Source organism: Heteronotia binoei, chromosome 4 (assembly GCF_032191835.1).
Source record: "Heteronotia binoei isolate CCM8104 ecotype False Entrance Well chromosome 4, APGP_CSIRO_Hbin_v1, whole genome shotgun sequence".
Classification (NCBI taxonomy): domain Eukaryota; kingdom Metazoa; phylum Chordata; class Lepidosauria; order Squamata; family Gekkonidae; genus Heteronotia; species Heteronotia binoei.
The window spans coordinates 38,445,533-38,517,621 of record NC_083226.1 but is presented as its reverse complement, the minus strand read 5'-3'; positions in this window follow the sequence as shown (position 1 = coordinate 38,517,621).

Genomic DNA, 72,089 nt, shown 5'->3' with positions numbered 1-72,089 from the left:
GCTGTAGCTTTTTTCAAGAGAGGGCGGACCAAGGCCTCTTTCAGAGGTGTTGGAAACTGCCCCTCTAAGAGGGACCTGTTTATGATGTCCCGTAAAGGACAACTAAGCTCCCCCTGGCAAGATTTAATCAGCCAAGAGGGGCAAGGGTCCAGATCGCATGTTGTCGGGCGAGCAGCAGAGAGGATTCTGTCAACTTCCTCCAGGCTGAGCGGGTCGAAGTGGTCCAGCACTAAACCCGAAGACAGGCACGGAGTCTCAATTTCACTCACTGTATCCAAAGTGGTAGGCAGGTCTTGGCAGAGCAACGAGATTTTATCTGCAAAATATCTCGCAAATGCCTCACAGCCTATTTCTAATTCTCTAACGTTTGGTTTGCCTTGTGGCAGCGTTATAAGATCCCCAATTACTCTAAATAATTGTGCTGGGCGCGAGTTTGCAGATGCAATCGTGGTTGCAAAGTAATCTTTCTTTGCAGCCTTGACTGCCATCTCATAATACTTCATAAACGTTCTGTAGGATGTTCTCGTTGCTTCGTCCCGAGTATGCCTCCACTGCCTCTCTAGTCGTCTGAGCCCTTGTTTCAGCCGGCGCAGCTCCAAGGTATACCATGGAGCCAGCTTCATACGAGGGCGTAGAGGACGCCGGGGTGCAATTTCGTCGATAGCCCTGGACAACTGGCCCTGCCAGATATCCACCAGGTCATCGAGGGAATTGCCAGTGGGCCAGGGATCCCTCAGGGCCGTTTGGAACCGTTCCGGGTCCATCAAGCCCCGAGGGCGAGTCAAAATAGGCTCTCCGCCCGTACAGGGTTGGGGCAGCATCCCCATACGGGTGGCTAACAACAATCTAGTGACTCTCTCCAAAGTATCTGCCAAGTTTCAAAATGATTGGACCATGGGGTCCAATTCTATGAGCCCCAAAAGAAGGTGCCCCTATCCTTCATTATTTCCTATGGAAGGAAGACATTTAAAAAGGTGTGCAGTCCCTTTAAATGTGATGGCCAGAACTCCCTTGGAGTTCAATTATGCTTGTCACACCCTTGTTCCTGGCTCCGCCCCAATGTCTCCTGGCTCCACCCCCAAAGTCCTCAGATATTTCTTGAATTGGACTTGGCAACCCTAGTCTAGTATCATCATGGTTCATTACAGGTTGTCATTCTCTTTTATGGGAACAAGGAAAGTGCTTGAACATAGGAACACTGCTGGTGAGCTGGAGGACTGACCTGATTTCCAACAACTATACCAGTGTTTGGCTCACACTGACAGTAGTCCTATGTTTTTAATTTTGTTTCTGTGCACAGAGCAGTATACAGGCCCTACCCTCATTCATACCTCACCTCCCTACTTTTAGCATAATACAAAAGATGTAATGGGTAGGGGGTGAAGAACCTAGTATGACGGTGAGGTAGCATCCAAATTGGAACCCTGCTTTCACTGCAAATTGAAGGATACCTCTTTCTTATTGTCCTAGAGTTACTAAACCTCCTGCCAGGAGCTGTTCTTGCCTGCTGCCGCTCCACATGGCAACAGGAAAAAACAAAATAGTCAGTGATGTGTGAGCTGCTGCATCACTTCCAGGGAGAACCTGGAAGTAACATATAGTAGCTCTAGGAATTGATGTAAAAACCACAGAATTTCTGGCAATTCCTAGAGTTACCCAACATTCTCTTCTGCCCCCAATTGACACAATGGAATACATGACGTCACAGCCTCCATGTCCCCACACCAAACCTCCTGCCAATTGCCAAACAGCTTGGTAATCCTATATTGTTCTCTTATATTCAAAGAGTGTGTATGGTCACGTGAACTCACACTGTTCTATGATATTTTCATTTATCTGTGATGAATTCCATGTGAAATTAGGCCTTTTGAAAGGAATCCAGTGCTTAGTGGGATCATGCATCTCCACACAAGCAATACTAAGAACAAGCCACATAAGATTCCAATTGGAGAATCTTGATCTGCTATACAGGGAAGAATGCCTATTCAGAAAGGCACCAATGTCTGGCAGAGATATCAGTGGAGCCAAAGGAAATGTATTCTATGGTACCTTTACATCAAGGCCTTCCCTGTAAAAAGAAAGCTACTTTGTGCTGGTGGAATTGAGCACCAAGTAGAGTATCTTTCCTTTTCATCAATTATACACTTTTCCTATCTCATCTAACAAGAAATTCAAGTCTTCTCCACATTCTGAATTTCACCATGGGCCTTGTCCAAACACAATGGAAACAAAATACTTGACCTTAATTCCAATCCTTTGACCATTTGGAATCACATAATACACACAACTCCATTTAAATCACACCACAGCTTGGTTAGTATGGCACTTGGCAAAAGCTCAACACAGCTTAGACAGTTTTTGCTGCAGAGCTCTCTAGTCTTTGATACGAAGAGTGAAAATCTACATGTAAACAATGAAACCAGATATGTTCATTCCTCACAAATTAGGTCGTTTGCCGTCAGTACAGAGCTGGCATTGAGGGAGCTTTAATTATGAAAGGAAATATGGAGACAGTCTGATTCAATGCAGTCAACAGTTTCAAAGCCGAGCCGAATTTCTTGCGATTAAGTAGCGCTCGATTTGGCAGCAGGTATTAAAAAAGAAGGATAAGCAAACTTTCTTGGTGTTTGCTTTGAGGGCCGCCATCCAGAAACAGAATCATAATGTCCTTGGATCTTTCCCAATCAGCATCAACTCCCCTCTAGTGATACCTTTCAAACATGGGTTGGAAGAAATGAGCATCAAATGAGACATGAGTAAAGGTAATGTTTTTACAGACTCGAACTAGAGTTGCTAGGTCTCATAGTAGGAGAAGTTCCAGAGGCAGCCCTGACCTTTGCATGGTAGACAGAGGGATGCCAGCCTCCAGGTAGGACCTGGGAATCCTCCAGAATTGCAATTCATCTCCAGACTACAGAGATCAGTTCCCTTGGAGAAAATAGATGCTCTGAAATGTAAACTCTGTACTCCACTGAGGTCCCTGTCCTCCCTAGGCTATATCCCCAAATCTCTAGCTCCAGTTTTCCAACCTGAATCTGGCAACCCTACCCCTCCATCCCCCGCTGGTGACCAGGACAGATCCGGCAACCTTAAAGGGGAAAATCAATGCAAAAAGCACTGGCACATCAACAGCATGATGTCATTTCTGGGGCAAACCCAGAAGTGACATCACGCCACTCTTAAGAATCAGCAGATGGTCACCATAGAGTTTCCATTGAATCCTAGAGCAGCCTGGTGTAACTTCATCTCAGAAATGGTGTCATGCTGTTGATGCGATGTCACCTACCTGTCCCCCACCCCTCAGTTTCTCAACAGATAGCAACTGTTGGATGGCAATCCTAACTTAAACATTTACAGAAAATTTTAACATATAGAACAGGGGTGGCCAATGGTAACTCTTCAAATGTTTTTTTGCCTACAACTCCCATCAGCCCCAGCCATCAGCCATGCTGGCTGGGGCTGATGGGAGTTGTAGTCAAAAAAACATCTGGAGAGCTACTGTTGGCCACCCCTGATATAGAAGATGCCGCCCTGAGCCACTTGTTGGGAAGGGCGGGATAAAAGTCATAAAATAAATAAATAAAGATCAAGAGCTATTTTGATTGTTCATGCTGTTGTCTAATGCACAGTCTTCTCAAGGAGACTGAACTCTTCACTAAAGCATTCCATCTTCTTAAAGCCATTTTTATGGACCTTTGCTAGCTTGAGGGCTGTTCTATGTACAGCATACTGGACTGCTTTATGTCATTTTTATGGCTTGTTTTTATATTCATAATTTTATAGGTTTTGCTTTAAGATTTCATTGGATTTGGATTTACTTTGTAAATTTCCTTGAGCAGGTCTCCGGAGAGGTGGAGTGTAATTTTTTTCTAAATAAATGTATAAATCCAAGAGACCCTTTAAAAGGCTGAATAGTTTCAAGTCCTGGTTAAGTTCTGTAAACGTTATATGGTAAAATTCTAGAGAGCTCTTTATACAACACAGAGTATGAATTTGAGCACTCATGGCAAATGCTATGGGGATGCTGCTGAAAATGGCCTGTGGTTCTTGTCACTATTTTTAAAGCTTCTCACTATGTAAATTTATTTAGATATTTATACCCTGCTTTTCTCCCCTGAATAGGAATCCAAGTGGTTTATATTATTTTCCCCTCTTGCATTTTATTCACACAACAATCCTCTGAGGTAAATTAGATTGACAGAGAATGACAGGCCCAAAGTCACCCAGAAAATTTCCACAGTAGGGCAGGGATTTGAACAGGGTCTCCTCATGCGACACTATGGATGGTCCTCGTATGATACTATGGAGCCCTACACTGGTGTACTACTCATCTGCCATGCAGAGCAAGGAGACTCAAAGTAGGTTGGAGTTCAAGACACACAAGCACATCCAAACAATATTATGTTTATATTCCACTTTTCTTTCCTCAGGAACTCAAGGCAGCCTGGACCTGGAGTTCTTCCTATCTGGACTCTGATCAGATTTAGACCTAACAAGGCTTTATTTATGTTCTCAAGATATATTTTTATACCCGTCTTCCTCATTGCTCAAAGCAGTTTACAATACAACAAGCAAGTGAAAGCCAACCAGAAACTTTAAATTAAGACACTTAAAAAACATTAAACCTCAGTCAGGAAAAAGCCCGGATAAACAATGCCGCTGCTTACATTGAATCAGAGAAGAGGTAACCCATTCCACAGGGAAAGGGCCACATTCTTCAGAATAGCAGTCACAGATCTCTCCTCCTTATAGAAGGAAAAGAGTACAAATCTTCTCGTTGTGAGGATCTTAACCTCCCTCCAGGCTCATATGGAGAAGAGGCCATTCTTCAAGTTTCTGGGGCCCTGATCATAAAGAGATTTAAACGTCAAGCCAGCTTATTATACTGGATCCAAAAGCAAGAGAGCTGACAGTGCAACTGCTGTACAACTATCATAAGTAGTCTAATACTTGCTAACAGACAGATGTCTAGGGGCACCCCACAAAGAGCTCACTGCAATCATTTTTTCTCAGTGCTACAGTAGCATGGATCAGTGTTCTTGATGTGTGGCTTGCACACAGTACCTTTGGCTGAATCAGCAGTTGATTCTTGACCCACGTGAACCATATTCTTTTTTTCTTTACTTATATTGTATGGTTGGATTAGTGTTGTAATTCACATTGAGCCCCTGGTGGAGAAAAGTGATCTAAAAATAAATCAATTTACAAAGGGACATCCTTTGCTCACTTTCCTAGCCATTGAGAATATATAGAACAGCCACTTTTTCTATATATTGTCCTCATCTATGACAATCTAACCCACAGATTCAGGCTTATCTTAACGTAAAGCTAACATTTCTTAACCAATTAATTCGGAGGCCCCTCACTTGGCAATTACTGGTTATCCAGCAGCTATAATTCAATCCAGAGAACCAAACTGTATGATCAGTTCAAGGCTGAAGAGGGATGGAATAAGTTTCCAAGGCCTTGAGGAAGCAATACATCCCAGTCTGATTTCTTTTATTGAATCAATGTTCCACATATTAAATAAGGAAGCTTGCTAGTAGCCTTGCATTTCTGTTTTAATTTTTCTGAAGAATCCACCAGGATTACCTTCTATCCAAATTGGAAGCTGTTCAGTAGCAACCATCATTTCTGTCCTGCTTCAGACTGCAACATTGCAACTTGCTTGCATAGCCATTTAGCTGCATTTGTTGCTGTTGTCAAGTCACAGCTAACTTATAGTGACTTCAGTAGGGGAAGAGACTTCAGAAGCGGTTTGCCATTGCCTGCCTCCATCTCATAATCCTGGTATTCCTTAGAGGTCTCCCATCCAAATACTTGCCAGGGTTGGCCCTGCTTAGCTTCTGAGATCTGACAAGATCCGGCTAGCCAGGGCTATCCGGCTCAGGGCATTTAGCTGCATAGAGGCTGGTTCAAAATTCCAAGGGACAATCACTCGCCTTACATGCAAAATCTGGGGCTCTCTTTGAGCCAAATTTCTGTGGTGTCTAGGTGGTCCTGGAACGGCTGTTCCCATGATTTCGGGGGGGGGGGGGGCACATAAGGAAAACCTGAAGTCTGACCTTGACCTTGAAGTGGCTCTTTGGTAGGCAAGGGCTTAACTAGAACTGTTGTTAGCACATGCCTGTTAACCTTCGGCTTCCTCAGTATGGCAACTTTCCTCAGTACTAAATTTGCTTTGATATACAATCCCCAAGAGATATGCCTAGTGAATATATCAGTATACTCTTAAGAAGCCATATGTTATATACAGGCATATATAAAAATGTGTATACATGAGAAAGATTATGAAGCCGAGTCTGTTTTATGGCTTTAAATATTTTCCATATGTTATCACATATTCCAGACAGTATCCCAGTCTCATAAAAACAGGCTTTATTTTAAAAGGATGTGTTTGTTATTCTCCTAAACCAGGAGTTATAAATGTATGTTCTTGCCTGTTAAACCTGAAAAAAAAAAAACATTTTACAGATCCATAGGAAAAGAAGCTGCATGTGCCAAGACTCTGGAGAATGGGATTACCTCAGAGCAAATGGTCCAGACATCTTTCTGCCCATCTTCATAGCTCTCCACCCCAGGGACCTACTTTCTCCCTTGAACTTTGTTAAGAGCCAAAGCACACAATAGTCTTGACAAGAACACAATCAAAAACCATATTTTGATGGCAAGCTATCTCTATGTATCCTGCAGAAGCACTCACCACATGGAGCCCAGGCTTTATGTGGTAATAATCCACTCCAAGTAGCACTTTCCTAGCAGAGACGGAAGAAACCATCAAGATGCAAGAAAGTGGTAACTCCACAAAGTGATTGCTTCTAATGTTATAAGCTGCGCCATCATTACTCATCTGCTTCAAAGGCATCTGTAGTGTAGTGTACCGTGTGTAGTGTAGTGACTGTACCATGTACGGAAGATACTAGGGCCCTGAGGAATCTTCTACAATTCCACAGGGCCTGCAAAGCAGAGATGTTCCACCAGGCTTTTGCTTGAGGACAGTGACAGTCGTTGGACTTACACCACCACCCCTGCTCCTGATGCCTTGAAAGCTGAATTGTTGCACTTTACAAAGGATGTCATCGGCTTGTAAACTGTTTTTAATTAATTGGATCCACTGATTTTATATGTATTTTATGTTGATGCGCATTACCTAAAGCCCAGCATCGACAGTGATAAGGTGAATAATTATTCAGTTTTCTTTGGGGAGGGACAGTGGCTCAGTGGTAGAGCATCTGCTTGGTAAGCAGAAGGTCCCAGATTCAATCCCTGGCATCTCCAAAAAAAGATCCAGGCAAATAGGAGTGAAAAACCTCAGCTTGAGACCCTGGAGAGCCACTGCCAGTCTGAGTAGACAATACTGACTTTGATGGATCAAGGGTCTGATTCAGTATAAGGCAGATTCATATGTTCATATGTTCAATAATAATAATAATAATAATAATAATAATAATAATAATAATAATAATAATAATAATAATAATAATAATAATAATACTTTGGCTACTAGGGCTTTTTTGTAGCAGGAACTCTGTTGTATATTAGGCCACATCCCTCTGATGTAGCCAATACTCCAAGAGCTCACAGTAGGCCCTGTTATAAGAGCCCTGTAAACAACCCCAGTAAATAACAATAAGTGGCCTCCCCTCCCACACACTGTTCTTTTGACTTCAGCCCACCCCATGGAGTCTCTGTTGGCTCTGTTGTGATAGTCATATAAGGAATATGATTTTTATAGTGGAGGTTTAAGATTTCCCTCACATTTATATCCCCTTGGGCAAAAGGAGACTGCATTTGACATCTATAGTCAGATTCTGAAATACAGATGAATTTCAGTTTTCTTTGAAATGGCACTCCAGTAGTAAATGTAAGCAACTAGTCTCTCAACATGCTGGTTTGAAGAGAGCTTTCAAGCGAATTGCAAAGTCCTGAAAAGAAAACTGGCAAGCTGCTTTAGCTGGCCTGCTATAAATGGCAACTATGGCTCTTGGCATTCACCGAACAAATAAATGAAAGGTTTTTCATCGAAAGAGAAAAGGGCTACAGTTGGTGCCTACAGGCGCCTTGAGAGTTTTTGGCTTCCTTCTTGCTGCCAAAGGTTTAGAGGGAACAGTGTCAATATTTGCATCCGAAGGACTCTATGTTATGATTTTCTGTGCCCCGGTGCACTGGCAAATGAACAAAACAGCTCACTTCACAAACCTGAAAAGACCAATTTCCATTTACCAAAATGGCTAGCTGAGTAGAAAGCAACTGCTTTGTTTGCCCATGGAAAAACTAAAACACATGGGCAACATAACATCTGTTTTGGAGTATACACATTTTTCTTCAGATTCATTCCCACATTTTAGAAAAGTTTTGCCTTGGCCATCCTAAGCAGAGTTACACCCTTCTGAGTCAACTGAAGTCTCTGCCTCTTTCTATACCTGCTATACAAACCTGTGATAACTGGTAGATAATACTATGGATACATGAATATTCTCTATTTAATTATTGCATATAAGTTTGTATTTTTCAGAATGATTTTGGTTCTCTACCAGGAAGTATTACCTTCTCCAAGTTTGAGCAGATCAACTAGAAGAACCTTCCCCTAACTGTTGCCTGATTTGCCAGCAGCCACAAGAATGTTTAAAAGCACAATATACTAGACATTTCTCATCTGGTCAACCATGGTGGAAAATAATCTCATTCCAATATTTAGCCTATAATATTTTGTCTGTCAGTAAGCCATTTCCAACCAAGATTATTCATTCCTTTCCCCCACTCTTCCTGACAACCCATCATAATCACTAATAATAAAATATGATTAAAGACATAGCAATATTTTTTCATCTACATGCCATTCCACCAGAGATATAGCGACATTGTATGCTCTATTATTGTGATGTTAATATCTCCTTGACTTGATCGGATACACTCAATCTGCAAGAAGGCATACACATTGATGTACTATCTCAGTACTATCTGTTCATCCATCCATTCATCTACCATCCATCCATCCATCCATCCATTCACCCACCCACCCATCCATCCAATTTGTATCTCGCCCTCCCTGCAAGCAGGCTCAAGACAGGTTCCGTCATAATATTCACACAAACACCAGTGCTTGTAGAGAAAAATTTAGGAAAGCTAAAGCTCAGTATGAGCTTAGGCTGGCCAAAGATGCTAAAAACAACAAAAAAGGGTTCTTTTCTTATGTTTAGAGTAAGAAAAAGAGCAAGGACGCGGCAGGCCTATTGTGAGGGCAAGAAAGTGAAATTGTAACAGGTAATGAAGAGAGGGCAGAACTGCTCAATTCCTACTTTTCCTCAGTCTTCTCTTCTGAGGGAAACGGTGCTCAACATGGCAAAAACAGAACATATAAGGAGTATGAAGTTCCAACCTAGGATCAGCATAGGGGTAGTACATAAATACCTAGTTTCTTTAAATGAAACTAAGTCCTCAGGGCCAGATGAATTGCATCCAAGGGTTCTAAAAGAGCTTGCGGATGTAATTTCTGAGCCTCTGGCTATTATTTTTGAGAATTCTTGGAGAACAGGAGAGGTGCCGGAAGATTGGAGGTAGGCAAATGTTGTCCCCATCTTCAAGAAGGGGAAAAAAGATGATCCAGGTAACTACCGACCCATCAGCTTGACGTCTATACCTGGGAAAGTTTTGGAACAAATCGTTAAACAGTCAGTCCTGGAACATTTAGAAAGAATGGATGTGATTACTAAGAGCCAGCATAGTTTTCCCAAGAACAAGTCATGTCAGACTAACCTGATCTTTTTTTTTTTTGAGAAAGTGACTATCTTGCTGGATCAGGGGAATGCTGTAGACATCGATTTCAGTAAGACTTTTGATAAGGTTCCACATACTATCCTTGTTGACAAGTTGGTAAAATGTGGTTTGGATCCTGTTACCGTTAGGCGGATCTGTAACTGCACCCAAAGAGTGCTTGTGAATGGTTCCTCATCCTCTTGGAGAGGAGTGGCAAGTGGAGTGCCTCAAGGATCTGTCCTGGGACCTGTTTTGTTTAACATCTTTATAAATGATTTGGATGAAGGAATAGAGGAAATGCTTATTAAATTTGTACATGATACTAAATTGGGAGGGGTTGCAAACACAGAAGAAGACAGAAACAGGATACAGGATGGGCTAAAATCAATAAAATGAATTTTAACAGGGATAAATGTAAAGTTCTGCATTTAGGTAGGAAAAATCCAATGCATGGTTATAGGATGGGGGTGACTTGTCTTAGCTGTAGTATGTGCGAAAAGGATCTAGAGGTCTTAGTGGATCATACGCTGAACATGAGTCAACAGTGTGATGCAGTGGCTAAAAAGGCAAATTTTGGGCTGTATCAACAGAAGTATCGTGTCCAGATCACGTGATGTGATGGTATCGCTTTACTCTGCTCTGGTAAGACCTCACCTGGAGTATTGTGTTCAGTTTTGGGCACCATATTTTAAGAAGGATATAGACAAGCTGGAACGGGTCCAGAGGAGGGCGACAAAGATGGTGAGGGGTCTGGAGACCAAGTCCTATGAGGAAAGATTGAAGGAGCTGGGGATGTTTAGCCTGGAGAAGAGGTGGCTGAGAGGTGATATGATCACCATCTTCAAGTACTTGAAGGGCTGTCATAAACAGAATGGTGTGGAATTGTTTTCTGTGGCCCTGGAAGGTAGGACCAGAACCAATGGCTTGAAATTAAATCAAAAGAGTTTTTGGCTCAACATTAGGAAGAACTTCCTGACCGTTAGAGCGATTCCTCAGTGGAACAGGCTTCCTCAGGAGGTGGTGGGCTCCTTCCTTGGAGGTTTTTAAACAGAGGCTAGATGGCCATCTGACAGCAATGAAGGTCCTGTGAATTTAGGGGGAGGTGTTTGTGAGTTTCCTGCATAGTGCAGGGGTTGGACTAGATGACCCTAGAGGCCCCTTCCAACTCTATGATTCTATGATTCTATTCTATGATTCACAGTATAAACAAATTGACAATTACAATATATCATATATACAGCAATCAAAATATATACAGCAATACACACCCACACAGAGCAATCAGTATAAAATGACAGGTGCCTAGTCATGTAGTATAAAATGACCTACTACCACTGGAATCTGCAAATCTCTCTCTCTCTTTTAGGCTCCCCCCTCCCCCCCCCCCCCGACAGCACAAAAGGTGCAGCAATAGAGGTAGTTAGGAGTGGCGCCTGCATGGCCTATCCCTGCACTGTTCATTTCCATCCCCTCCATTCAGTCTCATTACTCCCCCCCTCCCGTTGCCACAAACTCCCCCCCTTTCTTTTTCATAGTTGAACCACAGTTAAAGAGACACCATGGTTCAACTGTGAACTAAAAAAAACTAAAAAAAAAATAGCCCATCAGAGAACAATGTGGAGCTTAATGTCACCACGTCCCTGTACTGGATATCCCTGTGGATAATGTGGAGCTTAAGTCAACCCTGTCTCTGTACTGGCTGCAGGTGGAGTGTCCATAGTGACCTGCCACCTCAAGCTTTCTCTTTGCTCTGGCTCAAAAATGAAAGCCTCAGGATCCTACAAGTCATACTTAGAACAGCACAACATTGTGTGGAAGCTCCCCCCAAATGCCATAGCTTGCTACATTCTACATGAAGAGAAAGCCTATTTTAGAGATAAATACTATCAAATACATCCATGGACTTACTAACTGTACAAATTCAGTCACATTCTTATACCACAACTTCTTTGGACTCTTACGATCAGGTTTCTGATTTGTATATCCTGAGGCAAAAGGAGGTAACTGGCTCCTGATTTGTTTTTTTCCATCTAATTATATGTAATTAGCCTTTTTGTTTTCTGTATAAAAGCCCGTAAATCTGATTAATGCCACATAGGAAAAAAAATATCACAAATCATATTTCCCTAAAAGCAGAGTAAACTCACTGATGCCAGTAGGGATAATATCAGGGCTAAAAATTGCCTATAATTTAATTACAGGTTTAATTATCTCATTTTCTCTTGGTTTCAGTTGATTCTTCAGCTAAATCTACACAAATAATGGAATATCCACACCTCACTGTCCAATTAACCAAGTTTAACTGAGACATCCTAAGCACAATTATACCCTTTTAAGCCAATTGATTTCAACACATTTAGGAAGGTGGGTAATTCTCATGTTACATTGAATGAATGCACTCCCAAACATGTGACTGAGAACCCACATTTATCCAGTTCTGATTTGCGGTTTCATTGGCAAAGTGAACATGCATTCTCTTGTTCTTACACACAGATGTACACATGTACATGCAAGATGTATGTGTTGTCACATCAACATGTGAACAAGGCTATGGTGTTACTCTGTTTTGGGTGGCACTGTAAAAGTTATTAAAGTATTTGCGATATATAATAGCATTTATTGCATTTGGCCAAAAACCATTACAATTGATAACTATGAACATCACATATAAATACAATCATTAAAACAATCAGATCCAAAAGTACTTCTCACGTTAAAACGTCTTATCCTTCAAATACAACTTTTGCTTGTATTTTTTTGGCTGCCAAGGCAAACAATGACACTCTGTGGCCCTGTTTAGACACACAGTATAATCAGATGTTGCTGCTGTTTCCTCCTGGATTTAAAGTGGCTGATCAGACAGCAACATCTGCCTCCCGGTATTAACTCATGGTAGCCCCCCCAATCCTTTTCGGAACCAGATTATTTTGTTACTTGCTCCTTTGCGGTGTTTTTTGAGTTCTCTGGTTTCACCTCGTAGTTTTCTCCATCTGGATAGTTCTGCTGCGATATTAACCAGCTTCCGGATGTCTGAAGGCTGTCCTAGAGCAAAAGGAGCCTCAGACATCTGGTTTACGGTTGCCATTTTTTTACTACATAGCGATGTGTGCATAACTGCATAATGTTTTAACCTATGCACATATGTGCATAATGTGAGCATGTGCATAATGCATGCATGTGCAAAACAGTGGAGGAAAAAAGAACTGCATGGTGCCGTCGTGTGGATGGCAGAAGACGGTTTCACCGCGGAGTGATTCGAATTGCAGTATGGCAGTCTGATCGATAATATCTGGAACAAAGATATTTGGAACAGAACTGGGTCAGTTTAACCCGGATTCAACACACTATGTGAAGTCCTCATGTATGAAATGAGTCAGTATCTGAGAGAACTGTAATAAAGTCTTTGTAAATACACACACACACATACACAGGCAGGCACCTAAAAGGACTTGAAGGGGGGCATCTTGTTCCCCCTAACAATGTCCTCTTTTCCTTTCTTGAAAGCTCCTGTATCCTCTCCCCCTTTCCTTGCCATCTACCAGTCAGCCCACCATTATCTGCCCCTGCCTTCAGCTTTTGTTCCTTCCCTACCCCAGAAAACCTAGGAAAACCATGACCGAGTTATATGGTGCTGGTTGCTGGACCAGGCCCAACTGTACAATAGGAAACCTGTGAGGAATTGTGAGGGGCATCTCATTTGTTTCCTTCTCTGCTTCCTTCTCTCCTCCCCACCTACCAACTAACCTACTTTTTATCTGCCCTCCCATCTTCAGCCATATTTATTCACTTTATTTATACTCCACCTTTCTGCACAATTGAGACCCAAAGCAGCTTTCATCATTCCCCCCCCTCCATTTTATCCTCACAACAACCTTGTGAGGTAGGTTAGGCTGAATGGTTATGACTGGCTGTAAGTCACCCAGTGAGCTTCCACAGCAGATTCAAACCTTTGTCTCCATGATCCTAGCCTGAAACTCTAACCACTACACCACATTGGTTTTTATGGGGTGGCTGCTGTTGAATAGTAGTGAGCAGCTGAGGCAAGTTGAGTCATGAAACTCATTCAGTTTCAAGTCACCTGATAGTTGCTGGCAGACCAGGCCCTCGATTAATCTCTCTATTAAAACTAGAAGCACTCTTTTATGATTGGGAGAGTTTTAACCCCCTATTTTGATTTTTGTTTTAGATTTTTCTGCAAACTTGGGACATTTTTCAGGTTTGGAGGTGGGGGTGGGGAAACCGCCTTCTTTGTTCACAGCCCCAATCCCTAGAGAATGATGTTTGAAGATTAGAATATACCAGTGGGAACCCACAACAAAAGGTTGAAGGTTGCACAGCCCTTCCCCAACATCCATCTCAGCTGCTTACTGTTGAGAGTGAGGCTTGAGCCTCCTCACCCACTTGTCTGACTCCATCACCATCACCTTATTCTTGGGATTCAGGAGCAAAGGTGAAGGTTTGAGGTAGTGGCGGCTGAGGCAATGGCAGTGGAGAGTGTTGGATGGGTGAGGAGACTCTTTCACCCACTCATCAGCTATACCTCCTTCCTTCCTGGCTGCACCTTAAACAGTGGCTGTGACGTGCAGCAGTGGTGACTCCTGCTCCTCCCTCTGCCCACCTATCCATCCTTCTCCCCCTGTCCTGCCTTTTGGCAGTGCAGTGGGGGCCTTGGCAGCTCCTGGCTCCCCCTCCTTCATCCATTTGCCCACCCATTGATCAAGCTTGGGGGAGGGAGTAGCTCCTGCAGCATTGTCATCTGCTCCATGGGGATGGCTCTTGCTGTTTCTCTTGGTCCACCTATAGCTCCTTATTTCATCTGCCAGCAGTTGGTGGTGATGTTGGGAGCTATGCCAGTTCTGGGGGCCACAGTTGTGACATTGTGGGGGAGCTGCACAAGGTCTGGGGGGGAGGGGACAGTGGTGCCAGGCTGGTGGTGGTGACAGATGGGTGGCAACCAATGTTCTCTCTAAGCTGAGTTAATTTGAGCTAGCTGACACTTTTTTAGCCTCCAGCTCACATATTTTTGTCTTAGTTCAGGAAGGATGGCCCCAAAACAAACTAATTTATGCAGTAGCCGAATTGCTTGCTCACAACAATGCTAGTAGCTCACAAGACTCCACAGCTTAGAGGAAGTATTGGTGGCATCTGTGTCCTCACCCCACTGTGTCTCCTCCCACCCAGCCCACCACTTGAAGGAGTGCCACAGCCTGCTTATTGGCTCCCCCTCACCATTCAAAAAGAGAAGTGTTGTCTGCATATGTGCATATGACTTTCTTCAGTATGGGGGGATTTACACCCCCTCTATTTTCCCCAGGTTTGCAGAAAAAAAGGTCCCTCTGAGTTTGGAGGAAAATTTCCTTTCTGTTACACGTTTCTGCTCTACTCTTCAAATTGAAATATCCACATCTTGGCCACACTTGATGAGGGCTTTTTTTGTAGCAGGAACTCCTTTGCATATTAGGCTACACACTCCTGAGGTAGCCAATCCTCCCAGAGCTTACAGTAGGCCCTGTGCTAAAAGTCCTGTAAGCTCTTGGAGGATTGGCTACCTCAGGGGTGTGTGGCCTAATATGCAAAGGAGTTCCTGAGACAAAAAAAGCCCTGCACTTGATTATTAGAATATAAGATGATGTGACCGCCTTAGATAGCATTTTAATTAGCAAAATCTCACACTCACTGTTGACATCTCCTAAAGTAAAATAATGCTTTCTTTGAGTCAACAACGAAAGCCTTTTACAAGGCTGTGGTTTGAATGACAGTAGGAAACCAAAAAGCTGTATGCAGCTGTCCAGCTCATCCCGTAGCTATAACTGCAGTTCTTGGCTCTAGAGTGACTGCACCCAAATACGATCAAATTACTAATTTTATAATCACTTAATTTGGGAAAGTCAGACAGAGATAATTACTGTGTTTAAATTCAATCACTGTTCTGTCTCAATATAAAAGCACAGGGTTATTATACAAACATCATTACATCTGAGAATAATGACTCAGTAGGATTCAATACTCTTACACTTTGTCGGAAAAATTAAGGATGGGAAGTATTCTTGGCAGTAGTCCTGAAAGAGTTTCCCAATGGACGTCAGGGTTCTGTTCCTCATTTTATTGTCCTTGCATTAGACCTGTGTATTTCATGCACCCAACACCAGCTTCTCCTCTTGATGCTCAGATTACAGTAATTGGGAAATGACATCTGTGCTACAGCTCATGGGTAAAAACAACTTTAAAGTTCTCAGACTGTTAGAAGATTCATCCCCCTCCTGACTTTGGCTGTGGTAGCATTTTTCAAAGCTCTGACTATTTATTGAGGCACATTTCCCCCAAAATTAAAATTGGAAACACACTATATCTGAAACAATTTGCTTTTAGACAATAATATCCTTCAAATAGGCCAATCCTCTGTTTCAATGTGGGCCACTGTCTTTTAGGTTACAGATTCTAATGGGAGAGATATGTTAGCCTGCAGTAGCAGCACCCCCACCCCATGAAAAAAGGGGAGAGAGAGAGAGAGAGAGAGATGGCCTTGTGAACTTGCCAATAAAGCAAAGACTCTAAATACGTATTCACTGGCTGCATGAAGGAAACTTCCTAGAAGTAAGATGCAGTCCTCAAGACCATCTCTCCAATATGATCCCACTTGACAAAGGAGTTAAGCAGCGATGTATCCTGACCCCTTTACTTTTTAACTACTGTATGAACTCCTTGGTACCACACCTAAGAAATCCAAGCTTCTGTCCTCCAAAGTTTGCTGATAAAATGATTCCTGTCTTAATGTACAAAGACAATACTGTCATACTGTCATATTCACAAGTGGGCCTTGAGAGAGTACGTTGTGCCTTCACCACATACTGTAAAGAGGAGCAGCTTACAATAACAACAAAAACAAAAGTCTTCTACCGATTTTGCACTAGAGCTTGTTCTGGGTGGAGAGCCCTTTTGTCCTCGGTGTTTCTCTCCATTTTTGCACAAGCTGACGCGGAGGTGTGAATTGGTGCACTGCTCATCTGTGGCAAGCAGAAACCACTTGTAAGATGATCTTGCTTGCTATAGGAAAGTGGCATGCCAACTCGTAGCTCCGCAGCAGCTTGTGCAAAAACGTAGAGAAGCACCAGGAGCAAAAGGGCTCTCCACCCAGAACAAGCCTAGTGCAAAATCAGTCTCAATCTTAAAAAATAAAAATCAGATCAACAGATAGCAAACAGAGGGTTACAACCAAAAATCTTTAAATAGTATAGTCTTCCAGTCACCTGGACATTGGAGAGCTCAGGCATTCCATGCTGCAGAGATTGCCCACAGAGCATCCTCTGCCATTCTAAGATTTTACTTCACAAAAGAAGCCTCTTTATCCTTGCAGCAATCAGGTCTTCAAGGAAAGGTTGTCACCCAGCTCTTATATGGATCCCAGCTCCATATTTACAAAGAAAATCATTCACTGGAAGCAGTAGAATCCAAGTTCCCACAAATGATTATTGGCGTTCCGCATGCCACTCAACAGCTCTGTCCATGCCATACAGTGAAAGCAGACTCTATTAAACATGTTTTCTTCTGCACTGCTCATTCTATAATGATATCCTATCTCAGTATATCACTCCAATTCTGTCAACTTTACCAGGAAGATCTGAACAAAGTTATTTCTCTCTCCTTTTTCCAGACTCTTCTTAGGAGATAATTAATGAAGTTGCCAAATTTTACTTTCCGGCATGTGGGATACGCAAGTGGCTGACTGAATCTCAATAATGTTACCTCTCTGTTGGAGGATGGCATCATTTTCTCTGTCTCCCCACAATCCAGGCTCATTGTTTTGTGCTCGTTGCAGAGCATGTGTCCACCTTATTTATATCTTTGTATTTTCCACTATTGCTGCTGACTTTCTGGAGCTGATCTTGTATCAAAATAGAACTCTCAACTTGAACTTCATGCACTTCGCTTTAAAAAATCACTAGAGTAGAGCCTACTTTTTTTGCATTTAAAGGCTTTAGGGGCAAAAACTTGTGCTTCTTTCTGAATAATAATAATAGTGCCATCAAATCACAACTGACTTGTAGTGACTCTTCATGGGGTTTTCAAGGCAAGAAATGAGCAGAGGTGATTTGCCATTGCCTTCCTACGCATGGCAATGCTGGTCTTCCTTGGTGGTCTCCTATCCAAATGCTAACCATGGCCAATCCTGCTTAGCTTCCACACTTAGATCTCCTGAATACCTTCAAATGTACCTTTTTCTTGAATCTGTTGGTGCCACAGATCTGGCTATGTGGTAGGGTTGCCAAGTCCAATTCAGGAAATATCTGGGGACTTGGGGGGTGGAGCCAGGAACAAGGTTGTGACGAGCATCATTGAACTCCAAAGGGAGTTCTGGCCATGACATTAAAAGGCACCACACACCTTTTAAATGGCTTCCCTCCACTGGAAGGAAGCCGCCCTGAGCCTGCTTTGGCGGGGAGGGCAAGATATAAATAAAATGATGATGATAATGAAGGATAGGGGCACCTTCTTTGGGGGCTCATAGAATGGAACCCCCTGGTCCAATCTTATTGAAACTTGGTGCTGAAACTTTGGTGCCTCTACCTCAAAAAACTGCCCCCCTCCCCGAGCCACAGATACCCATGGATTGGTTTCCATAGGGAATAATGGAGTGCCCAGCAGACATTTCCCTTCCCTCCCACCACTTTCTGATGACCCTGAAGTGGGGGGAGGACCTCCAAATTGAGGGATCCTCTGCCCCCACTTGGGCATTGGCAACCTTCCTATGTAGCCGTATTGTAGAGCTCACTCAGAAAGAGGGTAAGAAGTACTCTCAACAGTGAAACTCCTGTTTGCAGCCCAGTTTAAAACACATACACACACCAAAGAGAGGGGAGCTTTCTACAGAGGGCAAAAGCCATAGTGAAAAGTAATATCCAGCTGCTTTGGGGGTTTAAAAGTAAAGGAGAGGAAAGGAAGAGCAGAAGGCAGGAAAGTGCTGGAACAGTTGTTGTTTTAGGTTAAAGTATGTGGCAGTTGTACAACATAACTCTGGTCCTATCTTCACCGAAACTGGTAAGTAATAATATAAATGCAGAACACCGCTGCAACTATGTCCTCCTTAGTTACAGTTAAGTCTATCGTTCAGCAAACCGTGGGATGGTTTAATCACTTCATTACAGGCCGATTTATGTAGATGTGAGGTATACAATAGCTACTGCTCATGCAGAGTTCCACATGGCTGAAGGCACTTAAATCCATGGAGTGATCACTACATGTACTGCACGCACAGCATCACTTCTGGCCACAGACTGCTGCCATACAAACCCCAAGTCTGGAATAAATCAGATCCATCTCTTTATCAGAGAATTAACCAACATGTTTTTTTTTTTATATCAAATGCAGTAGGGCTGAAAACTGGGTAAGTCCTTTTTTATGGCTCTCTGATGATGGAATACATGGAGGCTTCAGTAGCTCTTGTTTGTTACTTGCTTCGTTCATGAACAATGGTACAGGCTGTTACTATGCTTGATAGTTAATGGGTTAAATCTGAATGGAGCAAGAGACAATTTCAGACAGCTCTGAGAATTTCATGTTTGCAAGAATGCAATGACGTCTCTACTACTGATACCTTCCCATGATTTCTTTCCTGGGTTCCATGACCATAACAGACCTATGATGCTATTGAAGACACATCTCAAAGAATCTCCTCATGAGACCAATGTTTATGGACAGGAGCTCCCATTGCACAATTTGTCAAAAAGCAGGAGCTTTTATTTTATTTATATCCCGCCCTCCTCGCCGAAGCAGGCTCAGGGTGGCTCACAACATAAAATCCCACAAACAATTAAATTAATGAGTATTAAAATTACACATTCAATAATAAAATAGATATACAATGATTAAAACAGTTAAAACAGAATAAAACAGAATATTGAGTTGGTGCTATTCTGGTGGCGACGGTCTTCCACTTCTATTAAATACTGGTGCCGAGTCAATTGAATACCAGCTGGAAGAGGACAGTCTTACAGGCCCTGAGGAACTGCACAAAGTTCCACAAAACCCTCACTTCATCTGGCAGCTGGTTCCACCAGCAAGGGGCTACAATTGAAAAGGCCCTGTTTCTAGTTGATTTCAATTGGGCCTCCTTCGGCCCAGGGATTACTAATAGATTTTGTGATCCCAATTGAAGTACTCTCTGGGGAACATGTGGGGAGAGACAGTCCCTAAAGTAGGCAGGTCCTAGGCTATATAGGGCTTTAAAGGTAATAACCAGCACCTTGTAACGAATCTGGTATACTATTGGCAGCCAGTGCAGTTCCCGTAGTCCCGGCTGAATGTGCTCCCACCTGGGGAGTCCCAATAACAGGGCGGCTGCGTTCTGCACTAGCTGCAGCTTCCGGGTTCGGCACAAGGGCAGTCCCATGTAGAGGGCATTACAGTAGTCCAGCCTCAAGGTGATCATTGCATGGATCACTGTTGCCAGGTCGCCATGCTCCCGGAAGGGGACCAACTGCCTTGCCTGCCTAAGACGGAAAAACACCGATATAGCAGTGGCTGCTATCTGGGCCTCCATTGTCAAGGCAGGCTTCAGTAGCACCCCCAAGCTCTTGACTTTGTGTGCCATTGCCAGTTTTCCTTCCCAGATCACCACGACTCAAGCAAAGGACCTCTGTCTTTGCTGGATTGAGCTTCAATCTATTCAGTCTAAGCCATCCAGCCATGGCTTGTAGCACCAGGACCAGATTTTCTAGGACACAGTCAGGCCAGCCATCCATCAGTAGATAGAGCTGGGTGTCATCAGCATACTGGTGAAAACCCAACCCATACCTCCGGGCAATCTGGGCAAGGGGGCACATGTAGATGTTGAACAACATCGGGGAGAGCATCGCCCCCTGAGGCACCCCGCAGTCAAGAGCGTGCCTCCAGGACAGTTCACCCCCAATCACCACCCTTTGTCCCTGACCATCAAGGAAGGAGGAAAGCCATTGCAAGGCCAACCCCTGAATCCCTGCGTCGGTGACATGGTGGGTCAGCAATCGATGGTCGACCGTATCGAACACTGCCAATAGGTCCAACAACATCAGTACCACCGAGCCACCTCGGTCCAGATGCTGCTGGAGGTCATCCACCAGGGCGACCAGCACTGTCTCCGTCCCGTGACCTGGGTGGAAGCCAGAATGGTGAGGGCCTAGGATGGAAGTGTCATCCAGAAAGCTCTGTAACTGTAGTGCTACTGCCCTCAATAATTTTACCCAAAAAGGGTAAATTCGAGACCGGCTGGTAATATGCCAATTCGGCTGGGTCTAATGTTGATTTTTTCAGGAGAGGGCAGACCACAGCCTCTTTAAGAGGTGTTGGAAAACACCCTTCTGCAAGGGATCTATTTACCATATCCCGTATAGGATATCTGAGCTCCCTCTGGCAAGGTTTAATTAGCCAGGAGGGGCAAGGGTCCAGATCACAAGTTGTTGGGCGCACAGTAGAGAGGATCCTGTCAGCTTCCTCTAGGCTGAGTGTAATGAAGTGGTCCAGAACAGAATCAGAAGACAGGCACAGGGCCTCAAGTTTACATACTGTCTCCAATGTGGTGGGGAGGTCGTGGCAAAGCGACAAGATCTTATCTGCAAAAAAGTTCGCAAAAGCTTCACAGCTGATCTCCAATTCCCCAGAATTTGGCCTGCCTTGTGGCAGTGTTGTAAGGATCCAAATTGTGTTAAACAATTGTGCCGGGTGCAAAATTGCAGACACAATCTTGGCCACAAAGTAAGTTTTCTTTGTGGCTTTGACTGCCATCTCATAGGACCTCATAAACTCTCTATAAGATGTTCTAGTCGCTTCATCTCGAGTACGCCGCCATTGCCTCTCTAGCCGTCTGAGTCCTTGTTTCATCTGCAGCAACTCCAGGTTGTACCATGGTGCAAGCTTAGAACAAGGGCTCAGAGGACGCCGAGGTGCGATCTCATCGATGGCTCTGGAGAGTCTGTCATGCCAGGACTCAGTCAGGTCATCCAGGGAATCACCAGGGGGCCAGGAATCCCGTAGAGCCACAAAGATCAAACCTAGCATGTGCCCCACCTGGTGAGTGGGCGTTGTAATAAGTTGGGAGAGTCCCAGTGTCGCCATGGATGACACTAGGTCCATCGCCTGACTGGAGGTCGCGTCATAGGCACCCAAGATCAAAAGCCTTGGGTACTCCAATGCCCAGCCTGTTACGGCCTCCATCAGGGAAGGTAAGGTGCCGGCTGGTGTGTTAGGCAAATGGTACACCAGCCAGATCGCCAACCCCTCCCCAATGTTCCACGCCAGACTGGCACATTCAATGCCATTAATCTCTGGGGCTGGGAGAGCCCAGAAGGAGTAAGTCTCTCGTATGAATAGAACCACCCCTCCTCCCCAGTCCGTCATTGGTGAAAGTCTGAGTATCCTGGGGGAGCCGTCTGGGAGAGAGCTACAGTCTCCCCATCTCCCACCCAGGTCTCAGTCACACAAGCCAGGTCCACATTCTGCTCAAGCAAGAACTCCTGAAGGATTGAGGTCTTATTATTTATGGACCTGGCATTACATAACACCAATGATGGAGGCGAGTAATTCAATCTGACCCCTCTATGTGCCACCGTCAGGATGGGACGCAGACTGGAAGGGGGCTGAACTCTATCATGTCTCGGCCTCCTTCCTTTATAATTCTGTCTGTTCCCACCGTCATACCTTCCCCTCCCCAGGAGTACTGGAATCCCCAGGCCGGTCATCTCCTGCTGGTCTCATCCACAGCCTCAGACCAGCTGTGAATAGGCCCGACTCACCACCCTACTCCGGGTGTTAAACAACAAGCTAGCTCCCCAACCTTCTCCTAATCTGCTAATAATTTAATCTAATAGTTAATTTAATCTAAAACCCCAACCCCATGATCTCCCCTTTAATTAATTAGCTAAAAATAATTTAATTAATTCTGATGGCTCCTTAATTGCAAAAACCCTCCCAACCAATTACCCTCCCCCAATTAATTTGCCAGAAATATAAAATTCATCGGGTAGCCAATCAATTAACCAATAGTTCAAAATTAATTAACCAATAAGACAATTACTTATCAATTTAGCAGTCAGCAATTCAAATTCCCCTTGTGTATTGGCAGTTAAGAACACTTTAAAGTGGTGCTGGATAAAAACGCTGCAGTGCTTAAGGTGCAAAGTGTTCTTAAAGTGCAAAGTGTTCTTAAAGTGCAATTGTTCTGAAAGTGTGGTAGTGCTGACCGAACCCCAAGCGCCCCCCACAGCTTAGGAGATCCGGGGGTGGTGGTGGAAGCCTCCCCCACATCCCCCCAGTCGTGCGGTTAAACCCTTCAGGCACCCAGCTGGTAGCAGGCGCCTCTCAGCCGCCTTGGATTCCACAGCTGTCTCGGGGTCGTATTGGTAGTCCAACAGCCCCTGCAATCGAGCACACCAGGCCTCCACACGCCGCTCGGCCCCCCAGCAGGGCCTCTCAGTCACGGGGCTCCCAGTCGTTGGCTAGGCTGGTAGGCAGCACTCTAACGGCTGCCAGCAACAGACAAGGAAGGGTATCCACGGGGGATGAAACTCCGGGAGAGAGGAGGAAAGCCGCCACCCTGCCAGACAATATCTAAGCCGCTGTACTGTACTCCGCCTCCGTCACGGTTCAGCAGCTTCCAGACGCTTCCTTTGGCAGATCAGCCACCGCTGATGTCTCCTGGCGTTCTGGCACTCCGCCTGCCGCTGGCATTTCCTGGCCTCCCAGCATGCCGCCCACAGTTCAGGTCATCCCGCACTCCAGCCCGCGGTCATGCCAACCTCCATGTCGGTGTCAGGCCCAGCTGGTAAGCAGCGTTTTCGGTGTATTTCGGGGGGCTAAGGGACTGCAAAGTTCTCAAAAGTCATACCTCGCCTTCCCCCAGCAGCATATTTTCAAGCTCGGCTTTGCCTGTTGATAGCGTGAAACTAGAACAGTTGTAATGCTGTTTGTTTCAGAAGCCCTAGCACCGGATCTCCTGTCTCGTCACCATCTTCCTTGATCCTTCAGGGAGCCAACAGGCAATGAGGTCATGACACTAGGGAAGGGAAGAGTTAACACTCTCCCATCCACCCCCACCCCCACAAACACACTGTGCTCTTTCCCTGACTGAAAATGCTTCCCCCCAGCTGCTTACAGCTTTGGACAAGGCACACATCTAGTATCTGTCTTTGTTCCATAACAGACCAGAGCTATTTCCCATTTACAGCCAGTGTGGTGGAGTAGTTAAAGCATTGGACTAGGATCTGAGAGACCCAGGTTCAGATCCTCACCCTTGCTGGTCCAGTTACAAACTTTCAGCCTTACCTAACACAGGGATGTTGTGAGGTTAAAATGAGGAAGAGCTGAGTGATGTAAGCGACTTTGGATCCCCCATGGAGAGAAGCAAGGGAAAAGAAAAAAACAAATAATTACAGAAACCACTAAGCTGCAGAAAAGAATTAATTAGCACTGCCCTGGTTTGTATTTGCTCTCCCAGCTGCTGTTTACAGTAAAATTGCAAATGACTCTTGAAATTCCAACTCTGAATATACCTTAGCTCTCAGCCTTTAATAAAGGAAATAAGTAATCTTTTTAATTTAAAGTTTGTCATTTTTAAAACGCGTATTATAAAACATGATCAAACAATCTTTCTTTCCCCAGTCCTAACCAGAGGGGGGAGAAAAAAAGAGGGGGAAAGGGAAATGAAGAGAGGGGGATAAAAGAAAGGAGTGGGTGGACCTTCTCCAAGCAAATATAATGATTAATGTTAGGTTTTGCAGAGCTGTTTCATGTATTTGATGCCTGCATCCCATCTACTAAATGCTAGTTTTTCCTTTCATGGCTAGATCCAATAGTTAGCGCTTCTGTCTAGTTTCCTATATATAGGGCTTGGTCACACAGGGTGTTGAGTCCATGTTAAACTGACCCGGTTTTGTCCTAAATATCTTTGTTCCTGATATTATTGATCAGACTGCCATATTGCAGTTCAAATCACTCCACGGTGAAATCATCCTCTGCCATTCACACGACAGCACCATGCAGTTCTTTTTTTTGTTTCTCCCACTGTTATGTACATAAGTGCATGTGCATAAGTCAGAAAACATTTTATATGTGGTTATGCACATATCACTAAGTTGCAAAAACAAAATGGCAACTGTAACCCCGATGTCTGAGGCTCCTTTTGCTCCAGGACAGCCTTCAGACATCCAGACGTTGGTTGAGAACTATCCAGATGGAGAAAACTACGAGATGAAACTGGACAACTGAAAAAAAAACACTGAAAAGGAGCAGGTAACAAAATAATCCGGATCGGAGAAAGTTTGGGGCGGCCCCACAATGATTGACTACCAAGAGGCAGATGTTGCTGTCTGATCAGCCACTTTTAATCTGGTAGGAAACAGCAGCGACAACTGATTAAACTGTGCGTCTGAACAGGGCCATAGAGGAATTGCAGCTTCCCAGAGTTGCAGGATAAAATGTTTGGCAATAACAACATAACCTTAAAAACCCAAAGTTACTCCATGACAGAGATTCCACATTTCATACTTTTATCTGAGGAACAGGCAACCCTGCAGTTTCCAATAAATAGTGAAGGAATTAGTCACACAACAGCATGACCACTCCCACTTCTCCCATGTTTTGTGATGGGAAGGGAGATACACAAACATACTCTGATCTGTGGATCAGGGCCAGAACCGGAGTCAGCATACCCTGAGATGGGAGAGCTGCTAAGGGCCAGGTCTTCTGGTGGAGCCCACTGCCACCACCCCACTCAACTCCCCTGCTCCCCATTTACTTGTTGAGAGCCCTCAAACACTCCTAGCTGCATGCGTTGCTCAACATAATCAGGGAAGGGTGGGTGAGCTCCAGAAGGATTGCAAAGCAAACAAGGAAGGGGGGTGGCAATAGATGGTTAGGTAGTGGGGGAGGAGAGTGCAGGCAAGTGGAAAGGGAGATATAAGTAGGGGGGCACAATGGCATGCAAAAGGCTCCCAGGAACTCTCAGCTCAGGGCCCTCTGAAACCAGCCCTGATCAGGGCAACAGGCTGCCCACTTCGAACAAGCCTCTCAGGAATCATAGAACTAATCTAGGCAGCTGAAGCTAGTAAATCCCTGATTCCCCCCCCCCCCCCCAAATCCCTGTTTAGTTATATCTTCCTTCTATGGCCAAGAAGAGGGCAACCATAGTTCCTTTTCACCATGTCAGGTAGAGGCTAGCAATCATTTCCTCCTCCTAAGCTTTTTAATTTCCTTTCTTCCATCTGATGAAGAGCGACTTTCCACAGCAGTGACGGATGCCAAAGGAACAATAATTGAAAATGAAAAAGCTGCTGCAGCAACACCTTCCAGAAATGAATGTTTTTGATCTTAGAAAATCAGATACCTTCTTATCACGAAAATGCAAGGAATCCTGTTCAAATTCATATACGGTGGAGTAAATTTAATATGATTAGCAACATAAAGGGATGTCACTTCACTGGTAAATGCACTGATTAAGTTAACTGATACGTAAAGGAATGCCCAGTTTCAACAATCAAGATAAGGTTATGGATTCATAACAAAACTCCTGGCCACAGGGGGAAATTAGACATTCCCCCCCCCCCCCCAATAGTTCATGATGTGAAGAAATGCTTTTGCTCAGTTTTATTAAAGAAATGATTGGCAGGGAAATGTTTCTCTAACATTTCAAGCAGGTGACCCACAATAAAAAAGCTTCCCTGGTTTTAGAGACACAGCACAACCTTTATGCAACTGTAATCCCTGTGGAATGCCTGCAATCCACATACGCAGTTCGGTCTAAACCTGCTGCAAACATTTGCTTTGTTGGATCATACCAAAGATCTGTACCTAGGACAGATCCCAGCCGCAGCCAGCCAGATTTCTATCTCCGGAAGCTCATGGAAACAATATATTTCCCTTTTTATCTGTCCCTAGCAGGTGGCAGAATACTGCTTTTGCCTCTGAAGGTTCAGTTCCTTTACCAGGATTAATCAACCTTCATAATCCTCTTCTGGAGGAATTTGGCCAGTTCTCTTTTTAAAATTTGGGAATCAAAAACTCAGAGCAATAAAAAGATGGGGAAGGTCAAGATACCACAGAAAGTCCATAAACTCACCAGTTATCAACAACATCCTAAGCAGACTTATAGCATGCTGCTTATCTGCATGAACAGATGCTTGCAAATATTAGACAATACCCTTTTGTGGTGCTGAACATGAAATTAACACAAGCCTATACACAAGTAAGTGTCTCTGATTTAGAGTTGCCAGCTCTGGGAAATACATGGAGATTTTGGGGGTGGAGCCTGGGGAGGGGAGGCTTTGGTGAGGGGGATGGACTTCAGCAGGGTATAATGCTATGGGGTCCATTCTCTAAAGCAGCCCTTTTCTCCAGGGGAATAGATCTTGGTCATCTGGAGATCAACTATAATACTGAGAAAAGGAGCTGGGTACATTTAGCCTGGAGAGGAGATGACAGAGGTGAGATGATAACCAGGGCTTTTTTGGTAGAAAAAGCCCAGCAGGGACTCATTTGCATATTAGGTCATACCCTCTGACATCACCAATGTTTCATATGGGGCTTTTGTAGAAAAAGCCCAGCACAAACTTATTTGCATATTAGGCCACACCCCTTGACACCAAGCCAGCTGGAACAGCATTCTTGTGTGTTCCTGCTCCAAAAAAACCCCTGATTGGCTTCTGGGTTACATCATCTTGCCTTCAGGGGTGTCCGCAGATTGTCCTCCTGTGGCACCTCTGAATCTGGCCGTTGGAGGGGCGTCACAGATGTGGTGCCTCCATAGGAAAGCCCTGGAGGGGTTTTTCTTTGGCATGGGACTTTTTCAGGGAGCTAGGGGTACAGCAGCGGCTGCCCCTGTGCTTCCTGCATGCCCCGAGGCTCCAAAGCCATGATAGCTGGTGCAGCAGCAGAAAAAGATGAATGCCCGACTGCTTTCTTTCATTTTTCTCAGTAAGCTTTTGATGTAGCATCTTTCTACTTCTATTGTGGCAATTCTACTTGACAAGTAAGTGAACTTTCAATTCCACTGGCTAATGGGTCATTTTACAGTTAGCTCAAAGGAAGGGATAGAGGCTGATTATATGCCTACTTCCTTTTGCAAATGAGGCCTCGGAAAATCTACGAGCAATCTTAAGTATCGGTAATTATTTGAATTGGATTGAATACAAATACTTAAATCGACCTGGATTATAATTGGACATGTTAAAGAGACTATTATTTGGCTGCAATATGATCTGAACATAAATGAGATATATTTTAGAGAGATCTGTCCCTGTCGCCTGACTGCATTTGAAATGATAACATTTGAAATCTCAGCTGGAGCTGATGTGGAATGTTGATTTAACAGTTGATTGAAGCTACTTTTCAACTTGGATTAAGAGACTGAGTTTGCTGAAGAGAAAAATGGCACTGCCAAGCGAAATGTCTTATAAAAAAGATATGGAATATTACTTCTCTGAGACAGGATCTTGGTTCATTAATGCAGCTGATTAGAAAGCAAATGGGAGCTTTTATGCTGAAAGCTAGTGAACTTTCAAATCTACAGGAGCTGAGTGCTAAAGAGATTCTGCTGACGTCTGTGGAATTAGAATGGGAAAGTGATCTGTTCTGAAATGAACAAAAGAAAACCAAAATGGATCCCTATGGCGCACTTTCAAAACAAGACCGGAAATCAAGATTGAGTGAAGTCATGCTGAGAGGGCTTATTATTGAGAGGGCAGGCCACATTGAGAAGAGAGACGGTGCATCCCGACTAGCAAATTAAGATGTGGTAATCTTTCAGGAAGAAGGACTCGTGAACTTTTTCCCTTTTTGTGGGTGGTTGGATATGGATCCCTCAATAAGAATTGATATGTGATTTTAAAAGGCAAAGCGTGATGTCTGGGTTACATTAAGTTGGTTTTCTCTGGTGTAATATGGATATAGAAACTAAAAGTTTTTAAATTATGGGAAGAAGGATGCTTGAGTTTTAGTTTTTCTTGTAGATAAACAAATATGGAATTATTAGTAATACATTGATATGTGATTTTAAAAGAACAAGGGAGATCCTAAGGAAGGAAGGGTGTTGTTAAAATTTTAGTTAAATATACAGTTAATTTGGATCAATGCTAAAGAGTGCAGACAACAGATTTATCTTTATATAGCAGATTTATTCTTAGTATGTTTATTTGGTATAAGAGTTTGATGTAAGAGTTTGATTAATTGTTAAGAAGGCAGATAGCACAATTATTTTGTAATCTGGTAGATTTGTTTCTAATATGCCCCTTTGGAGAAACTGTTTATACTGAGATAGACAAATTATTAAGTTGTATTTTTTAAAAATTTGTTAAGGATAAAGATATGATTTTTATGTGCTTATTTTTATAAGGATATTGTTAAACCAAGAAATTAGTTTGTGCTTATAACAGGGTTAAACTAAATCAGACAAATTTGTGTTGAGATGGTTTTGAATTTTTTTTAAACTTTATATACTTATTTGTGTTCAAGAAGAATTGTTTAGATTCATATTGATTCACATTCATATTAGTTTAGTAAAAAATTTCTGTAATGAAAGAAAGGATGGTAAAATATATGGAGACCTTTATACTTGCAGGTAGAATGATCTGGGTATTTTATTTGGAGGTAGAATTATAGTTGATATATTTGTACTTTTTTCTGTTTCTTTTTTTCCCAATCTGTAAATTCCCCTTCCCCCTTTATGTATCTTTTGCTCTGCTTTTTTTTCTTTGTAGTTAAAATCAATAAAAATTATAAAATTCGAATTTGAAAAAAAAGCCCTGATTATAACTATTTTAAACTACTTGAAAGGCTATTATATAAAGGATGGCACGGAGTTGTTTTCTGTTGACCCAATGGGTTGAAATTAAATCAAGAGAGTTTTTAACTAAACATTAGGAAGAACTTCCTGACAGAGCGGTTCCTCAGTGGAACAGGCTTCCTTGGGAGGTGGTGGGCTCTCCCTCTTTGAAGGTTTTTAAACAGTGGCTAGATGGCCGTCTGACAGCAATGCTGATCCCGTGAATTTAGGGGGAGATATTTGTGAATTTCCTGAATTATGTGGTGGGCTGGACTAGGTGACCCTGGAGGTCCCTTCCAACTCTATAATTCTATGAGATCTCCAAGTGCCATACAGAGGATGGCAACCCTACCCATTGCATCATAAATGTTGTTTTTTAAGGCAGCTTAAACAGTTACAATGGCTGCGATGATGGGAGAATCAAGAATAAATGTTCCAAACATTTTAAAAGGGAAATAGTAGCAATACTGAAACTGGAGCTGTGGTAAATATGACTGTGTCACTTTGCTGATTAAAGCCATCAAACCAAGTCAAAGGGCTGTCTTTCCCCCATTCCAAGCTAATATGAGGGGGCTGCTTTCCAGAGCTAAAATGCATGGGGGGTAGGCTTCCCAACCCCCCCGCCCTGGCGGGAGACTCCAGAATTTATAGCCTCCTCCCCCGGTCTCCAAAAGTCCAGAAGCGGGGGGGGGGAGGGGGGAACTTCCTGCCACTCTCCCGGAGAGAGCCTGCCTGATTCCCTGCACCCACCGAAGGCTCGGCACTGGAGTCCAGTCCTCACCCAGGCATGCTAAGCAAGAGCCGAAAAAGAAGGGAAGGGAGGGTGTGTGTGTGTGTGTGTCCTGTCTTGTTAGTAAGGAAGATTTGTAGAGGTGGTTGGTGTGTAAATAAACATTCCTTCCAGGCACAGAGAGAGGGAGATCTAGCAAACATTTTCTCGTCACACAAACCTGCCCTGTGCCTTCACTGCAGAACAGAAAGGCATGAGGTGTTCTTGATGAGATTTTGAATGATGCATGAACTGATAAACTGCCTTGCCCTCAACCTGTCAGCAGCAACGTCTGCAGAACTTTGCAGTAGAATACTTATTGAGAACTTTTGGGGTTGTTTTGCCTTTAAGAAGAAAAGCCTCTCTTCCAGAACAGGAAGTGCAGTGGATGTGTGTGCAGGCAAGGAGTAGTCTTCTGACGCTGTTTTGCTCTGCGACTAAGGTGCTTTCTAAAGCTTGATTTTAAATGATTTAAGGTATCGGTTTAGAGTGCTTAAGTTTTCGTTTTATGTGCTTCTCAGCCGGGCTGGCTAAGCGCAGTCCCAGCCTTGTGTTCTTGTGGAGACTGTTTATTTTTTCATTGTCTTATCTGATTTATTGCCTCCTCTGCTTTTATTGCCTTTGGCTACCCCATGTTCAGCTTAACTTTGGTATATGCTGGCCCGGGTGTCTGGAACATTCTGAAGAAATTTGTCTTAATTTTTAAAACCTTGCTAAAACTTTGAACCCATTGGCACCTTTAAGACCAACAAAGTTTAATTCAAGGTATATTTTTTCATGTGCAAGCATACTTATTCAACTGATTTGCAGATTACAGAAGTCATTTTCCCTTGAGAAAATGGGTGTTAAAACTAACCTATTTTTATTTGCTAGCATTGTTTAGCTGAGTTAATTATCCTGCTCTCCTTCCCCCCCCCTTAAGATATAGCAGTTTTTTTATCACAACAAACACACCAAACAAACCAATCCTATAACGACTGGGGGGAGGGATTTTCCAGGTAAAGATCAGATAGTTTGACAGGAATTGTATTTTTTGTGAAAAGGAAGCAATATAGTTTATTCCATTATGAATATGTTGGTTCTAGATGACTTTTAAACATATTTTTGAGCAATGTTTCCTCTAAGCTGAGTTAGTGTGAGCTAGTTCAGTTTTTAGTTTCCAGCTCACACATTTTGGTCTTAGCTCAGGAAAAATGGCCCCACATGAAACTAATTTATGCAGGAGCTCATGACTTCAATGCCAATAGCTTACAAAGTAGATTTTTTGCTCACATGACCCCACAGCTTAGAGGGAACATTGCTTCTGAGTCTCAGATGTTCTAAATGCAGTAATGCAGATATTGTTTTGATATTGTGTTCTTTTCTAATCCCACTAAATGAAAAGATGAATAACTGATACTTGAAAGTATTTCCTGGAATTATGGCATATCTCCAGATTACAAAGTCAATTTCTGCTGGAGAAAATGGAAGCTTTGGAGGGTGGACTTTGGGAGCATTGTAATCCACTAAGTTCCGTGTCCTCCCCAGGCTCCACCTCCAAGTCTCCAGGAATACCCCAACCTGGAGCTGGCAACCCTACTCCTGCCTCTGGTCAGTGACAGGTCCTGGCAACCCTAGAGCTATTCTATTACATGATGGTAACCAGAGCTGCTTATTAGGATTTTTGGTAGGGGTGATATATGCAAACCTCCACTCCCAATTGCTAGACATAGAGGAGGACATAATATGCTCTAGTGTGCATATAAGAATTTTCTCTGCTTCCAAATTGCCAAGTTCCTGAAGCATAAAGAGCTACAAATTATTTTTTGTGGCAAAGAGAATGCAACTGAGAAATACCTGACCACAGAATTACCAGAGGTATGATAGAGCTACTTAGGCTTGTAATTGTGTTTGACCTGAGAAGACAGCAGTAACTAAGTCTTACTAGGTTGGGAATGGCTTCCACTGTTTAAGAGGGAAGCCCATATCTGTTTTGAATTAAGTGACATTATTTAGCAAGCTTTCATCCAAATTTGTCAATTAGAATCTTATCATTTGAATTGAGTCTAGCACTAAAGTCTCTCCCCCCCCCCCCTTTAAAATCAGTTGTGCTGGAGTATCTAATAAAAGTTCTTCAATAAAAAATTCAGATTAATTACAGCACCTTGCTATATCTGATCATTTTTGCTGGGGAGGGATATATACATTTAGTATTAGAAGAGACCCCATTTTGAAGTGTAGGAGGATAGCCATTGCCCATGGGTTTGAATTTTTTAGATGGACACATTCAATGTAAGTGATGTAGAAATTAGGATTCCTAAACCCCCATGAAGGGTTTTAGAGGTGGGGTTTGATGCAGTGTGCTGGAAGTGATATAGAGGAGTGAAGCTCAGGAAGTGACATCACTTGACCTTTGACTTGGAAGTGATGTCACTTCCTTGCTCCTGGCTCCACCCCCAAAGTCTCCTGGCTCCACCCCCAAAGTCCCCAGATATTTCTTAAATTGGACTTGGCAACCCTAATGGGGGGAAAGGGGCTATACTCCTTTTCCAACTCACAACACATCTGGGATGTGACCCAACAAGACATGAAAGTGAAATTTCCATGAAATCTGAGAAGTTCCCACTCGACAGAAGTATTCACAGACTTTGTGGGGAAAACAAGAAGTGCTTTTTGATAATGCTAGTAACATTTCAATGGGTGGGGAGTCTACATAACCTTACCTTTTAGAATGTGGCACCTGAGCATGCTCTGGTGTTTCCTGGTGGGAATAAAATGCAAATAGTCTTGATTGAAATCGGGGGTGGGGATAGGGGAGGAATGCAAGACATTTGGTTGCTTCTACCAGCTGACTGACTAGCAAAGGAGCTGAGGTTATCCCAGGCAGGCAGCCCTTACATCTTTGACTTGGGCTGAGAAACAAAACTTTCTTATATTTTTACGTTTGGCAACCTTTCCCTGTGGCTGTGTAAGTCTGAAACCATCCCCTTTCCAGTGGCCTAGCCAAACTGATTAAAAACCAGAAAGTCCTCTGGCCTTGATCCATTTCCTGCTGATCTTCTAAAAATAGCTTCAGACTGGTGGGCTCAAGTGCTTGCACCTATAGTCACATTGATAAATACAGAATCATCCCGTTCTTTATATTTTTATTGATTTTTTAAAAAATATACAAGTTAATATCAATATTAATATTCATATAAAATTATTTAAACTTATTTAATCAGGTTGTAAACAAGCATAAATACTTACATGCATACAATAAAATATTGAGTAAGGATTTTAAGTTATAAAGATGTATCTAGATATGTAGACCATTTTCTATTCAAGGAGAGAGGTTAAGATTAAGACAATAATTCCTGTATCAAAACACAGTTAATCTAATTGAACCCATATTATCATTAAACTATTCATTATGCATTGCTATGAATTCTTAACTGCCTAAATATTCTCTATGCAAACTATTACAGGTTATTCCAAAATTTACTATCTAGTAATTATAATTAGGTGTGATCCACGACTAGCACAGTAAAAGAAAAGGAAGGTTGAAAAAGAGAGAAATAAAAAAATGTTAGTAAATAGAAAAGAAACAAAAAAACACAACTGAAGGAAAATATTAAAAACTTATAAGTAGAGAAGACCAGGATATTTTGGTTTGTGTGGTTGAATGTCACTTGCTGTAATGAACTCAATAAAAGGAAACCATTTCTCTGTGAATTTCGAGTTATTGTCTGAGTTTGAATGTTGGATATGATCTGTAATTTTTTCTAGTATGAGAATGTCCCAAACCTTGGATAACCATCTGGAGACTGATGGAACTTGAGGTGATCTCCATTTTGAAGCAATTAGGGTTTTTGCTGCTATCAGCATGCTAGTTATCAGTGCTCACCTAAATTGAGGTACTGTTGGATCTTGCCAGAATCATTCCGTTCTCATGGAAAACATCACTGATAACACATCCATCATCATCATGTCTGTCTTTCTGTTGCAAAGCTGATCCAAATAACTATTTAACGATCAGCCTAACAGCAGTGATTAGCAAACTCTATGTATCCCTCCTGCAAAAAACAACCTCTTTCTCAGGATCAGAGAAGATCATAAGTGATGGACAAGCATGCTTCAGAAAGTGGCATATGTAGCCTACTTGGCTCCCGGGTAGATAATTTTTAACACATCCACCCAAACTCACACCCACCTACACACCTCTGGTGTGGTTATAAACTGCTTTTAGAGACCTTAAGAGTCAGTTAAAAACTCAAGATGAGTACTGATGTTTCAAGAGAAGGGGGTTGGGTACTGGAAAGAGAGTACTGGCCTTCTGGAAACCACAAGAATCAGTGAATACTCCAAGAAAGTGTACTGGAGTGTTTGGAAAACATTGGAACAAAAGCCTCTCAACCTAAAGATTCTAAGTAATTGTGAATAGTTTAAGAAAACCCTCATTAGTCTGAACTGAAGTCTGTGCATGTACTGATTTTAGCTCTGAGTCATCTATATTGAATTACCTCATGAATTACTCCTGATTTCTCCTGATCTTTCACCTCTATGTTAAATAAAATATTTTGTTATTTTTAAATTTCAGAACACCTCAAGTGCCATTTAAGTGGTTTAAGGGCAATCCCACCCCACCCCTAAGGTTCCTGGGCTGAGTCAACAGCCAGAATATCGTACTGTGAATGGGACAGCCAGAGTTCTTCAGCAAAGATGAAAACACATTACTAGGACAGCTCAATCGCAAAAGGGAAAGAAAAACAGAGGGAAAATCATGTCTCTGAGGGAGGAAAGTGGACTGGGTTATCATTCCAAGCTTCACCAAGCTGAATGTTAAGAAACACAAAACCCATCCTCCATTGCTTCTAAAGGACTAAAGTCAAACCAGAGAATGTCTGCAGTAGAAATGGAGGGGGTGGCATTTCTGCACTCCAAGGAAACCAATGCAATAGTGGCAGAAGCCTGGGGAGGAACGTGACTGGGGACGGGAGGGAGCTCATCAGGGATGTGATGTCACAGAAACCATAGTCCAAAACTGCCATTTTCTTCAGGGAAACTGTTCTGTGGACTGTAGTTGTAATTCCAAGAGGACTTCAGCCCCCACCTGGAAGCTGGCAATCCTACCTCAGAAAAGCATAAGGATTATCACTTTTGTTCTAGCAGGGAGTTCCCATTTGGAAATCCCTGCTGTTGCAGGGCGATGCTTAACTTGGAATTTCCCAGAGTTCTGTGGTGTAATGTCTGTCTCCATCATAAAGTGTACTTGCTGTGGAGATAAGTAAATGGTCTGCCCTAAGATGCAGCAGGCAAAAACCTTCTTTAATGTGCAGAACAGCAAAGCAGGGAAGAATACAGACTTAAAATAAAGATTGGAGTCCTAACAACCAACAACCCAGTTCTAACTAGCATACTCCAGAAAACACTCTCATTCATGTGAAGAGAGGGAGTTCCATTTAGGCCTAAGAGACAGAGGATCTTTGAGCAAAAGGTTCCATATAAGACATATAGAACCTCCAGAGCTTTTTTTTGTAGCAGGAACTCCTTTGCATAATAGGCCACACACCCCTGATGTAGCCAATCCTCCTGGAGCTTACTGTAGGCCTTGTACTAAGAGCCCTGTAAGCTCTTGGAGGATGGGCTACATCAGGAGTGTGTGGCCTAATATGGAAAGGAGTTCCTGCTACAAAAAAAGCCTTGGGAACCTCCCAACATATTGTAATTGGCCTTTCCCCCTGGCAGCCATTTTGAAGTGGTACTCACTGCTCTTTCTCAAAAGTCTGAAAACACTCATACACAAGGTTGGGGATTTCTGTTGACAGCAAACCACAAAAAGGAGAGTGTTGCTCATTCTGGCTGTGTCATAGGGTTGCCAAGTCCAATTCAAGAGATATCTGGGGGCTTTGGGGGTGGAGCCAGGAGACTTTGGGGGTGGAGCCAGGAGACATTAGGGGCGGAGCCAGGAGCAAGGCTGTGACAAGCATAAATGAACTCCAAGGGAGTTCCAGCCATCACATTTAAAGGGACAGCATACCTTTTCAATTCCTTCCTTCCATAGGAAATAATGAAGTATAGGGGCACCTTCTTTTGGGGCTCATAGAATCGGACCCCCTGGTCCAATCTTTTTGAAACTTGGAGGGTATTTTGGGGAGACGTACTAGATGCTATACTGAAATTTGATGCAGCTACCCCAAAAAACAGCCCCCCCAGAGCCCCAAATACCTGCGGATCAATTCTCCATGACTTTCTATGGGAATAAATCTCCATAGGGAATAATAGAGTTCCCAGCAGACATTTCCCTCCCCTCCCCCCGCTTTCTGATGACCCTGAAGCGGGGGGAGGGTCTCCAAACCGGGGGATCCCCTGCCCCCACCTGGGGATTGGCAACCCTACTGTGTCATAGTTTTTTCTCACATGTCTAGAGCCCATAAAATTTTAGCCATAATACAAATGGGACCTCTGGCAACATTCAACACACTTGGGGTCTGAGCAAACTGAAGACAGCCTTTAAGTCATAAACAATAGATGTACTGTTATGCTGGATAAATAAGGGGGAAAGGGTAATCTACGTTCCATATTTATTTACCACAATGATCTATTCACTCTTCCCTGCCAGAAGCTGAAACCCCAAGGTCTAACAAACAACCTAATTCTCTCTCCTCAAACAAATTTAATATTATTTGAACTGTCTTTCTCTGTGTATCATTGTCAACCATGTCCTAAGCATTCGCCATAGCTTTTTTGAAAGAGTCACAAAATAGCTCCTTTTGGGGGGGGGGGGGTAGACTGGAAATATATATAGATTAAATCACTCATGAAGGAAACACAAATGGAGAACTGTGTTGGCAGGGAATAACTGTTTATAGTGGGGAAAAGTCCATATTGCTTTGCAGAATGAGAGGAATATTGTATATCACCAACTTGCTGTCCAGCCTCCAATCTATTTTAAGCCGGATAAACTATTCAAAAGAAAACCACACATCTGCAGAAGGGATATAGTCCAAATACATCCCTTTGCATGGAAAAATGTGGAACTCATTAGTAGCATAAAAAAACCCTTGAAGACCTGATCATTCCTTTAGATAGATTATGCTGTATTTTCAATGCCTCTAAAGATGTAAAGTGCAGATACATACATGCTCATGATGCAGATATGGGAGACAGAGTCACAACCCTTGCAGCCTTATGAAAGTGCCTTATATGGAGTTAGACTATTGTCTCTTACTAGAATTAACTATTCAGGCTCCCAGACAGAGGACTTTCCTAGCACTGCTAAATCAGATACTTTGACCTAGAGATGTTGGTTGAACCTAGAGATGCCAAACCTGTTCCCATGTTTCCTGGGAGCAGTTTGAGAGCATAAGAAGAAGAGCTGGTTTTATGTCCTGCTTTTCTCTGCCTTAAGGAGTCACAAAGTGGCTTACAATCACCTTCCCTTCTTCTCCCAACAACAGGCACCTTGTGAGGCAGGAGGGGCTGAGAGTGTTTTGAGAGAACTGTGACTGACCCAAGGTCACCCAGCAAGCTTCATGTGCAGAAGTGGGGAATCAAACTCAGTACTTCAGATTAGAGTCCACTGCTCTTAACCACTATACTACATTAGCTCTGGCAGGGCATGGGGGGGAGGGTGGACAATGCTGCTGATACTTTGATATCAACTTCAGGTGAAGATCTGGAAGTGATGTCAACCTCCTATGATGCTCTAGGAATCCCACAAAACTCTGTGGTAAATAACACAGAGATTGAGTCAGCTCTAAAGGTGTTTCAGGGGAGAGTGATGTCAATTCTGGGTAGGGTCGCCTGGCAGAGCCTGGCAACTGGCAGGAGGGTTGTGGGTGGGGAAATGATGGGGCATGACACCAGCTGCAGCATTACATCACTTCTGGTAAAAACCCCAAGTGACATAAGGATTGCTCCAGGAATTGCTGGAAATTCTATGGTTTTACTATTGATTTTCCAGTGATTCCTAGAGTTACCTTACAATACTTCTGTTTTTTTTTATTGCAAGTAACATGACACTACCTTTAAAAAATATTTCTCTTAGCAATGGGAACTGAGAGCTGGAGATTCCCCACTTCCACTGATGGCTTTGCAGATCTACTTATGGGTCTTCACCCAGAAGCCTTGTAAAAGCATCAACAGCATTGTTTCCTCCTCCACCCCCCCCCCCACTGCTCACTGGAGAAAGGAAAGACAAAAGAGTGTGCATGGTAGTTCCCCCACCCCCAGTGGACACCTGTCCACTCTAGTTGCACTTGTGGCCTTCTGCATTCGTTTGCTCTATAGTTGTTTTCTCCTGTCTAAAGCAAACAACTAAGTAGAGAAATAACCTGCAAAACAATCTTCTGTCTCTCCTGGCAATGTCTGATCAGAGCAAGGAAAATAATAATGCAGATAGCTACCAGCAAGAATTTTATCCTCTTATAATGCAAGGGAGTGGAGCTACCCTTGCTCACTTCCTGCTTACTAACTAAAATAGGCAGGATTAAAGAAGTGTCAAGCTCTGGCTGAAAACCTACTTTTTGGCCATCCAAAATGGAATGGCAAAGAGCTGTCAAGCAGCCAGGTCAAAGTGCTGGAACTGTACTGAGTTCTATCACAGCTAAGGTGGCAAGTACTTAGCTGAACAGAAGCAATTAACATACATATCTCTCTATCCATTATATGTTCATTGGGCCCTTTCTCCAGGGAGTTTAGGGTAACAATCATTCTCACCTCCTCCATTTTATCCTCATACAAATTAGATCTGGGAACCTTGTGGTTGGTTGGTTGGCTGCACGTGACCTGGGGGTTACAAGCGAAAGACCTGTAGTGATAATAGTAGATGCACTTGCAATTACAGCAATCAGTTTTACTAATACTAGTAGGGTGGCCAATCCCCAGGTGGGAGCAGGGAGTCCAGTTTTGAGGTCCTCCCCTCACTTCAGGGTCATCAGAAAGTGAGGGAGGGGAGAGAAATGTCTACTGAACACTCCATTATTCCCTCTGAAGACCGATTCCCATAGGGTATAATGAAGAATTGATCTCCTTATTCTGTGGGTATCTGGGTTTTGAGGCACCAAATTTTCAGCAAAGCATCCAGTGCCTCTCCCCAAAATACCCTCCAAGTTTCAAAAGGATTGAACGAGGTGGTCCAATTCTATGAGGCCCAAAAGAAGGTGCCCCTATTTTTCATTATTTTCAGTGGAGGGAAGGCATTTTAAAAGGTGTGTGGTCCCTTTAAATGTGATGGCCAGAATTTCCTTTGGAGTTCAATTATGCTTATCACAATCTTGTTCCTGGCTCCACCCCCAAAGTCTCCTGGCTCCACCTCCAAAGTCCCCAGATATTTCTTGTATTGGACTTGGCAACCCTAAATGCTAGTAAATCATCTGGCGCAAAAAAAAAAAAAGTGGTAATCCAAGAGACAGCTGAAAAAAGTGACTGCGCTGAAGCCATAAAGTCAATAACTAACCATTTTAAAGTATTTTCAGGGCTACTGACTCATGCTAGTGGATTGCTCTGGCTTGTCAATACTTGGCAGGCTTTGCTTTCCAGTGTGTCTTCTTCCCAATGACCAGTTACCCCATGCCCGTCCTGTGGCTATTTGTTACTTCTCTCTTGCTGCCCAGGGGTATTTCAGCAGCTCTGTGGTTATTTATTTTAGAGTCTCCTGTAACTTCCCAGCAGTCTAAACTAACCAAACCATGAGGCATTTATCAGTGCATGAAAGGGAGGACTGAGTGAAAACAGGGAAATCCTAATTTACGAGTTTAATATATATCCCAGTGTGCTTTCTGAGCTCGCAGAGGGATTTCCAACTCATGCAGGTTGCTCTATCAATTTTTCCACAACCATGATGGAGACTGAAAACACACAATACATCAATTCACCCAAGCCAATGCTTTCTTTCTTTCTTTCCTGCCTGAGACATCCTAAAATCCTTGTCCAATCCCAGTCTCTACAACACTGGCTGATGACAGCTGGGAAGAACAACAAAGCCACAGTGTTTGCTCTTATTCTCTAGGAAAATGGTTATAACAGAAGTTGCTCCACACCTTCTGGATGGAGGAGGAATTGCAAATTTCTTGACTAATACAACTCTCTCTACAGCTATTTCATGGAGAGTCACTTGGCTGATGATGGATGAAGATGACGGAAGTTAGTGTATCAAACAACACTCATCAAAAGAGATAATGCAAAACATCTCAGAGATGGCTCACATGTAGTGTATAGAAGTGTCCCATAGATAGTATTACTGGAGTTTTGAGATACTCTTTATGTTTATCTGCTCTGGTCTTGCAGTTCTAGCTTGATGGCATGGTGCTCCAGGCCTAGGAATTTGTGAAGTAGCTGTTGCTCTCTAGTTATATTTGTAATGTCATTGTTTAGCCTCCATTGAAATTAGCTGTTGTCTTGGTGTGAAACCAATACTGAACAAACACCATTCCAGTTTAAGTTGCCAGTAGGGTTGCCTGGTCTGATGACCACCCTGATGGGGGATGGAAAGGAACTTTCCAGGAGAGGGGTGGAGTGACATGATGTACTGATATCATGTGGAAGTGACATCATTGCACTGAGGACATAGCTTAGCGATACTCTCATTTTGGGGCAAAACTCTATGGTAAAATTGGCATCAAACTATAGAGTTTTGCCTCAAAACCAGAGTGTCACTGCATGACATCCTTGACACAATGATGTGATGTCAGCATATTGGGGATGTCACATGGTGATGTTGCTGTTTGGAGATGGGGTTTCCCTCACTGGCCAGCTGGCCAGCGGTGGGCAGAACCCCCCAAAACTAGGGTATCCCCTGCTCCAAACTGAGGAATGCCAAAAAATCCAGGCGATTCAGGGGGGCAGAAATCCCTCAATCTCTATGGTCAAGTTATTATGTACTGTATGTCTTTTAATTCTTGCTGCCGCAAAATCAGTTTACTGTTGAGTTTTTAGATGTGGCTATGTCTTTAAATAGGAGTTTTATATAGTTGATTTTAAATTGTGTTTCATCATATATTTATTCTTCTTCTTGGTTTTAGTATTGTAGATTGAGTTGTATTTTACTTGTTGTAAGCCACCTAAGCTTTGTTTGTCAAGGGAGTGGTGGGACACAAATGAGAGGGGGGGGGGGGAGGGAGGGAGGCGCCACAGAGATTGGGAGAATGCCTAGATCCCTTCCAGATGATCATGTGAAAGTGACATCACAGTGCCTGCAATATCATTCCCCTCCCTCCCAATACTCATTTCATCTACTGTAGGTAAATGAGGGCAGGATGAGGAGTTCACCTTCTGCAGGCATGTATTTGGTAATCCTCCTTTTAATCAACAGGCTTAGAAAGGTATAGCTCTGCTTATTTGGCTTCATTATTCCCTATGGGAAATCCTTCTGGAGTTATGAAGGAGCTGCTTTTAAAGGAAGAGGCACCAAAATTGCAGGGCAGCTGGTGGCACCTGTCTTCTGATGAACCTCCAAGTTTCAAGTACATTGGATCAAGGGGTCCAGTTTTATGGGCCCTGAACAGTTTTATGGGCCCATCCGCCATTGTTTCCAGTGCGAGGGAAATGTCATGTTTTCTCCAGGATAAAGCAAAACATCTTTAAGAAGCTTTTCAGTTCCATAAAAAACTTTATCCAGGGCTTTTTTTTGTAAAAAAAAAAGCCCAGCAGGAACTCATTGGCATATTAGGCCACACCCCCTGATGCCAAGCCAGCCAGAACTGTGTTCCTGTATGTTCCTGCTCAAAAAAGCCCTGCCTTTGCATGCCATTCCCTTAACATATAGGTTATTCTAGCATCTCACCTCCAGTATACCTTCCCCAAGCAAAAAGGTAACCCTGGTTTTCCTCCATTTCACTGGAGCAGAAGATCCCAGGAGATATCACCTTTAGGTCTACAGAGAACACCCATTTAGAAATAGTTGCCTTCAGGGCTTTTTTTGGTAGCAGGAACTCCTTTGCATATTAAGCTACACACCCCTGATGTAGCTAGGGTTGCCAACTCCAATTCAAGAAATATCTGGGGACTTTGGGGGTGGAGCCAGGAGACTTTGGGGGTGGAGCCAGGAGACATAGGGGCAGAGCCAGGAACAAGGGTGTGACAAGCATAATTGAACTCCAAGGGAGTTCTGGCCATCACATTTAAAGGGACTGCACACCTTTTTAAATGTCTTCCTTCCATAGGAAATAATGAAGGATAGGGGCACCTTCTTTTGGGGCTCATAGAACCCCATGGTCCAATCGTTTTGAAACTCGGTGGATACTTTGGAGAGAGTCAGTAGATACTATACTGAAAATCTGGTGCCTCTACCTCAAAAAACAGCGCCCCCAGCGCCCTCAAAACCTCCAGATCAAGTCCCCATTATACCCTATGAGAATCAATCTCCACATAGAGAATAATGAAGTACTCAGCAGACTCCCCCCCCCCCCCCATTTCTGGCAACACTGAAAGGGGATCGGCCTCTCTACTCACGAGTTGCTGCCAACTTTTTCAAAGTAACACAGACACCCCATCCCAAGAGGAAGCCTTTCAATCAGCGACTGAAGCCTCCGGAGGTAGAAACGCACATGGTCCTCTGGGGGCGGAACTCCCCCCCCCTCCGCCGGCCAGACTCCCCGAGGAGACGCCTGTAGCAGCCGGAGAAGATGCAAGGACTATGAGTCCCAGCATGCACCTCGTTTCCCCCCCACCCCTCCCGCTTCCACATTCTTGGAGATCGGGGGGGGGGAAGGCTCCTAATCCAGGGGTCCCCCGGCAGGGTGGGGGGGTTGGGAACCCTAGATGTAGCCAATCCTCCAAGTGCTTACAGTAGGCCCTGTAAGAGCAGCCCTGTAAGCTCTTGGAGGATTGGATACATCAGGGGGGTAAAGCCTAATATACAAAGGAGTTCCTGCTGCAAAAAAACCAAAAAAAAGCCCTGGCTGCCTCCATGATCGGAGAATACATGGCTTGAACCTTGACTACATTTTGTGCCAATGCTCATGACAACCATTTTGTGATTTTACTTCCTAAGGTTGGCATATTCTGCTGACAGCCATCATGCTTTCTGCCCCACAGGCTCAAGTTTAGGAACTTGTGATCTAAATGCTTTTGCACAATTGTTGCTTTCTAAACAGCTCCCAGGTGGCTACTGTCAAAATGAAGATTTCTAGCATTGAGAAACAAACCAGCATACCAAATAGGAACCAGAGCCTATCAAGCTATCAAGTTTATCAAGCTTAGTTTCTCTGTCCCTCTGTTAAAGAACACAACAGCCCTGCAGGATCACATCAGTAGTCCATCTTGTTCACATGGCAGCCAAACAATCACTCTAGAGGGCCAAACAACAACAACAAAACTGTAGAAGATAGGGACATCTCCTTATATTACCTCCTTGCATTAGTGTTCAGTGATTTATTAGATCTGGAAGTAGAGGCTCCCCTTAGTCATCTTGGCTAGTAGCCAGTGATGGACCTACCCATTCATGAATCTTTCTACCCTCCCAACCATCTGTCAGAGGATGTTACTATATCCACAGGCAGTAAATTCCATGATTTAGTTACTCACTGAATGAATTTCCTTTGGTCAGTCTTGTATCTATTGCCCATCAACTTCAGTTGGTAATCCTGAGTTACAGCATTATGAGAGAAGATTTTTTTTTCTCAATCTACGTTCTCTACACCCCATTCATATTTTCTTTAAAAAAAGATCTCTATCATCTCCCTCCTTGGGTAGCTGGGCTAGGAAAGATCTTTTATTTCCAAGCCACTGGAGACTCTGGCCAGTCAGGGAAGGTAGCTAGCACTCAGCTAGATTGGCCGGTGACCCAGCAGTGTAAGACCAATGTTCAAAGCTGTTGATTTTTGTCCATAAAATCTAACTTGATTTTTTAATCCCTGTGAGGAGAAACATTTGATGAAGAAAATCCATAAATATTGCCATGGGACAGCTAATACCTCTCAGCCTAACCTATTTCACAGGGTAGACATGGGATAAAACGAGATGCTTCCGTATGTGCCACCAGGGCTTTTTTGTAGAAAAAAAGTCACAATTTTTTCACACAGGGCATTTCTATAGAAAAAGCCCAGCAGGAACTCATTTGCATATTAGGTCATACCCCCTGAAAGCAAGCCAGCCGGAACTGTGTTCCTGTGCTTTCCTGCTCAAAAAAAGCCCTGTCGCCACACAGGAACAAATATTTTGTTTATAAATTGAAAATATTTCTGTCCTTCCACTCTGAGTAGCTCAAAGGCAGTTTACCATCCAATAAACCCTGAAAATCAAATACAGCAAACTAACCGCAGGATATCATTTATGAGGAGTCAGAATAACTCACTAGTCTGGCAAAATAATACATCAAATTACTTACTAGCCACTCTAGTGGCAGGAAAAGCATCTTATCAATCAAAACAATCACCCAAATGTCACACCGAAAAGGACTGCCTTGCATGTTTTCCTAATGGGTTGAAGAAAGAGTGCCTGATGCACCACCTCCCACAGGCTGTTCGACAGTACTGGAGGTAGAGCCTGGCACACGCTTAGCATTACCACTGACTTTCAGACTACAGAGATCAGTTCTGCTGCAGAAAATGGCAACCTTAGAGGGCAGACCATATAGCATCACAATTCTGCTAAACATCTTCCCCTCCCAAATTCTACCCTTTCCAAGGCTCTGACCCTAAATCTCCAGGGATTTCTCAACCTGGAGTTGGTAATTGGAGCCAGGGCAAGAGTATCCAAAATCTAGACAGTTCCCATAATCTAGATAATCTCAAACAACTCCTCACCCACAACAATACAACATCTCATTTGAGCATGGACCCTGGTACCAGAGCTTGCAATAAACCCAAATGCCAACTTTGCTGCCATGTACATTCAGACCACACAATCACTGGCCCTGATTGCATTAACTACACCATCTCAGGCTCATTCAGTTGCCCATCTTCCAGCATGATTCATTTTTATACTAATAAAATATATATTTTTATTGCTCTTTTCTCTTCCAAACAGAAATCTCCAAAAATGTTTTTATTTGCGTAGACCTTTTAAATAATTCTACTGATCTGGTTTTAATGGGCTTTTGGAAGCACATAAAACAGTGTACACATCGATGGCCTCCATTCACACAAAAAAAGAAGACACAAACATTTGGATGCATCCCAACAATAGTCAACAATGGCCAAGCTAGCATATTCAATAGCCTTATTTAGCAATATGGCTTTGTCCTTTCTTTGCACAATGTTGGCACATGCTTATGTGATGTTTAACAGGGATGTTTACACCACTAGATCCAGCCAGTTTTTTCACTCAGTTTCTCCTCCATACTATAGCACACAATCCCACATGACTTTTGTACATAACAGGTTCCATGATGATCAGCACAGCCTTTTGGGGCCATCAAAAAGGACACCTTTTCCAACAGCAGAAGAGCTGGATGGATCTAACCCATTGTCTCTAGGTCTTCTGCACATGTAAGACATGAGTCTTACAATTTTTTTTCTTCACATGTAATATAAAGGTCAGACAGAAATGAAAACATGAAGGCAAGTTCGGATGCAACCCCCCCCCCCTTCAAAACTCCAAAAGTCCCTTTCTAGTTAACCTACATGTGGGTTGATGGATTCTCCCCCTACCTGCGCAGTTTTAACATTTCTTTTGATTTCCATGCTGTGCACCAGAAGGTGATGTGTTTAGAGTACATCTTTATTATGGAGTGTCAATTGTTGGCAGTTAGCCTGAAAGAACATTTTAAGCTGCTGAATGATGTAAGGAACTTAAAAATGTTTTTGATCCTTTGGAACCAACTGCTTGTTAAGAGAAACAAGTAAAAGTACACCCTGTGCATATTGAGGGAGAATTCCTTCATTCCTATGTTACTATTTGGGCTCATTTAAATGGTACCTCCACCAAAGAGAGGAGTAATTTGTGGGTCTCATACTGTCCCAAGTAGCAACCTTTTGGCAGACTTCAAATTATCTTGGGAATTCTTTGAACGATTCCCAACCAATTTCTCTTGAGTCCTTTAACAACTGGTTCTCTACCAGCACCCTTCTGCTCTCTGTCATACCTAGGGTCGCCAGGTCAGACTCAGGAAATATCTGGGGACTCTGGAGGTGGAGCAGGAGCAAGGTTTTGACAAGCACGACTGAACTCCTAAGGGAGTTCTGTTTCTGGCCATCACATTTAAAACGAGTGCAATCCTTTTAAATGCCTTCCCTTCATTGGAAATATTGGCGGATGGAGGCACCTACTTTTGGGGCTCATAGAATTGGATCCCCTAGTCCAAGGCATTTGAAACTTGGGAGGTGTTTTGAGGAGAGGCACTGGATGCTATGCTGAAACCTTGGTGCATCTACCTCAAAAAACAGCCCCCTGGGCCCCAGATATATACAGATTGATTCTTCATTATACCCTAGGGGAACCGGTCTCCATAGGGTATAATGGAATGCTGAGCAGACATTCAAACCAGCCCCCCCCCTCCAACTTTCGGATAACCCTGAAGCAGGGGAAGGACCTTCAAACCAACTGGAGCTCGGCATCCCTAGAATATCTGAAGTCCTGCTCACTACATCTGTCAACGGGTAAATGAAGAGGGAAAATGGACAGGTTCTCCCAGATGGCTTCTCCCAAACTGTCTTATATTCTGGCTGTTTTCACTGCTTCTTTACAGCATAAAGACCTAGCTAACTGGACATTAGGGCAGCTCTTCAAGATACCTTGCCACTCCCAAGTAGCAGTTCTAAGACTGCTCCCAAGTAGCAGTACAAATCCAAAGGGCAACACCAGCCACTTCCTGACCTGCTGGTGGCAGAGAATGAGTGGAGTCCCTGTAGGTCCTGCCTCATGGAACCCACCTAACCAGTTGTTTGGCTTCCTGGATCCCGGAATCAATTTACTGTCAAATTGCATCTCCTCCATGTTAAGAGGCAGTGGGATGAATGGAGAAACATTGAGCATGATTTCTAAGCATGCATTTCTTTTACAAGCCCCAAATGGTTTGTGGAAGGCTGATCCTGGAGACAGAGGAAAGCTTCCCACCCACCCCCCCTTGGGAATAGCATGAGAGGAAGTTTGTGTCTACAATGTGAGGGAGATCAGCAAAAAACCAACAAACCAACAAAACCCTTCCATTAATGCAAATTTTTACTACTAAAATGGCAGCAGTTTGGTGAATATACAAATCAAAGCAGAACTATAGAGCAATACAATGAGAACATCAGAAAACTGAACATACCATTATCATCCTCTTTGCTAACTGTGAGAACTGAAAGGAACACTGCTTCTACTCCACTGTAATGTAGGAGTTCCATTACTTGCAGTGCTAGCAAAATCCTTGGTTAACATGAAAGCTTGCATAACACCTGAATGCTTCTGGTTCTTCCTTTCAACAACATCCTCTCATTGATTCTGTGTCCCTCATTTTTACACAATTCACAGCAACTGAAGCCAAATACCTGGCAGATGTTTAAAAATCTTGCTTCCATTTCATCACAAAATATCTACCCTTGTCTTTTCGGGGAACCAAACAACACAGTCCTAAGTCGAGTCACACCCTTCCAAGCCCACTGACTTCAGTGGACTTAGAGAAGTGTGTAACTCCAATTAGGATCACAGTGCAAGAGGCCTGTTTTATACAAGTTGTATTTTCTTCCTTTTCTTAAAGTTAACAATTGCAAATAACTCGTATTTGACTCCAGGATGCATTTAGCTATCACAGCTGATGGCAAATTGTGCTAACACCATTATGAGTTGGAAATTATAGCTGTTGCAGCCAACCAGCAAGGAAATACCAGGCTAATGATGGAAGTGCTGAGATGTGCAAACCAATTCCACATATGGACCAGACTCACAAGACATCTGTTCTGACACACATGGGAAAAAAGCTACCTGTATTCTTACAGAAACACAATCAGTGTTTCCTTTTCTTCCTCCCATCAGAGATGCACAAAACACACATGAATGCCCAAACAAAAAAATGAACGAGTCAGCCACCAGCCTCCTTAGATCAGCCCCTACTGGATCCATCACCATGGAAACATGCTTAGGGAGAAAGGATGCTCACCACACAAACAGAGCGCATCAATACTCACTCCTTTTTCAAGGTTGGAGGCTTCCTCCTCAGTTGTATGCCTGGTTGTGGAGGTGTCGTCGGCTGCTCTTCTGTGGTTTATTACCAGCAGTCCTTGTTGTTAATTCCAAGGTGGAGCTGTGAGATTTTTTTCCTCCTAATTCTCTCTTCGCCCTCATGATATCTGTCTCCAGTACGGAAAGCACTGTGAGTGAATGCCAAAGATGGTGCTGCACAGCTTGCAAACAAAAAGAGAAGCAATTGGATAAAGCCGTTTTCTCCTTGGAAGCGATAACAATATACCCAAACCAGATTGTGCGTGTGTCGGTAACTTAATCAAATTGCTAGGCTTTTCCGAACACATCACAGTCTAAGAGGAAGAAAGGCAGCAGCATTGGGATACTAAATGCCAGGTCTTTTACTAGCAATCTGTAATACTCTAAGCTGCTCCTGCAATGTCTGTGGTCTCTTGCCCAACTGAATCCACCATTCAGCTGCCCAAAGTCATATCAAAGGACATAGAGACACTGTGTTTGCTCATGTTTTGGAGCTTTCTACCTATTTCTGGTCATTATAATGAAAACAACTTTACCAGTTACATAGCAGTAGTCACAGAAACTATCACTACCATTCTTTTTAACCTTTAAAACCATGAGGATTGCATTGTTGGGATCACCTCAAGCTTCATCTGGTTTTACATCCTGTTTCCCACAGTAGTCAATATCTGCTTTGCACAACTGGAATATCTAAAATACAGCAACCAAGCTGATCTGTTTTTATTATTTTGTTTGTTCAGTAAGTGCTCTGTATGGGATTTTGCCTTGAAGACCTTTCCAGGTATACAGCTGACCCACAACATGGGCAATTATCACGTATAGAGCAAGGGATCAATAGAGTTAGGATGCATGTGTTATAATTAATGTCCACATTTGATGAATCCAATGAAAGAGCCATTTAAATTGGAGGATGGGTCCCTAGGAGGAGGAATTTCATCCAGTTTATGATGTGATACACACCACTGTGCTGAAACCTACCAGCTTTTCTCCTTAACCTTTTCTGATTCCCTTCCTCAATATGACTACCATCTGATGTGGCTTTTGTCCACATGCATCTGACAATCATCAACATAGACTTTTCTGGTGACCCAAAGAAGCCCCCTCTTTCACCAAGGGAAAGGACGGTAGCGATTTTTTAAAAATCGCTCTGTGATTTAAAAAAAAATTGTAATATTGGTCTGGAATCAACATCTTTATGTGGATTCTGACATTCATGTATCATGACCAAAAAGTTAGGGAAAAAGCTTGGACAGATGTATGTGCAATTGTGGAAAAGGATGGATCATTGGATCTGGCCCCAAGGCAGGCAATTTTGGTACTTGACCTACCACACTAAAATGCTCATCTGTCTGTCCATCCATCTTGATACCATGCTCAATGCTTCTGAAAAAAAGCTGACAGGTTCAGGAGGGCAGCAGGGTGTTATTCCCCTCTATCCATCATCCAGAACAGGTCATCCACAAAAAGGAGTTTCTGTGCCAAATTCAGATGTGAAATCTTAGTTTTATTCAGAGTTGTCTGGCTGTGAACTACTACTACACACCTGCCCTGACCTGCATTGCCCAGTCTAGCCCAGTCACATCAGATCTGGGAAGCTAAGAAGGTTTGACCTCTGTTAGTATTTGGATGGGAGACCACCAAAGAAGTCCAGGGTTGCCATGCAGAGTCAGGCAATGTCAAACCACCCCTGCAGTCTTCTCACTTTGAAAATCCTATGGGGATTTACTTTACACTCATACACATGCTACACATTTGAGCTCCTTGGCCTGGAAGGAAAATGTGTGACTATCCAAGAGCTGGAATAATCTTTGGGATCTAAAGAGGGTGCCTTTAGGAGTTGCTTCATGACTACCTTCTTAGACATGGTCAGCCTTAGACTGTCTGTCATCCTAGGCAAGGCTAACTTCTGGTAACACCCCCCCCCCCACACACACACACCACCACACACACAGATAATGTCACCATGACACAAGGGGTGCCCAATTTGGCGCACCTAGAAGGCCGGCACCCTAGGGAATCACCTAGTTTGCCTAGTGGCAGGGTCAGCCCTGTTCTTAGAAGAATTTAAGCAAGTATCTTCAGAGTGCCTGGTTATTACCTTTGGATAGGTCTAATAACCTCCAAAGGGCAAGCTGCCACAATGAAAGTCACCCAAGCAATACATGACAATTTGGTTTTCTGAAGAAGAAAAAACACAAAATGGTGGAAAGGAAAAATAATCTTTAATAATTATACATCCCCTATGCATTTTGCATGCAGCTTTGTCAGAGGGAATCTTTCAGATTCTTTTTAGTGTCATTCCCATGCATACATGAGAGCCAATTTGGTATAGTGTTTAAATGTATGGACTCTTATCTGTGAGAACTGGGTTTGATTCCCCCCTCCTTCAAAGCACCTGCTGATGTGACCTTGGACCAGTCACAAGTTCTTGCAAAGCTGTTCTGCTCAAGAGCAGTTATGGAGTGCTCTCTCAGCCCCCATCTACCTCACAGGGTGTCTGTTGTGGGGAGGGAAAGGAGATGGCAAGCCGCTCTGAGACTCCTTCAGGAAGTGAAGGGTGGGGTATAAATCCAATCTCTTCTTTTTCTTCTACACTGGAACAGAATCTGAAAGATTCCCTTGGATGAAGCTGCAAACAAAATGCATAGGGGTTGTATAATTATTAAAGATTATTTTTCCTTTCCACCATTTTGTCTTTTTCTTCTTTGTTTGCTTTTGTGCACCCCTCTTTCTTCAGATTGGTTTTCCGGCAACATCTGGTAAGAGAACTGTATGAAAAGTAGCAACCAGATATCTAAAGCAGCTCCTGCAAGTATGCCTAATGTAAAGGTATCTGGGAATTAGCTGAAAATCAATTACAATCTTAAAGCATTAGTATCTTAGTGGATTGGGCGGGGGGGGGGGGGAATCAAACATGGCAACATGAAGAGCAATCGAAAAATTGACATAACATATAACCCCATCCACATTTTGATTGCTGCCATTAATTACGAAAGGAGATCTCCTTTACCTTCAGTCACACCTTTGCAATTAGATATTGGATGGCTTATGAAGAGAATTGACAATGGTGAAAAGAACTTTCTGTTCTGACAACCTAGAAGTGGTTGCCATTCCTTTCTTGCCCTGCACACACTTGCATGAGCTCAGGCTTGCAATCTGCACAGATTAGTGCGAGCACATGCAATATTTTTGTTTGTCTAAGCATTCATTGCCACTCAACAAGAAGTTGTCATTTCTATTTATGCATACAGTGTCGTTCCTTGACCTTGGGCTGAAAATCAAAGGTCAGATAAGACTTTTATGTTCAGCATTTTGAAAAAAAAAATAGTAATGGTGTAAACCATACATTCCCACAGCAACAGATCTGAACAGGAGAGGATCTTTATAAGATATTAGAGAATCTTTGCCAACATCTCACTTTCCCACTGGCATGCATTGTAGTATCGGGCATCCAGCAAAGTATTTGGCATAACCTAGAACTAGGGCTATCAACCACAAGGTGGGCCCTGGTTTGTTCCTGGAATTACAACCAATCTCCAGTTCCCCTGGAGGAATGGCAGCTTCAGTGGGTGGAGTCTGTAGTATCACATATCCACTAAACTCCCTCCCTAAATTTTGCCCTTGTCAGACAGCTTCCCTAAATCTCCAGGAATTTCCAGAGCCCTAGTTGGCAACCCTATCTAGTGTGGGAGGCCTTTCCATGCTTCACTCAGAAAGATTTAGCTGCTTGCCTCCTCCTTAGGCTTGCAGTGCCTAAACTATTCATGTTCCAAGTATGCATGCTTGTAGCCTCAGAGAGAAGCCATGATGTTGCATCTTACTAGGGAGATGCCTCCCAGTCCTGGCAAAGTGTTTATCCACCATAATCTGCTCCTCAAATCAAAGGCTAGTGGATGAAGGAAATGGAGAAAGAATGTTATGGGCTCCCCTACTCAATGGGTGCAATTCAGTCAGGACATAGAGCTGCACCTCAACATGTGTTACCAATTCCAATTTAAGAGCACATTACCAAACAAAACAAAACAAATGTATTTTCAATGTCCTCCAGCAACACTGACTTACGAACAGACAGAGTGGCAAAATCCTGGGCTATTGCTTTTCCTTAAGTCTAAAAGAAGGAACAAAAGGCAGTTTATCTATGTTCTGGCATGTCACACTCTAGTGTTTTGTGTATAAATGAAAGTCATTCCCTTGGCTTCCCTAAAGTCTCTGCCCTTTGGCCCTCTACTGTCATTTAGATGGATGTATCCAATATGTTTCCTGACAGGTGCAAGAGAAACCTTAGAAGAATGTTTCACCCATAGGATCCACACAGGCAGAGAGAGCTGAAGCAGCGTCACGCATCTGTTTCCTGTCTAAGGGGCTTAAGATTGCTCCAGCAGAAGACTACAGAGCTGGCTGTTCTCTCCATTCAACATGGCAGCCTCCCCCACCAATACACTTCCAGCACAATCTAGGCTGATCTCCTCAGATCTCAGAAGCTAGGTAGGGTTGGCCCTGGCTAGTATTTGGATGGGAGACCTCCAAGGAATACCAGGGTCATGATGTGGAGGCAAGCAATGGCAAACCACCTCTGTACATCTCTTGTCTTGAAAACCCTATAGAGTAGTCATAAATCAGCTATGACTTCTCAACTCTTCTAGGCACACTGGCTTTGTCCCTTGATCCCACTGAGTCCCACCCTTTGATACCACTAGTCACACTCCTTGATGGGTGGGCCCTGGGTTGGGCTCTGCCTCTTGCCAGATTTCCGTCTAGGAGGAGTTAGGAAGCCTAGATGAAATGGGACCCAAATAATCCACTTACTTTAAAATCATAACCTATATAGAAATCTATGGAACTTGCTGCCTTTTAACATTTTGCATTAATGCAGCGAATAGAGCATTCCTAGCAGAGTTACACACTTTAAAGTCAATTAAAACAATGGGTTTAGCAAAGGATTACCAACCACAAGGTTAGGCCTGAATTCTCCCAGAATTAAAATCCAAGTCCATATTTCAAAGCCCAGGTCCCCAGAAGGAAAGGGCAGATTATGAGGATGGACTGTATGGCATCCCATCTCTTCTGGGCTTTGTCTCCTACCCGAACTCCACCCTCCCCAAGTACCCCCTCCCCCAATCTCTAGAATTTTCCCAAACCAGAGTTGGTAACCATTGTTTAAAAGGGTGTAACACTTTTAGGACTACACTGTATGTCTCCCAAAAGCAAGGTTTCCCATAACTCTTGTAATGACTAATATCCATCCATCCTTGATTTCATTGTTCTTATATATAGCTTTTTCAAATTGCATATTTTCAACCACGATGCATGCTGAATCCTTTATAGCACAATTGCTATAATGTAAATAATAATGAAATTAATAGGCCATTGTTCTTTCCCCACTGTTACAATATAGTAAGTAACCTCCATAGGAGGGAGATGATGACGATGACTCCTATCAGTAAGATCATGCCCATGGATGGGGCTGCATAGGACACACAGGACATTAGCAAACACACACACATAATGCACAATGCTGCAAAGGGGTGGCTTTCAATCAGTGGCCTAGCATGTGTTGGTGCAATGTCAGCACTATGCAGTGTCCAGTGAAATGCCCACACAGGTTTTCTCAACTCAATCTATAATTCAATCTGCACACCTCCCCTCTCAAATCAACTGTATTTGAAAGTGCAGCTTCCTTGCCCTTCATTTCCATCATTTCTCATTGCTTTGAGCATTTCCGAGGGAAAGGTTCAGTGTCTCTCTAAAACTGCCATACAAGGAGATGGAGAATTGGGTGCTTCCTATTGTCCTTTCAAAAACCAACCCTGGGACTGAATGGTGTCAATTTATATTTATTCATTAGTCTATTTAAAAATATACTCTGACCAACCTCACAAAAGTTAAATAGAATATATAAGTAGAGTTACCAACCTCCAGGTGGGGCCTGGTGATCTGGAATCACAACTGATTTCCAGAGATCAGGTCCCCTGGGGGAAATGCCTGGTTTGGCATTATACCCACAGAATACCCTTCCTGGGCCTGTACTCATGTTGGGACATTTTGGGGCCTGCCCCCTTAATTTTCAGTCATGCTCAACAAGTATGTATCCCCAAAACCTGCCAGTGCTACACCAGCAGTTAGCCTGCAGCCAGCTGCCCCATGGACTGACTCAGCTTGTTGTGAGAATAAACTGAAGGAGGGGAGAATGATACTGTAAGCTATTTGGGGTCCTCATGGGAGGAAAAAAGCAAGATATAAATATCTAAAGAGATCCCGTGTGATGTAGTAGTTAGAGTGTTGGATTAACATATGGGAGACCCCAGTTCAAATGTGCACTGCAGGCCATTCAAGCCAGCAAAAATATACACTCACACACTCTCAGCCTAACTTACCTCAGAGGGTTGACATGAAGACAGAATGGAGGAGAGGAAAATAGCATAAGCCACATTGGTTCCCTCTGGGAAGAAAGGTGGGGTTGACAGGAAGTAAATATATACACAGATAACACACACAAAAACCAGCTGCATTTTTAAAAGAAAACATTGCTGGCAAACTACACAGGACCAGGGCTTTTTTTTTTTTTTTAAAGCAGGAACACACAAGAATGCAGTTCTGGCTGGCTTGGGTGTGGCCTAATATTCAAATGAGTTCCTGCTGGGCATTTTCTACAAAAGGGCCCTGTGTGAAACAATGGTGATGTGATGTCAGGGTGTGTGACCTAATATGCAAATGAGTTCCTGCTGGGGGGTTTTTCCTACAAAAAAGCCCTGGACCATAGTTTTGCCTTGAGTGTTCTTCCACTAGCCCTGCTCAGCCATCTCACACTGTGGCTTGGGCCTGCAAAGGCAAGAAATAGAACCCATGTGCAATAAAACCAGGTTTGTCAATCTCCAAAAAGACCAGACCACATCAAAGAGCAAGGGATCTCCCTGTTCATCCCATTTCATGGTGTCTGAGCTGCAGAGACTATCTGAGCCTAAACCCCCCTGGAAAACAGACATTTCTTCTTTATAGTCCTATTAAACGTGGGAGTGATTGCTCTTTAAATGTGTCGATATTTTAAAGTCTCAAACACTTTGCGATTTACAGAACTTCTGCCATATTCATTTCAGCGTTGTATATTTTTGTTGGCTTGTTTTCAGAGGCATTACCATTCCTTAGCTGCACCCCACTGCGGCCACAATGTTATGGTAATAAGATAAGCAAAACAGAGAATGCCAGAAGGGCCCACTTATAACTACATGTCAATAATGATTGCAGTTCATTACGGCTGGGCTATAGCTGCTCTCAAAGAGGTCAAAGGGAGTTGCATGCCTAGAAAGCTCAAGTCGGATAGTGGAGCTTTGAGTGAGACTTTCAAAAATTATTAGTGGTGTGAAGATCTTAATGCAATCCTGCAAAAGACTGTAATCTGCTGGTTATGACCTTTAAAGCCATTCCTGACCTGGGACCAGGGCCGGATCTTGGGGGGGGGGGGGTAGAGGGGGTTGCTTGCCCGGGTGCCGATGGAGGGGGGGGGCACACCAAATTGGGTATGGAGTCCATTGTATTCTATGGGACCATAAGACAGAATGGCCCATAAGGGGGCATCAGTTTGGTGAGAGCCAGTTTGATATAGTGGTTAAGTGTGCAGACTCTTATCTGGGAGAACCGGGTTTGATTCCCCACTCCTCCACTTGCACCTGCTGGAATGGCCTTGGGTCAGCCATAGCTCTGGCAAAGGTTGTCCTTGAAAGGGCAGCTGCTGTGAGAGCCCTCTCCAGCCCCACCCACCCACCCACCTCACAGGGGTGTCTGTTGTGGGGGAGGAAGGTAAAGGAGATTGTGAGCCGCTCTGAGACTCTTCGGAGTGGAGGGTGGGATATAAATCCAATATCTTCTTCTTCTTCTTCTTCTTCTTCTTCTTCTTCTTCTTCTTCTTCTTCATTTTTTAATTTTGCCCCTCCTCAAAAAACATGTAGATCCAGCCCTGCCTGGGACCCACATATTTGAAGTACAGTCTCCTTCCACATGTCCCTGTGTGCCAACTAGAGCTGCCAGTCCCTTGCCAGGACATGAGATCTCCCACCCTGGCTGATTGGAGGACCTAGCGGCTGTGGAGGGCGGGGAGGGGGAGGACTAAGCCAGAGATGCAGCAAAGTGTATTGGAAATGACATCAGTCTGTCCCTGGCAATGCCAGTATTCTGGGAAAAAGCTATGGTAAAACCAGGACTCATTTGGGGCAGGAGTTCACAGGAGTGGAACACCAAAACATCTAAATTTTATTGTGCCCTTCCTTCCTTCCCTCCTCTCCGCCCCCTCCAAATACTTGCTTCTGAGCTTCATTGTCCAAACCCCTTATGAGTACTTTGCTGACAAACTAAGATCTGACAAACTTTCTAATATTTCCCCCCACAAAAAATGGGAAAATAGCCAAAACATATAAAGTAGACAAATCGAAGTCTTCATACTGCCAGTGGGGCCACGTAGGAGAAAGTCATTTAAAAATTATGATGGGAGTAAGGTTTTATGATAATTATAATTCAAGAAGCACTTAAGGTAGATGCTGAGCTGATGTAATTTAGTACACCTTCTGGTGATGTCAGGGGTGTGTGGCATATGCTAATGAGTTCTGCTAATGAGTTCCAGCACTTCTTTTTCTACAAAATGACCTCAGGGTAAAACTATAGAGTTGTCATCCAAATGCCAGAGCATCCTGCATCACTGGCAAAGCACTGACATCATCTGCAGCGCTCTCCAGACAAGACGTCACTGTGTTGCAGGAAGTGACGGCTTTTCCTTTCTCATTCTCTCAGGCATCTTTTTATATAGCACAAGTAGCCCCCCCCCCCATGCCCCTCTGTGCTTTCTGAATCCTGGCAAGCTTCCTCTTGGACACGCACAGGAGTTTACAGCTGCCTTGCAAACAAGGAGGGAAGGCACATGAACTGCTCTGGATGGGGAGAGTTGATAAGAAGTGGGTGGAAGGGGACAATGGCTTAAGGTGGCATCTCCTGTCAAGCTGCCATTGGCTAGGAGACTCTCCAACATGAGTTTGGATCCCATGGAAGACTGGCATGGGCCCAACAATCCTGAGGCAAGTGGAAGTACTAAAATTAATCCTCACTGTCTTCTTGTGCTAAGTGTAAGTGCACACAAGACATAGCACAAGGTATTTCTCTTAACCATTTCCAAAGCCAGATTAAATGAAATCATGTGAATCATCTCTTATGCGTGCCATTGCGCCACATGCACACTAGTATTTAGTTAAAAGTCACAGCCTTTTCCAGTCATTGTGTTCCAGGATGATGGAGGGACTGCAGAAATAAGAGGGGATTAAGTCATATTGCCTCTTTCTCCCTCTTCCATGGATGCAGGTTGTGACCTCTTCTGGTGGATCTAACCCAATGTCACTAAGCCAGAGAGAATGCCTGAGAATTAGGGCCAGGGATTATCTTTTCCATAGCAGATGTGAGCCTTCCCAATGCAAAAAATAAAAATTGCTCACTTGTCATCAGGTCAGAAGAATGTATTTGTGGCAAATAATAGCATGTCACATATGTGTGACATACCATCAGATTCTGAATTTTCTGATGACTTGTTTATACTCCTCTCTCCCTTCAGCATTGCTGCTCCACTGGTGTGCTTGTAAACCCTCTATTACACTGTGAGAGCCCTTTATTATGTGCCCTTCCGACAGAACTCGTCTCCTTGTTATCTGCAGCCCTGACAGGAGGAGTCTCTCACCGTTCAAATGAACTGTTTTACTCTTTCAGGCACAAGAGGGCTACTTAAAACAGATTTGAGAGCCAGAGCTGCAAGAATGGGAGTTTATTTTCAACAGCAAGACTGGACTGGTGTGGAACATTAACCTTCAGTCCCCTGACAGAAAAGAAACAATGAACTCTCTCTAGAGAAAGCAACCACCAAAAGAGAGAGAGGGAGGGAGGAAAAGAAACTGGAAAGAACCAAAAAAGAGGGATGCTCAGACCAATACTGAAGGCAAAGACAATGTTAGCTTTATGAGTCCATCAACAAGAACTGAGTATATTGCTCTTTGGGGAATGGTTGAACAAGGAATGAAAGAAAAGTCACCAAGGGTATAAAACAGTGGCCCGCTGAGAGACTGCCTGCCATTTGTTTTTCTTCCTGTGAGGAGAGGGTGTCTCCATTTGGCTACCATCTCTCACCCTTGCTTCTTTTGATCAGTGATGGGTTGGTGTAGATGAAATGCGACTTCTGCCATTAATTTTGAGTTAATGAGGGGAGAGATGGCACAGTGATTAATTGAAAGCCTGTATAGAAAAAAAGAATATGACCAAGGACATTTTCACTGGATGGGTAGATTCAAGACATTTCATTAACACAGCAAATGGCTTGAGACCCTCTTTCTTGATTATAGTACTCCATTAATTTCTCTTTAATAAATATTCTACCAGCTTATAACTAGGGGAAAAATATTCTTTTAGGAAGCTTTGTTCCTTGTTCATTTGAGAGGGCAACTGCAGAGGGTTGGAATTTTCTAGTTAAGTTTCTTTTTAACCGTAATTTTTAAAATGGTTTTTTAAATGTTAATGATAAAGGGGATATTTTATATTGCTCAGTCTGAATACAGCCAAATCTGGGGGGTTTTGGGGGGAGGAGATTCTTTGGTTTGGCTGAACTGAACTGAACCTAGTACCCAGATGTTGGGCAGCAAGAGACATAGAGACAAGGCCTCAGAACTGAGAAGGGGAGCTGGGAGTCCTGCCCCTCCCAGAGGTGAATTCCTTTAAAAGGGCTGCTGCTGCTGGTGTATTACCTTAGAGAGAAAGAAAAGCCCCTTCAGGGAGTTCAGAATCCCTAGGAGAACAAGATTGAAATGAGGCTTGCAGACCAGAACAGGCACATTCTGCCACATCTACCATAGAGTTTTTGTCCAAACACCAGAGCTTCGCCCCAATGTCCCTGATGTGCCTACATCACTTCCAAGTCACACTGAAGTCATGTGGACACATTGTGCGTTCCTCTCTTTTTTGTGGTAAGTCTCCCCCACCCCCACTGGCCAGTTGACTAGCAGTGGAAAGATGGGGCCTGGCAGTGGGGAATCTCCCACTGGGGGTTCAGGCAACCCTATCAGTTCCCCTGGAGAAAATGGCTGCTTTGGAGGATGGATGTAATTGGAAATTTTTCTCTGTTGTCTAGAGATCTGTTGTAATTCTGGCAGATCTCTAGGTTCTACCTGGAGGTTCGCAACTCCAGTTCCCCTGGAGGAAATGGCAGCTTCCACTGACATTGTACCCCACTCCCCCCTAACCGCTCTCCTCAGCTCCCAAATCTCCAGGAATTTTCCAACTTGGAGTTGGCAACACTAAGAGAAATTGATCTCTGCAGTCTGGAGAGCATGTAATTCCAGGAAAATGCCAAGCCCCACCTGGAACTTGGCATCCTAACATATCTTGGTTCCTTGTATCTTTAATCATGGTCTGCAGGAGCAACCGAAAATAAAAGGAATGCAGACACTCAGGAATGTAGTAGAGTATAGTTGCTGGTTTTAATATGAAAAAGTAATATATAGAGAGGAGAACAGGATAAAAGTTGTACTTCCTGTTTAAAGGAAGGACTGTGGGCTGTAAAGGCAGTTGAGATAACAGTGAAAAATATTATATATAAAAGCTTTTTAAACAAGTAGAGGTGATGCAGCCTAAGAGTATGAGCCTCTAGGTACTTTCTGGTTCAAATCTCGTTGCCTCGAGCAATGAACTCACTAGGTGGCCCTACATAACTTGTTCTTGACCTCAGAAAATGCTGCATTCACTGCTTTGGAAGAATATTTGAAGGATTTCAAAAGGAAAAAGGAAGGGTTTTTTTTTTTTAAAAAACATACATCCCTCCTGCCTCACCAACAGAGAAAAAAACAAATAAATGCTATTAAAATTACAGTGGTTTGGATGTGAAGGCAGGATATCTACTTGGTTGGAATATTTCCCACTGGCCCTGGTACAAGAGAAAGCATCCAGAAACTTCTAAGGGTTGTAAGCAGAGCCCAATGACTAACAGTGCGCTCCTAAATAGTTAATCTAGTCCAACAGACTCACAATGGAATAACCCTGCCTAAAACGACACTGTTCTTTCTTCCCTTTCATTGACTTTAGGATTATTTAATACATATATTATTGCATTCTTGTTAAAAATGAGTCACTTCCCATTTCTATATTCTTTTCACGCCTTTCACAGTTTATATGAAGTGCAAAGTTACATTGAAAATGGGCAGCAGCCCCTCTGTGCCCTGAACAGCATTACAAGCTGGAAAATTCTTAATGACTGAAACTCTCTCTCTCCCATTTTCCACACACAGAGCCAGTCTGGTGTAATGGTTGAGTGCATGGACTCTAATATTGGAGAACCAGGTTTGATTCCCCACTCCTCCACATGTACCTGCTGATGTGACCTTGAGTCAGTCACAAGTTCTCTCAGAGCTGTTCTCTCAAGAGCTCTTCAGCCCCATCTACCTCACAGGGTAATCCATTGTGGAGAGAGGAAAGGAAAGGAGACTGTAAACTGCTCTGGGACTCTAAGTGAAGGGTGGGATAAAAATCCAATTCCTCCTCATCCTCCTCATTTTGGTTTTGTTGTGATGGTTTTGGTTTTTTCCTGGATATTCCCCCCATTTATTTTGAGACCACCTTTATCTTGATCTTTTTCTGGAAGCTGTTTTTGAGTAATTTTTTTTCTTATGAATAATGATATTTTAATTTAATTTTTTTTTGTATTCCCGCCCTATCCTGCAAGCAGGCTCAGGGCCCCAGCTTACAACAATAAAAACAAACATCAAAATTAAAACATCATAAAACCATTTCAATAAAATCAGAACAGTATATTCAGAAGAAGAAGAATTGCAGATTTATATCCCGCCCCTCTCTCTGAATCAGAGACTCAGAGCGGCTTACAATCTCCTATATCTTCTCCCCCCACAACAGACACCCTGTGAGGTGGGTGGGGCTGAGAGGGCTCTCGAAGCAGCTGCCCTTTCAAGGACAACCTCTGCCAGAGCTATGACTAACCCAAGGCTATTCCAGCAGGTGCAAGTGGAGGAGTGGGGAATCAAACCCAGTTCTCCCAGATCAGAGTCCACACTCTTAACTACTATACCAAACTGGCTCTCAGGAGAAAAAAAACACTATTTCAGACATTTGTGGGGGCTTTTTAACCTCATCCACTCCCACTTCCAGCCCACTTTTCAATAATTGGACTGTAATCATCATCAAACCACTCCCCCACCCACCCTGAAGATGAGTGGTTTCATTTTTGATGTTTTTAAAAAAGGAACTGAAATATTGATATATTGATATATTGACACACTGCTGTAAGACAAGTAGGTTCTCTGAATTCCAAGCTTTAATTTGGAAAAAAAAATGTTCTAGGCCCCCTCCCTGTTGAAGATATAAAGAAAAAGGCAAGAAGATAAAAACTAAAAGAAATGAAAGCTGGAAATTCAGAGAACCTGACAAAACTGTCATTATAACACTGCAATATTATATCAATATTTTAGCGTCTTCAAAAAGACAATGCAGGCATTATATTGATATAAGCATGCAGAAAATGTGATGGTGCTGTGATGACATCGATTACGCTAGGAATCAAGCACCCTCCCCTTGAATAATCTGATTAAATAAACCGCACGCAGAAGAAAATAAACTGACCCCACAATTGTGGGGGAAAGATGCAGATGGACAGCAGACGTGTGAATGAACTGTGCTCCAACTGGATCAGCTGCCAAGGAAATCAGGAGTAAGTTGTGCCTGCAGAAAAGCCCTCATTCCAGTAATTGTTGCTTTTCACACTCTGAAATGTGTGCACCAGGCCTTTCTCCCAGGCTCATATTAAGGCATGCTGAGGTAGGATTGGCAAGCTTCTACTGGGGCCTGGAGTTCTCCTGAAATTACAGCTGATCTCTTAAGGGTGGAATCTATGGAATGACACCCCTACTGAGCACCCGTCACTCAAACTCCACTTTCCCTAAGCATTGCACCCCCAAATCTCCCAGAATTTCCCAAGCTGGACTTGGCAGCCCTATGTATTTATAGTTCTTTGTTGCCAGGTTTGGGGGAAGGGGACGTGCATTTCACGTTGCTTACAAGCAACAGAATCTCCAAGCTAACCCCGGTCTCCAAAAGCAGCAATATCTATGATGAGCCTGCCTTACTGGGCAGTTTATGATATACATTTATATCAGCAGCATATAATTCAGAGGCTTGCGAACGAAATGTGTGCCAGAGAGAGCCAATCTCAGCAGCTGTTTCTCCACTTGCCACACGCTGTTGTCACATTCCCAGTCTACTTGCCACTCACTTTACAAGGTGTCTTATTAACAGAAAGGCTAAAATTTACCCATATTTTTGGCCAATTGTGACAGGAAGGTTATTAGTTTCTTTTTTTCCTGGAGTCTTAGTGGCCTACCAATGCAAACAACCAGCTTCCAGTGCTATACCGCTTGTCTGATTGATCACACCTGCAAAATATTCCTGCCATGGTTAGGGATAATTGCAATCCCAATCTCTCTAAATAAATGGAATTTTGCAACTCCCCCTGCCCCTCTTTCTGATTTATTTGCATGCTTTACCTTTGCTCACTCCCTGGGTCCAGATAGTTCTGCACCCAACAAGTGTGCATCAAAAAAAGAAAAGAAAAGCTAATGAATCATGAAAAGAATCTAAGTTTGGATCTATCTTCCAGACACTGGCTTAGAAAACAGCAGCTAGATTCTCACTTAAGACCCTGCTGGTGATTGATGGGAGTGTTTTGTGTCTCATAGACATTCTTTCATTGTTGCATGGGAGGCTAATGCCAGGTGGCTGTGTTTAACAGATGAAAGATTCCTCTCTTTTAGTACCAAATATAGACAATAAATCAGTATTTCATCATTCATTTTCATGCTGCATTCCTTAAGCTCAAGGAAGAGAGAGGCACCTAGGGATGCCAGCCTCCAGGTGGAACCTAGGGAACCCCCAGAATTACAGGTCATCTCCAGACTACAGAGATCAGTTCCCCTGGAGAAAAATGGATGCTTTACACAGTTTCATGGCATTGTACCCCACTGAGTCCCGGTCCTCTCCAGGCCCTGTACCAAAGCATCCAGGAGTTCCCCAAAATGGATTTGGAAACCCTCTGCCTCTCATCTCCTGCTGCTGGCCAGGGGAACCTGGCAACTCTATCCCTGAGAGAGACTTCATCATTGGATAATGGGGATCCTCATATGGGCAGGGGCAGTAGCACAATGACAGAACATCTGCTTCTCATGCACATGGTCCCAGATTTAGTTCCCAGCATCTCTGGTCAAGAGGATCAGGTAGTAGGTAATGACCTGAGGTTTGACCTGAGATCTTAGAGAGCCACTGCCAGTGAATAGGTCAATGCCCTGATGCATTATAACATTTGGATTCAGGTCCAGTAGCACCTTAGGCACCTCAGGCACCAACAAGAATTTAGGGCTACAAGCTTTTGAGAGTCAAAGCTTCCTTGTCAGATACTTGACTCACATCTAGCTGTTCTACCACAGGCCAACAGGTCTGCCCTATGGAATGGATTCATTGTAATCCACTTTCACGTGTTCACTGAGAGCTCAACAACGTTTCGCATCTAGCTTGTTTCCAACTGTTCCACTCAGCAAGGTTTGAAGCTGCCTTCCAGCCTAAGCAGCCTCCCTCTGACAGCTATTCCTTTGGGGGAAAGGACCACTTCCACTTAGGTTGGAAGAATCCAGATTTTGTTCAGTAGAGTGACAGGATACAACATGAAATCTGTCATGTCATAACTGTAAATGGGAAAGTTTAGGTCTGATTAGGCATGGAAATGTCAAGAAAGGGGACTTCCGGAAGATGGCGGAGTGAAGCGGAGCTCCTTACTCGAGCTCGAGAAGGAACTCTGTTTGGGGGGTGACAGAGGGGGTTTCCCGGACGGGAGACACCCCTATCGGAGCTGTCAGGGGACGCTCCGGAGTCGGAGGGCTTCTGGTTGTCGGGGGGGAGCGGAGGTTCCCCACCAGACGCCGGTTCCTCCTGGCCGTTACCCCTCAACGCTTCGGCGCTAAACTGTGCCACCGGAGTGAAGGAGAGTGGAGGGGGAGCGAGGCTTCTAACAGCTGTACCCAAAAGACTGCTCGAGAGTGGGTCCCTCCTCCCAGGTAGCTATAAAGAGCTTGAGCTTGAGGAGAGGTCTTCGGGCCGGGGATCCGAGAGACGCGGAAGTGAGGCTGTGAAGAAAAGCGGTGGAGAGAGGGGGTGAGTGGCGGCGCGAGCCTCGGGAGCCGGCTGAGGACAAAAAACGGAAACCAAAGCGGTGGAGCTGAGCAGAAGCCTGATCGGGTGAGCGGAGTCGGTGGAAGGGGTTTAAAAGTTAAGAAGTAGGAGCGTGGAGGGAAGAAGAGGTTTTGGACCGTTGTTGGCCCGGGGGAGGCATTTTGGAAGGAGTGTTAATGGCGGACGGGATCTAGCTGTCTCTTAGGAAGGCAAGGGGCAGAGAAACTTGCTTCCCCGGGCTGAAGAAATTCCCCCCCCCTATCTACAGTCTTGGTGTTGGTGCTGGCAAGATCTAGTGGTGGTCGGTGGTCGTTGGATTATATTTTTTCTTTTTCTGCTTATCTTTATTTTTTATTTTTTTTTCTACTTGTATTGGGTGTTCGGGTGGAAGAATTGAAAGGGTAAAGAGGCGGTTCTTAGCGGCATTTGACGCGGCCGCACTTTACCGAAGAGCCGGGTGTTGTGTCTGTGTCTGGGTTGATAATCAGCAGGAGCAGAGAGAAGCTTTGGTGGAGGTTTTGTTTTGCTTGGTGTTGGCTTTTTTCCCGGATTTTCTTATCTTCTATGGTCTCTTCTAGAACAGCTAGTTCACCTGTACTCTGGGCTTGGCATTGAACATAACAGGAGCTGAATACAAACAAACTCAGTATAACAGAAACTGATCATAATTGAACTAATAGGGATTACTTTTTAATTGGATCCAGACTCATAGAATAATAGGACTTGAGAGACAGAGACACAGAAGCCAGAAGAGAAGAAGCAAGGGAAGAAGGAAGAAAGAAGAGGAAGCAGCAGACAAGGAGCAGATAAGACTTTAAATAAACTTTTTAAAGAGCCTGTCTGTATAATGGCATATTGGTACAAGTGCTTGTGAAACTGTATTTGACTATTGTCAAACTATAATAAGCTGGTGGATTAATTGATTATTGGGAAATCTCATTTTTTATTGAATGTTTAGAGCCTTTTAAGCATTAATTGATATGTAATTAATTGAGAAATTTGATATACACTTTATGAACTGAAATACTGATTTTTGAAGGGTGAATTAACGGGTGGAGTTGATTTATCTTAAATTGAAGGGATTGGTTTTATGAATATTGAATTGTTATAGGCTATTCCAAGCAGAAATTGGTAGGTTGGGGTGAAGAGTAAACTGAGAAGGAAGCAAGCCATTAGATTTGGCTTAGCAAGGTTGTAAATGACAGAAACAAAGATTAAAAAATATCAGCAAGGAACCCCATCGCCGGGGGGAAGTAAAATGACTCCAGGCGCTGCCACCCAAGATGCACTAGAGAAATTGCAGAAGAGCGTCACAGCTGGATTTAAGAAAAGCCATGAAACAATGGACGAACTAAGAACAGATCTGATGGGCGAGATAAAGAAGACAAATGATCAGCTGGTAGAATTTCAAAAACAAGTACTGGCCAATACGCAACAAGTACATGAATTAACCGCTAAAGTAGACAGAGTGGAAGAATGGAACAAACAGACAAGAGACATAGCTAGAAGGAACCAAACAGAGTTGGTGGAGATGGAAGACCGTCTGATGAAATTGGAAATGGAGAAAGCAGCAACAATTCTGCGGTTTCAAAATATACCTGAAGAGAGGGATGAAGACCTACCCAGTAAAATAATGGATATTTTAACAGTGGATGAGGAAGAATTACTAGAAGAAGGTCCAAGAGACATCTTATGGGCCAAAAGAGTCTCATCAAGCTACATAAGGAAGTTTAAACTCCCCAGGGAGGTCCAAGTTAAACTTTTGCGATCAGAAACAACAGAAAGAGTTCTGAGAAAAACTAGAGAGTGTGAAATTAATTGGAAGGGAAACAAAATAAAAATTTTGAAAGAGATACCCTGGAGTGTAAGACAGAGGAGGTTTAAATTCAAGAAATTGTCCACATGGCTAATCAAGCATGAAATTCAGTTTAGATGGTTATTTCCACAAGGCCTCTTTTTTACATTTCAAGCGAAGAGGTACAACATCACTACTGAGGCAAAGATGGAAGAATTTTGGACCCAATATGTGGAACGGAGTGGATCGGAGTCAGGGGGCGAACAACCAGATGAGGTTCAGGAATCTCCGGCGGGAGAATCCCCTAAGGAGAAACGTGACAAGATAAAGACAAGACTCCAGAGTAAGAAGGAATTCAAGATACCTGATAGTAAGGAACCGGCAAAATGAATCCTAAAGCAGAAACTAGAATACTCTCTTTGAACGTCAACGGATTAAATGAACCCGGAAAGAGGAAAAGAGTCTTTCAACAATTGCGGAAATCTGGCGCACAAATTATTTGTTTACAGGAAACTCATATTCGGAAAGATAATGTAAAGTACTTAGAAAATAAGAAATTGGGAGTCTTATACGCTTCATGTGCCCCGCAGAAGAAGAAGAAGGGAGTAGCAATTTTTATTCCTAAACAGATTAATTCGAGATGCCTATATTCGGATGAGCAAGGAAGAATTCTTATCGTTGAAGTGGAACTAAATGGCCAGAAAACAATTTTGGGCAATATATATGCCCCCAATGAAAATCAGGAAAAATTCTATCAAGATTTGTATCTTAAGCTTAGAGAGATGAATTCGGATAGATACTGCATAATAGGAGACTATAACGCGATATTTGATGTGAAACTGGATAAAAAATATGAGGATGTTCAGAAGAAAAAAACGAAGACTCGAAATCTACTACCAAACTCCTTTTTGAAAATGGCTGAGGAACTGAACCTAGTAGATGCTTGGAGAACAAGAAATCCGAGTACAGCAGATTTTACTTTTTATTCACAACCACATAAGTCTTGGTCAAGAATTGACATGATTTGGATGTCGTTAGAAATGATACTGTCAGTTAATCATGTGGATATTCTTCCTCAATCGTATGCGGATCATAGTCCAATTTCGGTGGTATTCCAGGAACAAAAAAGAAATTTTAGATGGTCTTTAAATTTACAAATTTTGAAGGAATCTAAGTTTTTGGAAGAAGCTAAAAAAGAAATACAAGAATTTTTTAAACGTAATTTGGAAAAGGATACAAAGATTCCAATCATATGGGATGCATTCAAGGCCTTCTTTAGGGGTGTGGCTATCCGTTATTCATCAAGGAGGAAAAGGGAACAAAGGAAGACTTACAATGAACTATTGACAAAGCTGAATTGCTTTGAAAAGCAACAGAAAGCGGCGAACTCAAATGGGATTAGGACCAAAATTACAGCTACTCAGCATCAGATAAATACTCTCCTGGCAGAGGAAATTGAGAGGAAGTTAAAATGGACAAGACAAAATTATTTTGAAAATGCAAATAAAGTGAGTAGATGGTTGGCGTATAGACTGAGGAAAGAGAAGGAGAAAAAGATCATAAAGATGTTAAGAAATGAGGCGGAGGAGGAGACTTTCCAAAATTCTCAAATGAAATTAATTATTCAAAATTTCTATCGGAATTTGTATAAGAAACAGAAGATTGATCAGCAAAAACAAGAGACTTATGTAAAAGAAGTGGAACTGAAGCAATTAACAAAGGAACAACAAGTAAGTTTAGAGAGCCCAATTTCAATGCAGGAAGTAGTTGAAGCTATTAAAACTCAAAAAAGTAACAAGACGCCGGGTACAGACGGACTGCCGATTGAATTCTTCAAAGTTTTCGAAGATGAGTTGCTGCTGCCCTTTAAGAGAGTATTGGAAAATGTTTACAACACGGGGGAGATTCCGGAATCGTGGAAAGAGGCCTTAATATCTCTCATACACAAAGAAGATTCTGACCCAGCAGAAATTAAAAATTATAGACCAATCTCTCTATTGAATAGTGATTATAAGATCTACGCAACAATATTAGCAAATAGATTGAAGAAAGTTATCAGAAGTCTAGTTCATGAAGATCAAACAGGTTTTGTCCCGGAACGTTTAATGAACCAAAACGTGAGACTGTTTCTGAATGCAATTGAATATTATAGGGAACATTCAGATAAAGAATTCGCGGCGATTTTGATAGACGCGGAAAAGGCTTTTGACAATGTCAACTGGAACTTCATTAAAGAGACATTGGCAGGAGTTGGATGTGGAGAAAGATATTGCTCAATGGTCGAAGCAATTTACACGAAACAGACAGCCAAAGCTAATTTTAATGGAGTAACGACGGATTCAATAGAAATAGAACAAGGTACAAGACAAGGGTGCCCTCTATCTCCACTACTTTTTATATTGACTTTGGAGCCGCTGATTAAGAAGATAAGAGAAGATTCCCAAATTCAAGGAATTAGAATAAATAATACAGAATTAAAGACGTTGGCATTTGCAGATGATTTGGTATTTATACTAGAACAACCTATGTCATCGATAGAGCGCCTTAAACAAAGACTGAATGAGTTTGGAGAAGTATCTGGATTTAAATTGAATGCCACTAAAACTAAGATTCTATTGAAAAATATGGAAAAGGATCAAATTGAAAGATTGGAGCAGCTCTCAGGATTTAAGAATGAAAAAAAGGTTAAATATTTAGGAATATTCCTGACTAATAATTTAAAGAATCTATATAGGGATAATTACGAAAAATTTTTGAAAGAGATCCGTAGGGATCTAATGAAATGGAAAGATCTACAGATTTCACTTCTTGGTCGAGTCGCTACAATTAAAATGAATATACTTCCGAGAATTTTATTTTTATTTCAAACGATTCCAATTGCATTACCCAAATCCTTCTTCCAACAACTTAACGAGTTGACTAGAATGTTTATTTGGCAGGGTAAGAAGGCCAGAATAAAAATGAAAGTCATGCAAGACACTAAGCTAAGAGGAGGATTTGCTCTCCCAGACTGGAAATTATACTATAAAGCGTGCTGCATTGCGTGGCTGAGAACTTGGTGTAAATTGGACAATAAAAGGCTACTGTCCATAGAGGGCGATGGTCTGGGAGAAGGTTGGCATAGTTATATGTGGTATAAAACTCCTACTAAAACCGGGCGGTTTCTCAGACATGAAATAAGAAGAGCTTTGTATGCGGTCTGGAGCGAAATAAAAGTACTGTATAAACAGACGCCAAAATGGATTTCCCCGATAGAGGCTTCGTCGCATCCTAAATTATATAATTGGGAAAATCAACAGGACTATGCTTATCTGTTAAATGACCACAATGAACTGATTGAAGAAGAAGTTTTAAAGCTATCTTGGTGGCTACAATGTCAAGTGAGATCGAGATTTCGAAAAGATAAAGAAATAGGTTTTGGGAATTCCGACTCTGATCTAGATTTGATTTTGGAGTCTAAACAAAAATTAATTGCCAAGGTATATGAATGGCTGCTCCAAGCCAAGATGCAGGATGAAGTGGTGAAAGAAGCCTGGATTAGATGGTTGAAAGACTTTGGTTACAATATAGATCTGGAAGAGTGGGAGAAGCTATGGAAGCAGAATATGAAGTTAATAAAACCAGCAGACCTCAAAGAAAATGTGTATAAAATGGTTTATAGATGGTATCTCACTCCAGACAGATTGGCAAAAATATATCCCTCTTACTCCAATAAATGTTGGAAATGTACCGAAGTCAAAGGTTCTCTGTTCCATATATGGTGGCATTGTAAAAAGGCCAGGAAATATTGGACACAAGTCAATATCTGGATTCAAAAAATTCTGAAAATACAAGTAAAGCATGTTCCGGAACTGTATCTCATAAACATTTGCAGACAAAATTTACCAGCGACCAAGTTGAAATTAGTGTTGTACATAGTTACAATTGCCAGAATCTTATATGCTAAGTACTGGAAGGAGGACAGAACTCCTAACAGAGAAGAATTTATATCTAAACTTTTTGAAACGGCGGAAGCAGATTTGATGACCACCCGATTAAGAGGTGGTAATGTGCAGAAATGTCGGGAGGAATGGGACCCTGTATATGACTGGGTTAAAAACAGAGGTTATGATATATGATAGGTTTTGATATATGATATATGACATATGTTATATGATATAAGACATATAAAAACAGAGTATATCAGGATAATGTATAGATGAAGCATTGAACTGTGTAATGCTTTTATGTTTAACCCCCCTATCCCTCTCCAGTGTGGGTGGTTGGTAGTTGGTAGGGGATGATGTGGTAGGGAGTAGTATGTATATTGTGTTGTGTATTGTGTTGTTTTTTATGTTATATGTTTCACGTTATTAGTGTGTTAGCATTTTGTTATGTTTGTAGTTGATTTTTAGTAATAAAACTTTAAAACTTAAAAAAAAAAAAAAAAAAAAAAAGGAAATGTCAAGAAAGAAGAGTCACTAGCATCGGCCCAAGACAAAGTAAATGAATTTTTTATCCCCTTGAAGGAAGGACTTCAGGAAAATAGGAAATTTTTAGTTCCTAGCTTTCCGTTATTTTGAGCTTTATACAACTAATGATATCCCTCTCCTGCTGGGATTATGTAGTCCGATTTCATCCTTCAGAACATTTTAATAGTTGAATTCCTGAGGTGAGCCACCATAATGGAAATTCAACACACAGGGATCCAAACTATAATCATACTGTAAATGAAAAAAATCGGCAAAGAAAAATCCACAAGCCGTAAAGTGATGCAACAGAAGCCAACGCTAGCTTCTTGTTACAGGCCAAGGCCCAATATAAATGAAAGCTAAAATATTGTTTTGGAAATGCCATAGCAACTCCAATGGTCAAGAATAGAAACAAAAGAGCCAATGAGTTTCATGTCAGGCTTTCAAAAATATTTACCTGAAAAGAAGAACAGCAGTAGGTTTTTACACTCTGTTTCTCTCTGCCTTAAGGAGTCATTGGTCATGGTAACACTCTAGGATTCCACTAAAACTCTATAATGAAACCATAGAACTTCAGGGGAATACTAAAGTGCTACCTTGATATAATGACATCACTTCTGAAATTGCACTGGAAGTGATGTTGCACTGCTGGAGTCAGGAGTCTCCAATCCCCGGGCTGTGGACTGGTACCGGTCCATGGTGTGCTGGCAACTGGGCTGCACAGACCCACTGCCCTCCCCCCCGCAGTGATGTGCAGCCTCACCACCCCGCCCACCCCTGCAATGCCTCCTCCCCACTCTGTTCATACAAGTTTAAGGCTGGGGAAAGTGGCAGTGAAGTGCTTCCCCAGCTCTTTAAAGGCCAACCCCTGCCCAACCATGGCAGCAGTGTGAGTGACAGGCTGAAAAAGCCGCTCTGCCCTTGCCTCCTTCCCACTTTCTTCCCATGCCCAGAAGGAAGTGGGGAGGAGGCAAGGGCAGCACAGCTTTTTCAGCCAGTCACTCGTGCTGCTCCCACTGTTTCCCTGCTGATCAGTGGGGGGGAGGGGTCGGCCTTTAAAGAGCCAGGGAGGCACTTCACTGCCACATTCCCAGGCCTTAAACTTGTACAAATGGAGGGAGGAGGAGGAGGCACTGTGGGGGGGGGGGGGTGGAGAGGAGGCTGAATTCAGTGCCCCCACCCTGCTGGCTCTGGGGCGGTGGTGGGCAGGCCGGCCCTGGAGCCAGTCCCGGGGGCCAAAAAAGGTTGGGAACC